This window comes from Solanum lycopersicum, chromosome 9 (assembly GCF_036512215.1).
Source record: "Solanum lycopersicum chromosome 9, SLM_r2.1".
NCBI classification, from domain to species: Eukaryota; Viridiplantae; Streptophyta; class Magnoliopsida; order Solanales; family Solanaceae; genus Solanum; species Solanum lycopersicum.
The window spans coordinates 19015973-19088061 of record NC_090808.1 but is presented as its reverse complement, the minus strand read 5'-3'; the positions used below and the strand labels follow the sequence as shown (position 1 = coordinate 19088061).

Genomic DNA, 72089 nt, shown 5'->3' with positions numbered 1-72089 from the left:
TTCACCTCTGCTATTGAAGTTATGATTACAAAATTTAAAAAATATTTTTTTCCTATTCCTCAAATTTATTTAACTGCACTTCTTTTCAACCCCGAATATAATAAATATGGTGCAAAAGCTTTAGTTGAATGCATTTATCAGAATTTAGATATTCAACCTGAAGAAGAACCTGATTTGGTAACATGTCAAAATAGTATAAAATACTTTGCAAAAGAAATGTATGATAAATATTCATTCTTAGATAATGTTGAAAATCCTCAAACGTCTACGAATCAAGTAGGTTCTCATGGACGAGTGAAACATAAACTTGGTCTTGACTCTTCTAATAAATGTGAATTTGTTAAATATCTTGAACAGGGTACAGATGATATTACAAACAATAATGGTATACTGGAACTATTGAACTGGTGGAGGAATCGTGGAGCTCAATATCCAAAACTTAGTAGGATGGTGAAGGATGTGCTTGCAATTCAAGGATCATTAGTAGCTTCGGAGGCAGCTTTCAGTGCGGCAAGATTTCAAATTGGAGACCACAAATATTCGTTAGCAGAAGACAGCCTGGAGATATCAGTGTTATTTAGAGACTGGATAAATGCTGAGCGTAGAAATCAAGGACTTCCAAAGTTAGATAGTCAATTTGAACTTTTCATAGATTCAGCTATTGGATGTGGTAGTGATGATGGCATCGAAATTCAAGATCGTCAACGAGCTTTACCAAGACCAGAAGTTGATCACAATCAGTCCATAGCTGAGTTAGAAAGAGGATTTACGGGACTATACAACTATTAGTATTACATTCGAGACATAGTTGAAACAGAACCCTTCCTAGAAGGTGGCTGCGTAAGCTATGTACTCTATTAATAGTTGTAAATTGAAATTGTAATTTGTTACAAATTTAAATAAATTAAATTGATATTTTTTAATTTTTGTAATTGTTTTATCCTTATTTTGATTTACTTTTTTAAAATTACAAATTTTATTTATTTAATATTTACAAGATACAAGTTATAAATATAACTTATAAAATAAATATTAATGAATATAAGTAATAACTTATAAAGTATAAACTTCAAAAGATTTAAATTTTGAAAACTTTATTAGATTACTTGCAAACTTAACAATAACAAAAAAATTAATAAAATATCTTTAAAATAAACTTAAGTTAAAAATTATAGTATAAATTTAAAAACTATTAATTTATACTTAAAAATAAAAAAAATAATTATATTTTCGTAATTTCAAAAAATATCATCCCGTTAATCCCGTCCCGTTCCATCCCGGTCCTTTCTGGTTCATTCCAGTTCCGTCCCGATATGTAGTGGAACGGGACGGAACCGATGAACCATCCCGGTAATTCCGGTCCGGTTCATCCCGGTACCGGTCAAAATTCTGGTCAACGGATTCCGGTCCGATCCGGTACCAGTTCATTCCGGTCCGGTGACCCGATTCCGGTCCGTTGACCAGTCTTAGTGTTAGTTGCGAGTGATAATTATAACAAACTATAACTATAATGAGTAATTAAATAGTATAAGTTTGCTTATCCGAGTATTTTTCACTATAAAAATTCCAGCATAGCTTCAAGTTTAAAAAGATAAATATGGAAATTAGGCAGTAGCTAATCTAGTAGCTAACCTATTTATTAATTAATAATCGAAAAAGGGCCTAAAATACCCTTGAAGTATTGAAAATGATACAAAATTAACAAGCATCCACCTATTGGCTCCAAAATGCCATTTTCAACCACCTATTGGCTCCAAAATACCCTTGTCATCCACTTTTGAGTTCAAAATTGACCACTTTTTAATTGTTTTAAAATTAATCTCTTTAAATATTTTTTAAAATACTTGGCATTCAACTATTGGTTATAATTTATAAACCAACTCACTACCCAGTACCCAATTAATAATCCAATTATAATATCAAAATCATCATGAACACTTCTAAAACACGATGAAACTATAGATACCTGAGAATGACATCCAAATAATTCGATCCGAATCGAAGCCCCAATTAAATTTAGGTTGAGCCGCTTATTTAGGAGGACACTTTCTTTCAAAATTGAATTAGAAATTTATGATTAAAGGTACATAAGTAATACATCCCAAATTAATTCATGCACTTTTTTTAAATATAATTTTATAAATATTTATGATTTGTTTTAAAACTTTAATATATTATTTTGAAAAAAAATTACCTATTCAGTAACATCACATAATTGAGACATAAGAATAATTAAGATGAACATAGTCAAACTATTAAGTTTATGGGTGATTTTTATTTAGCCACTTGAATGTATGATAATTTACCTCTATAGCTTGCATTAATAATATGATGAGTTTATTAATTTAGAGACATTTAATTAGTAATAGGTGGGTAGTAGATTGATTTATAAATTATACTAATTAGTTAAATTATAACAAATATTTGAGCGCCACGTATTTTAAAAAATATTTAAATAGTTTAAATATAAAACCGTTAAATAAGTGGTCAATTTTGAACCAAAATGTGGATGACAAGGGTATTTTGGACCCAATAGATGGGTGGGAAGGGTATTTTGGAACCAATAGGTGGATTGAGGACAATTTTGTATCATTTCCAAATAACATGTAGCTGTAAATTGTAATTATCAAATTATAGCTATAGATAGTAATTAATTCTTTTTAAGTGTTATATGTGAAAGTTTCCTTTTCTATATGGTATGGATTATGATTGGAAAACTTTCACATATAACACTTAAAAATAATTAATTACTCCCTATAGTTATAGTTTGATAATTATAATTTATAGCCATATGTTATTTGGAGGAGAGAGGCGAGCGAGACAGAGAGAGAGAGAGGAGAGGGGGAAAAAGTGGGAGAAACGTGAATTGTATATGTATATTGGTTAGATAATTGTATAGAATACATGCGTAATTGTATATATGGCAAGAGAGATTGGGAGAGGGAGGAGAGAGGGGAGCGAGACTGGGAGAGAGAGGAGAGAGGCGAGCTAGATCGATAGAGGCGAGCGAGAGAGGGCAGAGAGTGATAGAGAGGTGAATTTTATATGTATATAATTGTATATTATACATGAATGGCAAGTGAGATTGGGAGAAGGAGGAGAGATACAAGCGGATTGAGAGAATGAGGATAGAGGCGAGCGAGAGAGGACAGAGAGTGGGAGAGAGGTGAATTGTATATGTATATAGGCTAAAAATTGTATATTATACATATTTATTTGTATATCCTGGCGAATTATACAGATACAAACATGACTAATTATACAAAGTTGAAGTTAACACACGTAATTAATGTATAATGTTAGTTGCGAATGATAATTATAACAAACTATAACTATAATGAGTAATTAAATAGTATAAATTTGCTTATCCGCGTACTTTTCACTATAAAAAATTCCAGTATAACTTCAAGTTTAAAAAGATAAATATGGAAATTAGGCAGTAGCTAATCTAGTAGCTAACTTATTTATTAATTAATAATTCATAAACATATAGCTAAAACACATTACATGTAGCAATTTCCGTCGGAATTTTGCACCTCGCCATTTTATGCTTAAATTAATAATTGAATCATCATCATGGTCATAAATGATCTATCATATATTGTGCTCTAACCTTACATAACCAAACACTTACAACATTACAATATTTTATACCGAGGATATGCCTCATATTTGAGCTTTCGCTAAGTTCTTACCTGAAGCATTGATGCTAATTCTCTTGACGCCGCCGCACGAAGTAATATTGATATTTTATAGTGTTGTTATGATCTGAAAGAGTCGACACTCAACTCTATCAATTTTTTCCATTTTGAACAGGTCCACAAGACATGGGGTATATAATGGAAAATTATATTTAATAGCAAACTAATAAATCAAAATTAATTGCAATAATTATTCTTTTGATTTAATTGTGTCCTGTACTAAACTGTTTGTCAATCTCCTCAAACTTTTGCTCGCCACTCTCCTCTTTCGCTCCATCTCTTGCTCGCTTCCTCTCACTTTTATACAAACACAAGTGTATAAAATATGTTTCTATTTGTATAAAGCGGAGGAATTTGTATAAATACATATGTTTTGTTCCTCTCTCTCCCCTCTTTCAGATCTCGCTCGCCACTCTCCCTAGTCTTGCTCGCCACCATCACCTCTCTGGCTTATACAAACAGAAGCGAAATGTATAAATTGTGTTTCTGTTTGTATAAAGCGAGAGAAAAATTGTATATACACGTGCAAATACATATATTTTCGTCCTATACACTTATAATTATACGATAAAAATACTCCTTTGCCCAGTTTCTTTTGTCTTTCTTTCTTTCTCGTTTTATACAAATTCAAATTGTATATAATTTCTCTATATCTCGCTTTATACAATTCGATTCAATTGTATATTCCCCGCCCAAGTCTCTTTTGTCTTTCTCTCTTTCTCATTTTATACAAATTCAAACTGTATCTAATCGTTCTATACACTTACAATTATCCAATTCATTTTATACACTTTGTTTTTATACAATTCTCTGTCCAAGTCTCTTTCTCTTTTTCTACAATTCGCTTCAATTGTATATGTATAGCGAATTATACATTTATATGTTTGCTATGTAGTCAATTTATGCAAACTTTGATATAGCATACACATATAAATTTTATGTTTGCTATATATGAAAGTTGTCCTATTTAATATATATTAAATTTGGCCCATTAACTAACAGTTAAACTAATTATTTGAAATTTATTCGTCAACTAATATTGTTTATCTTTTCTTATGCTAAAACTTTGGAGTGTGCATATTGACAATATATTTTATAAGCTTTTTCCTCGTCCTTAACAATCTGAGTTTTCATTTTCTCTTCAAATTCGATTATGAAGCTATTAGTACTTTTCTCCTCTTCATCAATTTTAGTATCTCCTACTAAATCTTCATGATTTTCAACATTATGCGACTTCTCAAAAGTTGACTTCCGTTTTATTACAAAAGAAGAAGAAATCAAGTATTTGTAACATGTTTAACCACACACAAAAAAACAAAAATATATAAATCTATAATCAAATTCACCCGGGTTCATGTAAATAGATACTAAAAGGCCAAACTAATAATTAAAAGAATTTAGAGAGTATAGACTCTATATAACTAAATACTACACGTTTAATTCAATATGCACAAGCAAAAAGATGAGTGTTTTGTTTTCAACATGACAAGCATTGTTCTCAATTATTCTTCCAATATACATATGTTCTTAGATAGATAGAAAATTGACTAACCTAATATGTGTAGGCTCCTCTTTAATCTGGAGAATCAATGATACTAAAGGGTAAGAACAAGGGTGAGTCGCAACCATACAAACGTTAAGATGTGGAGGGAAAAAAGAATAATAATTTGATAGTAACCCTAATTACAATACTCAAGAAAAATAAAGAAGAAGTTGTCAATAACCCCAACTCTTTCAATAGTAGTTATTTTCAAGAAATATTTAATGAATATTAACTTGTCTTCTTTGTTTAGTTTAACTACAGTGGGTGTATATACCCAGTGCAGGTAAGTTTTCCCATATCACTAACACAACTAAGAGGAATGCACTAGTTTAAAATAACAAAAATGTATGTGCCTTTTCTTTTATATTAGGCTGAATGGTTTGATAAGCCATTATACTTGTGTGCGTCTGTATTATGGACTCTTTTGTTGTGACGAAAAGATGAAACCAAAAATCTAACAATAAAGAACACCAAGTTAAACGTGGAAAAACCCTTCAAATCGAAGGTAACCACCACGGGATCGAAAAGATCCGAATTGCTTAACTATACCAATAAAGGGGTTACAAAGATTCTTCTAATGACTACACAACGAGTGCCAAAAGAGAACAAACAATAGCTACACCAACAAAAGATAAATTGAAAGAAACACCACTCAAACTCAGCTTCTGTTTGGACCTAAAATAGGATATTTCTGACCTCCAAATCCGATCTCCACCGTTCAAATAATCCACCAAGATGTCAGGAACACTCAGTACAAATTTCAGACCGATCCATCGGTTAGTAATTGGTAAACACGATCTGAACGTTGCTGGTCGGAGAAAAAGACTGCAGCAAAAGAACCCTGTTCTTTCTCTCTTTTCTCTTGTTGAAAGCTCTCTCAAAAACCTCTCTTATGTTCTAATGTCTTTCAAAGACAATACCAATGATCAATTAATTATTCTCTCAAGACCATCCTCTATTTATAGAGTTGTGCTTTTCCTTACAAAGCCAAAACCAACTACAAATAGGATTACAATTCCAATCTTTTTCCTAATAGAATTGGAAACCAAATAAAGGGAATAATTCCAATCCTTTTTCAAGTAGGATTAGGCCATGGGCCTTTGGATGGAACATGGGCAATAGCCCAACAAACTCCCCCTCCAGCCAAGGGCCAAATGGACTTCAAGTGGAGGATCTCTTGGCAGGCTTCATGCCTGCCGCACTTCTACAAAACTCATGCTTATCTATGATCACCACTTTCGTAAGCATATTTGAAGGATTATCATCAGTGTGTATCTTCTCAACCTCAAATAATTTCTCTTTTAGGGACTTTCTAATCCAATGATATTTTCTACTAATATGCTTGGACTTAGAATGAGAGGTAGAGTGCTTGGTGAGACAAATAGCACTTTGATTATCACAAAATAAGACAAATCTTGATTGTTCAAAATCAAGATCTTTGATAAACTCCTTCATCCAAAGCAATTCCATGGCACATTCAGTAATGGCAGTATATTCGGCTTCTGTGGTAGATAGAGCTATGCACTTCTGAAGTCTTGATTGCCAAGAAATAGCTCCCCCTCCAAAAGTGATCAAATAGCCAGAATTGGATTTTGAATTGTCAAGATTTCCTCCTAAATCAGAGTCTGTGTAGCATACTAGTTCAGACTTGCCACTACCAAAGCACAACTCCATATCTGACGTACCCTTAAAATATCGTAGTATCCATTTCACTGCACCCCAATGTTCTTTTCCAGGATCAGAAAGAAATATGCTAACGGTACCAACAGCATGTGCAATATCTGGTCTAATGCAAATCATAGCATACATCAAACTACCAACCACAGAAGAATATGGAATACTCAACATCTCATTCTTCTCTTCATTAGTCGATGGACTTCGAGTCGGACTCAACTTAAAGTGTTTAGCAAGAGGTGTACTAACCACTTTTGTCTTTGTCATGTTGAACCTCTTGAAGTAGTTTCTCAATATACTCCTTTTGGGATAGAGATAACTTCTTCTTGTGTCTATCTCGATAGATTTGTATGCCTAAGATCTTCTTTGTTGTCCCCAAGTCCTTCATTGCAAATGAATTTCTTAACTCTTTCTTCAGGACTGCAATTCTAGATTTATTTTTGTCAACAATCAGCATATCATCCACATAAAGTAGTAAGATAATAAAATCAGCATCACGGTACTTCTAAAAGAATACACAATGATCTGAAGAAGTTTTCTTGTATCCCTGATTTTCAATGACAGATTCAAACTTTAAGTACCACTGCCTTAGATCTTGTTTCAAGCCATACAAACTCTTTCTCAATTTGCAAACATGGTTTTCTTTCCCATTAACTACAAAACCTTCAAGTTCCTCCATGTAGATATCCTCGTCTAAATCACCATGAACAAAGACAGTCTTGACATCCATCTGCTCAACCTCTAAATCTAGACTTGCGGCTAAGGCTAAAACCATACGAATGGAGGACATTTTCACAACAAGAGAGAAAATTTCATCAAAGTCAATCCCCTTTCTTTGACCAAAATCTTTGACGACTAACCTAGACTTGTATTTAGGTGCAAATGTATGTTGATCTTGCTTTAATCTAAATATCCATTTATTTGTTAAAGCTTTCTTACCTTTCGATAACTCCACTAGCTCATATGTGCCATTCTCGTGAAATGACTATCTCGTCTTCCATGGGTTCTACCCACCTATCTATATGAGTATCTAGAATGACTTCATTATAACCTTCAGGTTCTCCCATGTTAGTCAAGAGGATATACTCATTAGGAGAATAATGTGTTGAGCTTCTCTTTTCTCTAGTAGATCTTTTACAAGAGGTTTCTGGAGCATCTGAAGCAGTCATCCCAACATGAGCTGGTTGATTATCAACCACAACATCATCAGTAGGAACAATTATATGTTCTACACTCTCATTATTATCTTGATCATTACCTTGGGTTCCCTCATGTGCATAAGATGTATCAATAATAGGAATTGGATCAACATCAACTAAGCTCTCATCAGTATAAGAATCTAGTTTCTCAGTCTTGTCAATATCTTCAATAGTTTGATCTTCAAAGAACACAACATCACAACTTCTAATGAGTTTCTTATCAATTGGATCATAAAAGCAATATCCAAACTCATCTTTACCATAACCAATGAAGATACATTGCTTAGTTTTAACATCCAATTTTGGCCTCTCATCTTTTGGAACATGCACACAAGCTTTACACCCAAACACTTTCAAGTGATCATAAGAAACATCCTTATCAAACCAAACTCTGTTTGGAACATCACCATCCAAAGCAACAATAGGATACAAATTGATAACATAAGCAACAGTGTTTAGTGCTTCAGCCCAAAAAGAATTTGAAAGTTTAGCCTCTGAAAGCACACATCTACTCTCTCAACTAATGTTTTGTTCATCCTCTCTGCCAAACCATTTAATTGAGGAGTCTTTGGAGGAGTCTTCTGATGACGTATTCCTTGCGATTTGCAATAGTTATAAAAAGGACCAATATACTCACCACCATTATCAGTGCGAATACATTTCAATTTCTTTCCCGTTTGTCTCTCAGATAAGGCTTGAAACTGTTTAAACACATCAAGCACTTGATCTTTGGATTTTAAAGGATATACCCAAATCTTGAGAGAATGATCATTAATGAAAGTAGCAAAGTAAAGTGCACCACCTTTTGACTTCACTTTGAAAGGACCACACAAATTTGAGTGTACTAGCTCCAATAGCTCAGACTTTCTTGAAGGAGGATGACTGTGAAAAGAAACTCTTTTTTGTTTACCTACTAAGCAATGAACACATCTTTTCACCTTTGTTTGTTTCATACCAGCAAGCGAATTCTTCTTAGCCAAACAGGTGATTCCCCTCTCGCTCATATTACTAAGCCTCTTGTGCCACAATTCTGATAAAGTCTCGCTCTCCACCAAATTTATAGAGTCACCAAGAATTGATCCTTGTGTCACCTATGAATTTGAATGTTTTCTTCCTCGAGCTAAAATCAGTGAGTCTTTGGTGAGCTTCCATTGGCTATTGCACAAGTCATTATGATAGCCATCATCATCTAGTTATCCTACAGAGATCAAATTTAAGGAAATGTATGGAGCAAGCTTGACATTCTGAAGGACCAACGTTGAATCGGTATTGGTTTTCAAACAAACAGTGCCAACACCAAACATATTAACCTCACCAGCATTAATCATCTTTAACACCTCAGAGTTAATAGAAGTATAAGATGAAAAGAAGTCTTTTCTTGGTGTGACATGTGATGTAGCTCAAGAATCTACTATCCAACTTGTATCTTGAGATACAAAATTTATGACGTCTTTATTACAAGCGCAGATAAGGTCATCTTGGACAACAACAATAACATTATTTTCATTGTTTTCTTCCTTCTTCCCTTCTTTAAGATCTTGCTTCAATTGTTTACAAAATCTTTTAATATGTCATTTCTTTCCACAATGATAACATACAATATTTGGATTCTTGAATTTTGACTTGCTTCCACTTTTACCTCTACTCCTCGGATCTCTTGTCTTATGTCTCCCTCGATCTTCTGTATATAGAACATCTGAATGTGAAGATGTGTCTTGAGATTTTCTTCTAACATCTTCATTCAACACACCACTCTTTGCATATTCCATAGTCACCTTTCCACCAGTGGCAGAATTTGTTAAAGAACCGAAGAGTTTCCCAAGAATTTGGTAGAGGATTAAGAAGCCAAAGTCCTTGTATTTCATCTTCAAAATTAACACCCATTCCTAATAGCTGATCAAGAATACCATTAAAATCATTTATATGATCAAGAATAGGACTTCCCTCCTTGTATTTAAAGGTCATCAATTGCTTTGACAAGAACAACTTGTTATTGCCAGATTTTGAAGCGTAAAGTGTCTCCAACTTTTCCTACAATGTTCTAGCATGTGTCTCATTCACAATATGGTTGCGAACATTATCTTCAACCCATTGTCTTATATATCCACATACTTGTTGGTGCTCAAATTCTCAATTTTCATCGGTCACATTCTCGGGTTTATGAGCAGAAAAAACCAAAAGATGCATATTCTTCACGAACAATAGATCTTTCATCTTGATTTTCCATATGTTGTAGTTTCTTCCATTTAGACATACCATCTTGCTCATATTCTCCTCCATATAGATAACCTTAGCTCTGATACCAGTTGTTCTGATGAAAACATGAAACCGCAAAACTAACAATAAAGAACACCAAGTTAAACGTGGAAAAACCCTTCAAACCGAAGGTAACCACCACGGGATTGACAAGATCCGAATTGCTTTACTATACCAATAAGAGGATCAAAAATATTCTTCTAATAACTACACAACAAGTGCCAAAAGAGAACAAACAATAGCTACACCAACAAAAGATAAATAGAAAGAAACACCACCCAAACCCAGCTTCTGTTCGGTACCTAAAATAGTATCTTGCTGACCTCCAAATCCGGTCTCCACTGTTCAAATAAACCACCAAGATGTCAGGAACACTCAGTCCAAATTTCATCCCGATCCAATGGTTAGTTAATCGAAAAACACGATCTGAACGTTGCTGGTCGAAGAAAAAGACTGCAGCAAAAGAACTCTTCTCTTTCTCTCTTTTCTCTTGTCTAAAGCTCTCTCAAAAACCTCTCTTATGTTCTAATGTCTTTCAAAGACAATACCAATGAGCAATTAATTATTCTCTCAAGACCATCCTCTATTTATAGAGTTGTGATTTTCCTTACAAAGCCAAAACCAACTACAAATAGGATTACAATTCCAATCCTTTTCCTAATAGAATTGGAAACCAAATAAAGAAAATAATTCCAATGCTTTTTCAAGTAGGATTAGGTCATGGTCATTTGGAAGGAACATGGGCAATAGCCCAACACCTTTTACTTAATCATTTACCAACTGAATCCTTGAGCTCATTGAAATTTAGTATTTTAAATCCTTTTCTTTCATGGTGGATAGTGCGTGCAATACACTTCCTACATGTCAAATTCCACTTCATTTTTAACTGCCATGTGGAAAATAAAATGGTAAAATTAAGTTAAAGCCCAAAATTTTATTTGAAAAAACTTTCTCTTTTTCCAATTATCTTCCTAATTTCTCTCCTTCCTCCTTTCTCATTTCAAAGGTTTTCTCAGTAAAACACAGTAATAATAAAATTGTTCATACACTGCAATGTGGTGTTGGATCTACCACTCGAAGATAGAGAGGGCGACTTCATCACATTCGATTTTGAAAAAGTAGTGATGGCGCCAAACGGCTACGATACTCACTCCAAAACCCTAGATCTTACTACTCGTTCAAATTACTCAACCCTTAGATTCTCTTTATTCACTCATCCTCCATGTTTCTTTTTTTTTTCTTTCCTTCTTTTTAATTTTAGATCAATTTAACTTTTTAGTGTCTTATGATTTTGTATCCTGACGATTTGTAGAAATTGGTGTTGTTGATAGCTCCGACGATGTTATGTTAGGAGGAAGCCAAATATTTGTTGAAGAATAGAATCGATAAGTCTATTTATTTTTTTGGACCAAGGAAAGAAATTTGTTATTTCTAGAAATTCTTTGTAGATTAATAAAGATTGAATTTATTCAAGAAATAACGAGTCCTTTGTAGAAGATGAAAGACAACTTGAAACAGTTGAAAAAATGGAGATAAAGAATTTGGAGATAAGTATAAAAGTCCCTCGTCCCCCCAAAGCTTCTTTTCTTGTCCAATAATGGTAAATGAATAAATGGAGTAGAAGATGCTCTTAATTAGGTCAAAACTTGACATTTTCGACTTTTTTGAAGGTCTCATGCTCTTGAAATATGTGTATCACACACACTTTGAAAAAAAAGTCACATAGGATCACATGTCAAAAAAAGGGTTTAAAATATCAAATTTCAATAGGTTTGGGGGTTTAGCTGATAAACGATTAAGTATAAGAGTCAATAATACAAACTTATACAAGTACAAGGTGTTAGGTCGTGTAGCCTGATTAATTTTAGGCTTTCCTATTTATTCTCTATTTTAGGATTTCCTATTTATTCTCTATTTATTCTCTGTAACAAAAAATACTCTGATTTATTAATATAAATATACCTCACCGCCGTGGAAGTTTACTCACGGGGTGTTACCACGAAATATTGGGTTTTCTCTTTCTCTCTCTAGATTTCTCATCTCTTTCTCTTGAAAGTTCTTGTGTTCTTCATTCATCTATTGTGTGTGCGTGAATTCGATCCTAACACAAGGGTCTATCAGACCATTTCGCCTTTATATTATGCAACGAAATTAGTCTCTTTATCATTGTGAAATAGTCTTAAAATTTGTATACTTTTCATCCTTTAAAACTTTCACTTATAGAATTTTACTGATTATATTATTGTAATTGAAAGAGGAAAAAAAGGATAAAATGGGATCGGATTCCCACTAATAAATAAGGTGTTAGATATCTTAACAATTAAATTTTTTTATTGAAATGAATTGATGTTCAAATTCTTGAAATACAATCTAGGAGGGTTCATTTTTATTGAAGTGTGCTTCATAATCACTATCGCCCTAAACAAATAGTAGAATCTATCTACAACAGTTATTTTATGTAGTGTAAAATTATATGAAGTTTTATACTATGATAGTGTTTGCTTATACCAGTAATGCAGTAACCAAATAAGTGAATTTCGATAACGTATCAAATGAAATTCTATATGTGAGGTTTGAGAAGAATAGATTGCACACAAATTTTATCACTATCTCATGAATGTAGAGATAGTGTTTCGGTAAGATAATTGACTCAAGTACAACAGATTCAATTACAAAGAAGAAGGAGACTGTGAAAACAATATAGCAAGTAACAAGGAAAAAGTCCAAAGTCTACCGGAAAGGAGACAAAACCATTAATAAAATAACATGACAATCAAAACATAATAAATAATATACTAGGATAGATTATCAAAAACAATAATAAACAATGATTAAAAATAAAAAATAAGAACTACAACAATCCAACTATGCAAATACTAACAACCCCAAGTAAGACAACATTACACTACCTAGTAATCTTCTATCATAATATGTCTCTTTTGCACCCTCTTACCTAAGGTCATGCCCTCAATAATCTGAAGTTGTGTCATATCTTATTTTATAACCTCTGCTCAATACTTCTTTGATCTATCTTTGTCTCTCCTCATACCCTCTATAACCAATTCGTTGCACCTCTTCATTGGTGCGTGTACGTATCTCCTCTTCATATATCCAAATTATCTCAGTCTCGCTTCGCTTGTTTTCCACCACATAGGTCACGCCCACCTTATCACGAATATCCTCATTTCTAATCTTATCACTCCTAATATGACCACACATCCACCTAACCATCATCATCTCTACAACATGCATCTTTTGGGCACGAGAGCTTTGACCAACACTTCGCCCCATACAAGAATGTCGGTAGACCACTCTATAGAACTTATTATCTTTGAGTTTTGGCGGTACCTTTTTATTGAGGCAAGTCTCCACGTCATCCGCGCCGCACCAAATGTAATGCAGTAACCAAATGTGGAAGTGTAATACAACTTTTTACAAACAACCTAACTGTTGAGATGGTGTCGAGGAGAAACAACTAACGTAACTAGGAGACAGAACATCAAACATGGAGTCCTACCAATGATTAGGAGTGTCAATTATGTACTTGACAAAATCAAGGTTGAGAGCGTCTGAATAAAGCTTATAAGTTGGTCAAGCAAGCTTATCGATCACATAAAGCAAGCACAGATACAGATGGATGTCTTTTTGAAATGTTTCATTTAGGGATTGCATCCTCTATTTCATTTACTTTGAATTGGGACATTTCCTCCAGCCCGCCCCAATACATGTTTGGGCAGTGAGCAAATATTGATAATTTGATATGAAATGACCATAGCTTCAAGGTTCTCTAAACACCCCTTAACTCACTATTCTAGAAGGGAACCCTTGGAATAACACTTAACAGGGTTTCATAGTACTGAAATTAGCAATAAAAGAAACCCAACAGTTCTTTATATTCATGCACCGGTACGTACAAACCATGTCGAAAATTTACTTTGATAAACTGGAATAGCAGAAAAGGGAACATTATTAATCTGGTTACGGTTGCATTGATAATAGACCTAGAAAGTATAGAGGAAACATCATTTATCCACCTGTAGATTTGCACGTGAGAAAGGATTAACCAATCCGAAGCTGAAACTTGTATTATGACAGGCTTCACTGTAAAGCAATAAAGCCAAGGTCATTCGGCAACTTTGTCAAATTATCTGATGAAACCAGAGACCATTCTGCAAACTAAGAAGCTGCTGTTGTATTGCTTCTAAACCCTGTAAACCAAAAGTCAAAACAAAAAATTATCACACTGAGAACATCAATATGTACCTGTTCTAGCTACTTTTACCTAGCAAATGAAACAAAAGGAACAAAGAAAATGAGTGAGATGCCCTATGACATGGATAGTGGATCTATAAAGACCATTGGAAAAAACAGTGTTACATATTAAAACAGGAGTGGTACACTACTTTCCACACACCTTGTTGGTCACGGTAATTCAGTCTCATGGTGGAAACAGTTAGAACTACACTTCTGCTAATTCGACCAACATGAAATATTTTTTAGCTGAAAGCAAGCTTGCAAGTTCAGCCGCTCTTGTGGAGAAAATAGAGACAAAAATCACTAGCAAGAAACCAAAGCTTTAAGCTGATTCAGGCAAAACACTATTATGTCCCTAAGATGCAGGAGAAAATAATTTCTTAAAGAACCCCAAATTCACATGAAACTGAACTATGCCATCAAGAGCCAAAGGGGACAAAGGAGATGGAACCAAGAAAAATAATGTGTTATATTCATTTACTCTTTAATGAGAGTGTCTCCCACTCACCAAATTCATATATCATGCGCACCTTTTAGCTTTGTGGTGAGCCAATCTTCAAAAGGCAAGGCAGAGGCGAGAATGGCATCGCCTTTAGTATTTTCTTAAAAAAGGCTATCAATTTAGGATATTAGAAGTTGAAAGATAATTTGAGGTTTTCTTTTCAAATCCCCACAGTTGCACTCTTAGACAGAGACTGCAATTCAAACCAATCGACTCGACTAGACTTCACTGGTGATTAGCCAGACTTTTCCGACAACTCCAAAGTCCAATCAATAAGTATTTCTTTTCTTCAAATTTTCTCTTCCTCTGTTATTTTTCCCTTCTTCTCAGAGTTACTTCTACATCCATTTTTTTCTCACTATTCTGATTTTTGTTCTCATTTGAGTTCTAGACTTTTAGTATGTATTATTTATTTTCAGTTTTTGAATTGAAAGATTTTTTAATATGTTGTTGCTATTCAAATTTTGATTATTTAGATATGCAATTAAATATTTTCATTTTTTGGTATTAATGGCGCCACACTTCAAAAAGGCGAGCGGCCAAGCAGACCCTTGTCGCCTTTCACCGTTCAAAAGACCAATCACGTGTAAGGAGACAAAAATTTTCTAAATTTGACCAGATTTCTAGGTACACTAAGGGGTCAACTTTCACAATTTTCTTTTCCTTTGTTTAATACACTATCATTATAGGCATGGCTAATAAGTAACTCATATGGATTGTGGAATATGATTGAGGCATTTCTCTGAATAGTCAATTTTAACTTCCTTAAGTGCTTCCAAATGAATTATCCTTAGTAAAGCCCCGTTGAGCCTTTTAGCCTTTAATTTTGGATTAACCACATTGGGTCGAATCCTTTTTATTGATACCATGACTTTGTTTGATCCAAAAATTGATCCTTAATGCACTATGTTAAGAGGCAAAATGAAAACAGTGGTAGAAGTGAAGTAGGTGGAAATGCTTGTTTTGTGGTGAAATTAAAGAAAGAAGGTGAAAAACATGGCCCATGATTATAAATTGCAAAAGAACTTGTATTGAAAAAAATTATAAAAGAAAAATATTCCTTGAATAGGAAACAAGTGCTTAAATATACCAAAGGTTAAAGCTTGAAACATGAATCGAAGGATATTTGTGAGGTTTGTACCAAAGAAAAGAGAAGTTGTTGAAGAAGTATGTCTGAAAAATAAAACAATTGCATTAGGGAGGAATAGTCACAAAGGCTGTATTTGGTATGAAGATAAACATTTTTCAAAAAATGTTTTTCAATTTTCTCATGTTTTATTGGGTTAAATTTTTTGGAAAATACTTCCCAAATCAATTCATTTTCCTCAAATTTAAGAAAATGAATTTCCTTCAAAACTCAAGAAAAATATTTTCCAAAATTCTCTTCTACATTTTCTACTCACCAACAAAACATGAGAATATAAGTCAAAATGTACTTATTTCCAGGAAAACATTTTCCTTCATACCAAACACACTCTAAATATATCCTAAGAGATCATTCGGTAGAGTGTATAAGAATAATGTTAAATAGAGTGTATTAGTAATTGTTGCATTAGCTATGCATGTGCTTGTATTGTGATTATTTCATTGCATAGTTTGGTTTGGTGCATTAAAAATAGTATGTATTTCATTAAAAAAAATTCTTTACAAAGATACCCTTCACGGTGGAAAAGATGTTTAAAAAGCTTAGAGGGACAATTGGGTCTTTTATCATGTTAATTTGTGCTTTAAAACCATTGCATTGCTAATACATAGAAATCCATGATATTATCAATGCACACTTTAATACACAATAGAGTGTATAACTAGTGCAAGCATTAGTTATACATAGGTTGAAAAAGAGTACCAAGGCTAATACATGCATTATTTTTTCTAATACACTCTACCAAACGACCCCTAAATATACCCTCCTTTGCCTTAAGCCAACATTACAACCAAACTTAAGTCCTCTTGATTCCATGATTAGTGCTTTGTGAAAATTAAAGTACACTAAGGGCAAGCTTATGGTATATTAGAATATGTAAGAACATTTGTTGAGGATGAGTACTAAACCTTGAAAAATAGGCCATGGTTTGAAATATGATGAGTGTAAGGCTATACTAAAAATGGTGAGGGCATTCATGACGCAAGTTTGGGTGAATTATATTTTGGTGTGTTCTTATATGATTACGTTGGCCCGAAATATTCGTGAAGAGTCAATCATTGAGGTTATGTGGTGTTGATTGGGAAACTAACAAAATGAACTAAATTGTTGATTGTTACATAAAGTGCGGATTACAAAAGCATGATTGACTATGTTTGGTTGATTTTACTGTGCGTGGATAAGTCCAAAGTTGATAAATGATGAGGTAGTGATCTTGAGCGTATTTATATGCCCAATTACTATGTATTGCTCGTGTTTACCTTACGTTTTGAGAGCATTCTTAATTCTAATTGGTATATTTAGATAATTCCTACGATGATTGCACAATAACCTATATGATTAGTTGAATGTAGGGATTCCTAAGGAAGTATGTACATAACGGAAGCAGAGAATGACATTGACGAAAATGAACCAAAGGAGAAGCCGGACGCACTGCCCCAGCACATTAGATGCAATGGTGTGGCAGGGCGTGAGCATCAAAATTTTAGAGAACACTTCCAGGCGTAACTGGCGTAAGGCGCCAGGCCTGGACATGCACAAACCTCTCTTGGCGCGATTCTGGTGCATTGTCCCCGACTTTTCCAGCGAATTTTAGTTGTTTTAGGATTCCAAAGTTAAATAAAAGTGGGAATTAATTTCCTAAACTCTATAAATATGACCCTAGGGTTATTTGGTGAAGTACTTCTTTTTCGTGCGCGAGAGCAATGGATTAACAATTTGTGTTAGGTTTCAATCCTCTACTCTTCCTTTAAATTCGATTTGTATGAAATTAATAGTCTTTGTGTCTTTGAATATTATGATTGGCTAAAAAAATTTGTTTTGGGGCTGTAGCTATAAGTAATTGTTAAACATCACTTGTATTGAATTAACGTTGGTAATCGCTTAAATTACTTTTGTTTTCTTTGTTTTAGTATTTTATGTTAGATCATCATAGAGAAAATCTATTGTCTATTCTTGAACTCAAGAGATAGAGAGGTAGATAGACCAAAGAATACAAAGAGCTCAATCTCTCTTACATATCTTTGAATATTATGATTGGCTACAAACTCTTGTCCTGGGGTTGTGGCTACGTGTAATTGTTGAACATCAATTGTTTTAAATTATGTTGGTTATCGCGTAAATTACTTTTGTATTCTTGTTTTAGTATTTTATGTTTGATCACCATAGAGATAATCTATTGTCTATTGTTGAACTCAAGAGATAGAGAGATAGATAGACCAAAGAATACAAAGAGCTCAATCTCTCTTTCATATCACTTGTTCAGATTCGTGTTCAGGATTGATACCGAACGAACACTGAGCTTGGTTAAGAAACAAGATAAAATTACAAATGCTCGCCAATTGAGTTTTGTCTATCTCCATTCGACGATATGGTTAGATAGTAAATTAGAGTAGGCGATTAGAAGTCGAGAGATCATGATCATAAAATCAACCTTGTAAATCAGTCATTTGATAACCATAGTTGATTCATCGTGTGAGATATGATACATGAAACCCTATGCATGTTGCAGCCTTGGATTGTCCCATAATTATTTCAATCACCGAAATTGAAGTTGTCGTTATTAGTTACTTTTATAATTGAATAATTCGCAATAACAGTATTGAACAAAAACAGAAGTTCTTGAAAACGCTTTCTTTAAATTGTTAAATTAATATAAATTGATCGTAAGTCCTTTGGGTTCGACAACTCGATTCTAAAAGAGGCATTTATTACTTATGCGACTACGTACATTTGCTTATGCATTTGGGAGCAACAAGTTTTAATAATAGTTATTTATAGTTGTTATTAGCAATATCTCATTCCAGTAACATTAGGAAACCATGTCACACAGTTTCTAGGGGGGAGTTTATCTCATCAATATTTAACCAATGAAATCTAAGCAGAAAATTATTCCAATATTTGAGTACTTCAACTTAAGAGATTGCAGGTTCTCTCTTGATGAACCGAAAACATAGTCCTAGGAAGAAAACATCTAATTTCATCATGCAACTTCTCATAACTAGATTGATTCATTTAAGGACTGTAACAACTTATTATCAGAGCAGGCATTATGGGAGACCAAATCCAACAATGGGGACAATTGGTGAACTTGTTCCAAAAAGAATGTGCAGCCAATTTAGCCAAGACATTACGCCATAAATGGTCATTTGGATGCGCACAAAGTATTTAGCAAATTCAAAGGCCAATTATGAATCAAGTGAAAATGTCGGTCGCAATTGAGGTTGGAAGGGTAAAGCTACAGTGGTAAGAGGGTCAAAATCATAATAGGAGGAAGTTCCATCATTCCTAGGTATACAATGTTGGATTTTCCACAATTTAATGGCAAATAGGACCCTTTGGGATGGCTGAACAAGTGCAAGCATTTCTTTCAACACCAGCAAACACACACCAGTAGAAGAAAAAATAAGACTTGCTTCTTTCATTTGGAAGGAACTACACAACTCTGGTTTCTTCAACTAGAGAAAGATATGCCTCAATGCTCTTGGGATGAGTTCAACAGTCAATGCAACCTTTGTTTTGGACCAACAATTAGAAGTAAAAATTCGGGAGAATTCGCTAACTTAAGACAAATTGGGACGGTGTCAGATACCAAGAAAAGTTTGAGCAACTGGTTTGGCGGGTTGGTTACCTTACACAGGGGTAAAAAGTTGAATTTATATGTAGTGGTCTTGCTGATTAAATAGCAATTGTGTACAATTGCATAACCTTCAATTGAGGTAGAGTTGCATAATCCTCCCGATTTGGCTATGACAAGTATTTCCCAGCTTTATGAAAGCAAGGAACAACCTCTTTATTTGCAATTGTTAGATGTATGTATATCAAAGACAACATACAACACGCCAAATTTGTGAAGAAATGACCAGATTTTGAATTGCAAAAAAGACGACTTAACAGGACTTTTTGTTTCAAAAGTGGAGAACTGTTCACCCGAGATTATCATTGTAAGATATTTTTCTAGGTCGACTCAATAAAAGATGAGGAACAATTTGTTGAAAAAGAGGGAAATACTAGTAGTTTCAACCCTGAGCGCTTGAGAGATGAGCAAGATTTAAATGAGGGAGGAAACCATGTCCTAGTTTCTAGGAGTAGTTAGCTTATTAATACTGTATTTAAACTCAATGGTTATCCCATGAAATCTAAGTAAAAAATTATTCCATTTTTTGTGTATTTAAGCTCAAGAGATTGCAAGTTATCTCTTAACGAACCCGCACCATCGGTCATAGGAAGAAAACATGTGATTACATCTTGCAGCGTGTCCAATAACTAGATCCATATTAGGGACCATATTAAAGTAGTTACGACAATGACGCAGCCTAAACTATTATGCATGCTCTTATATCAAAAGAAAATGAGGTCCACTATTTCAGATGAAAAATAGGTTACTGAAGACAACATCCATTATGGAAACACTCTCTCTACCCCACAAAGGTAGGGTTAAGGTCTAAATACATCCTACCCTTCCCAGAGACGCTTGTGAGATTGCACTGTGTTTGTTGTTGTTGTTTTTTGATGATGGAATCCATCACATCAATACCTAGGAGTACTCTCTTTTTAAGAAAGGCATGTAGAACATCAATGCGTAGGTGTGCTCATTTACTCCATTCTTTGTTGCAATTTACTTAGTATGTAAGAAAATCGGAGAGGAGGGAGCTAGTCCCTTCTCTGCTGCACTTTACTCGGTACGTACATCATCTACCATGCCATAGTCATATTTATCTTACGCACGGTACTCGGAACAATCATAAGAATGGCTCCCAAAACTTGAAGTTTGTTGTGAAAGAGAATACTTTTATTACATGCAGATCAATTAAGCTAAACAAATGAAGTAGGCAGCCAAAGGAAGAAAAACAAAGAGAACTTACCCCATGATCCATGGGCTGGCAAGCTGACGTACTGAGGACATGACCCTCTTGAGCTTGTATCATGTGCACAGTCACGAGGCTGTAAAAAAGACGGTATTGAAGCACATGCTTATTATTCACTTCTAATTGTAATGGGGAAGATTAGGGGAATGACAGTACGCAAATAATAGAGATTCAAGATAAACATGAAATTAACTTTTCCCAGTAACTTGTATGATGAATAAAATCAGAAGACCAAAACAAAGCCCATATTCTTCCTAATCCCCCTGCTTCTAACATCTAGGATATTTATCAATGGGATGACCCAGGGGGTAATGGATGATCAAAAAGAAGGAAGGTCATTGTTTTGTTCATTTGTCTAATCAGTTGGCCTTTCGGCAATCACAAAACCTTAGTAACTAGACATATAAACAAGATATACATCCTAAACTATCAAATCATGAACTTCTCTGCATTATGGTCATGTATTATCTACTGCTGAGGCTGTCCGGGATAGAAAAGAATGGAAGGTACTTCCTTGATGCTTACAAAGATTTCTGTTTTAGATCAGGCACCGACAGATGTGTCTGATATTTTTTATTTGATGCTATAAGAATCATGGTCACATAACAATAAATGTGAGATCACAAAGCATCTATTGCAGTATTTCTGTCAGAGCATCAGAGAGACGACCAACCTCAAAATTCTTATAGAAACATATACGAAGTTCTTCCAGGGCATCGCCTGAGCATACCAACTCTGGGGTTGTATGAAAAGCATTTTGAATGGATGAAATGATGCCTCCTAATGGATACTTTTCAGAATCTGATGGTACATATCCAGCTTCAAATAGAACTTCCTGGCATTGTGTTTGAGTGTGTAATTTTAGTCAAGTACCACACATAACCACTATTTGGTTAGTTGACTAACAGGGGAAAAAAACTTACAAGTGTTCAACAGATTTTAAAAGGAAACAGTAGAGACTAATCAATGAGCAACAGCATATTCATATGCAACTATCAGGCATAAAATCGTGAGGTGATTAGTTTATTGACATTGAAGAGGTCTTATTAATATTCATCTGATAACAAAATGGAACTGTATCAACAATAATACCATTATAAAGAGTTTTAGTGCATAAACAATGATATCAAGAATATTTTGATACAGTTGATTAATCCACAAGTTACAGCATGTACGTTACACAATGCATGTCCAGGTTACGTCCCCTCCTCTCCCCTTAATTCTTCTGTTAATTACCAAGTCACAAAGATTTCTCTCTTGATAAATTTTGTATGGACAAGAATAATAAACATCCATAAGTAAGTTTTAACATATAACTAAATGACTGAAAACAAAATGAAACTGTATCAACAATAATACCATTATAAACCATTTTTAATGCATAAGCAATGATATCAAGAATGTTCTGGTACAGTTGATTAATTGACAAGTTACAGCATGTATGTTACACAATGCATGTCCAGGTTAGGTTCCCCACCCCCCACCCCCCACACCTTGATTTTGCTGTTAATTACCGAGTCACAAATATTTCCTTCTTGATATATTTTGTATCGGCAAGAACTAGGTACTAATAAACATCCATAAGTAAGTTTTAGCATATAATTATTCAAGATGCAACTTCTTCTGTGTTTGATATCATCATCAACTTCATAGAACGAAAATATCCCAACAACATTAGAAAAAATTAGAATGTATAACCAAAAAGAAGGAAAAGGACATGAAATTGCTACAATAAAAAAATATATTGGCCTTCCAAGGATATTATATCAAAACTAAAATACATAGCATGAAAAATCACTTACTGTGACGTTATATTTGAAGTAAACATTCAACGTTGTCAAAAAGAATTCATATTCGTCAAGGACAACTGGATAAGCACATGTCCCGTGTTTTTCTGCAATCAATAAGCATGAAAATATAGTCACAAAGGATAAATTAAAGAGGCTCCAATCTTACTTATGTCCGTGTGATATATTTAAAGCGCATATAACTGTACCAGACCTTCTGTACTATAATCAGATTGGATTTAGTAGAGAGATAAGGCCATGTGTTAAACTCCATATACCTCCCTATTGAAACCAGGCGTTTCGTTGGTAACCACAATATATTATACCACAGCATAATACATACTATGAAGTGTTGGTTGAGGAAAGAACATGATTTCTTTTACATATTGCATTGCAAAAAAATATGATAACCACTTTTTGTAGGTGGATCCTCAGTGTAATGTAGAGGGATTAATGCTCCTGATAACCCCACACTCCCCTCGATACTCCTTAACCGCTACCAAATGCAGAATATGAGTTATTCAAGCCCATCCACAATCTTTTTTTGGTTGGTTAAAAAGTAGGCAAAAGTAAAGCCCATCCCTAATCTAGTTCTGTGAATCTCTCTAGATCTGGTTGCATTAGGGTCCGTCACAATCCACCACTGATGTGAACTCTCATTAAAATGCATTGGCAATTGAATTTGAGAAACATCCAAGGGACGGAATAGCATAACCTTGTATAGTGTCCTCTTCATACTTCCTCGAGTTGTCTCATTACAAATATCTCAATTGAAATTATATATAAATATTTTGATAACCAAAATTATATGTAAACCTTGCTAGCTAAGAAACACAATGTTTTGTCAGTATGTCCTATGTTGGCACATTATTGTCATACCAAAGGAGATTACGGTATCCTCTTTGTATGCACATTAAGTGCACACCCAAAGACATCTCATTGATGAAATGACAAAAGCAGAAGGAAAAAACTACCTCATACCTCAGTTTTAGAAGGAGAAGAAAGAAATAGATTAATAGTAGTAATAACAATAATACTAAATAATAATAATAATAATAATAATAATATACCAGGAATTAAATGTCTTATCACTTATCAGTATCCAAGGTGAAGAAAGGAGCTACTCTCAATTTTTTAAGAGATGTAAAGAATCAAGTAATTTCTAGGTTTTTACATCCTTGGCTCCTTGCTGCAGAAATCTAGAACCCTGCTTCTCAATTAGATTCTAGAAAATAGCAAGCTCTTAACCTTCTTTCATCTTGTACAATTAATTTTATTTTTTGGTAAATGACAATATTATTACAGAAGCCAACATTACAATCCAGAAAAACAAAAACAGAAAAACAGAGAGGCCCAGCTGGACATGAAGACCCAAGCCAGCTACAACTAACAGCAAAGTACTCATAGCCCCCAAGTCCTCAAGTATCAGCTAGTAAACTATAGCATTAAAGGTAGTAGTTAAGTTCATCCATTCTCCTAGTCAATCTCTTGTATGATTAATTTAATATAAATAAGGAATAAGGCAAGGTAATTACCCCACTGTAATTATCTCCAGAGTCAGCATAGAGGAGTGCAAGAAGAATGTGTCAGTTCCTTAATGGTATCCAATTCAAATAATCAATGAGTAAGATAACAGTGAAACCACCTCATGACCCCAGAATGGTCCTTTTTTGTGATGGCAAGATCTGGGGGAACTACAACTTAAGGAAGGCCAATACTTCCTCATTGGCTCAAGCAATGTTGAAATCTGACAAAAAAAACTTGGCTCATAAACAAAAAAAAGTGATCTCAGTGATGAGGAGTAAGCATGAAATAGATTAAAGAGAAACACCACTATGATTAAGGAAATCTAAGCTTCTCAATGACCTCGGAATTTGCAAATATCCTAGCTAACCAATAAAGTTCCGGAATTTGCAAATATCCTAGCTAACCAATATAGTTCACAGACGCTTGCCGCTGCTAAATAGGATAAATCATTTCAAGCCAGTACACACCAAAAGATTACTGATGGCTTAACGCTCTAATTGTTTTGCAAAAATTCTTTGGTGCACATCACATAATCTCACATCCTAGTCTATGTTGCCAATAAATATGTGAATCATATCACAGAATTAAGATCTGAAAACTTAAATCATACATAGACAGAAGGTCATATATTCACATACTTCATGATTAATAGTTAAAATAATAGCATGTAGAACAAAGCATAAGTGTTCACACAAGAAGAAATGCTCAATGTAAAATTTGGGAAATCCTAAGTTGTTGAATGCCTAAACTTTATCAGAGCTGTGCAGCCAAAGGTGTTGCCAGTGATATAGCTGGAATGAGGACAACGGGAGACAAATGTTTGAACCCCAACAGAAGCGAAAGATGTAGGTGATTTTTAACTGACGGCTGACGCCACTACTATCCCAACAAAAAGGAAAAGAAAAAAGAACTTTGTGAGCTCCTGTGACTTAGTCGTGGCATCAGAAGACACTGTTGTTCCAGTTACAAACTGTTGAGTAGCAATGCAGATAGTTCTCACATTGAAATCTTCTCGGGCGAAAAGCAGAATAAGCAAACTTACCTCCTTCTGATCAAAAGGGCGACCAGAACAACAGGAAGGCCAAGTTCCATCGTTATATTCAGTCCAAAGTCCATCTAGAAGACAAGAAACCTTATTCAGTTGTATGTTTCACTTGTGACCACATGAAACTGAACTACTACAGAGCTCTGGCAGAAGGGAGTGGGACTTACGAATTGTGAATACAGATGGCGAGTTTGAGCTGGAAAAATACAAAAAAAAAAATCACAAAGGTAAGCTCCTATTTGAAATTGTAGGAAAACAAAGAGTCGTGTCGGTGGCCCGAGTAGATTTAGTTATGAAAGACCCAATATTCCAAGAAGAAATGAATGGATTTGCCCAAATTTGAACGTAATAGTATAAATTAAAATAGATACCGGCTGCAACAAGCGTTGGAAGAGCAGCAATGGCGAGTTTTTCGGCAATAGGTGCCGGGCCATTGAAGAGCTAGCTTGAAGTAATCGAACTGTCTCTGTTTTCCTCCTCTTCTAAGTAATCCAACTTCCTCATCCCATCCACCCTTCACTGCAATGAGAATACAACATACTAATAACATCCACAGATTCACAATTGCAGGAGAAGACATGGTGGCTTTTCTCTTCAAATTTTCACTCTTTTTTTTTTGGATTTCTTTCTATGGATGCAATCCAATGAATTGTCAAACTGTATTAAATACTAATAATGAAAGAAGACGAAGACTGGTAGGACACGGCAGTTTTGGATTATTTTTGAAAAAAATAAATGAAAATGAGTAGAGGCATAAAATGCAACTTGAGAAAATTAAGCAAAGGTGTCAAATAAATCTCGTTTTTATTTTTGACGATGGATTAATTAAGAGCTGGTTAAATTTTTTTAAAAAATATAATTAATTAATTATGGACTAAATTAACATTTTAAAAATTTTCTAATTTTTAATAAAATACAAAAAAGCACACTTTTATAATTCGAACCAAATCATTTAAAAAGAAAAATATTTCATCTTCCCTCCTCTCTTCTCTCTCTTCTTTTCTTCATCTTTTTCCTTAGAAATTCGGGAATTTGTCGTTACTCTTCATCTGCCATCGTTACTCTTCCTCTCCAGTCCTCTATTACTCTCTCATCTTTCTATTCTGTAATTGTGTTAGACTAGAAATGAATAAGTATTTTTTTGAAATACTTTACAATTTTCGAAGTTCTTTTCTTAGATTAATGAACAATAAAATGTTCTTTAGGTGTAAAAACTGAACAATCGACTTAATGGTGTGTATTATTTATCATTTTTGAAAGAAAATCAGCCAACTCAAAAAATCCTTATTTTGAGGAAATGTATCTGTAATGTTATCATTCAGTGAAAAGTTATTTTTTGTTGCTGTTGTAGTTCTTTTTTTTGGCCATTTTGTTGATATGATTTTAACGTGTGTTGCCACATTTTAGTGATATATTGGTCATCTGTTGCCACATATGATTCAAATGTTGCAATAATCAGTACAGATTTGTCAACATATGATGCATATGTCGCTACATAAGATGTATATGTTGCGCAACAACAGGTACATATGTGGCAACATAATGTTAATTTATTGCAACAGACTATTCATCGCTTGCAACATACTGCTAATATTATTTTATAATGAATTGTAAATTGATATGTTGGTCATCTACTGCCACATAAGATTCAAATGTTGCAATAATCTGTATAGATGTATTAACATATGATGCATTAGTTGCTACATAAGATGGATATGTTGTGCAACAACAGGTACATATGTGGCAACATAATATTAATTTATCGCAACAGAATATCCATCGGTTGCAACATACTGCTATTATTATTTTATAATGAATTGTAAAATATCAATATTTTTTATTTACCTTGTAGATGAAATGATACAAGAAGCTTCTTCCATGTCAACAACTTAATATTCTAACATGAAGTGCTTTTTTTGTCTATGCGAAAAATGTGAGCAGCAACATGATTATTTTATTAGTCGTGTTAAAAAACTCACTGATATTTTTAAGGAAATGTCTCATAATATTGATGTGCAAAGATCCAAGAAGACTTCACAGCCTTTGAAATGTAGGAGGTTGAAAAAATCTATTTCTCAAACACTTTCTATGATTATTGAGAAGAAAGAAAAGGAGAAGAAGGCAAAGGAGGAGAAGGAGAAGAATGCAAAGGAGGAGGAGGAGGAGAAGAAGGCAAATGAAGAGAAGGGGAAGGGGAAGAAGGCAAAACAGGAGAAGGAGAAGAAGAAGAAGAAGGCAAAGGAGATGGAGATGGAGAAGGAGAAGGAGAAGGAGAAGGAGAAGGAGAAGGAGAAGGAGAAGCAGAAAGAAAAAGCGAAAGCGGAAAAGAAAGGAAGAAAGTCGAAGTTGTCAGTTGTGATGTGAAGCGACAATATTCATTTGAAGGTTTTAACATTGACGGTGAGGGTCCAACTGAACTAATGTCATCCTTCTCACAATGGATAAAAGAGAGTCTTTACAAGCATCATGCAAAAAAGTAAGTAAAGTAAAGCAAGTAAAGTCGTTCAACTATTATTAGAATTTCTTCTTGTTGTCTAATATATAATGATTTATAATGGTTACACAATTGCATAGGAAACAAGGAGGATCACTACTTAGCCAATTGCTCAAAACATGAATTTGACGAACTTGATTTAGTAGTTTCATTTCTAACGAATAAGGATTGGTTTGACGTAATGTCTCAACCCAATAGGTGCTGGAATGATGAGGTAAATCCATACTCACTTTTATATGTATTGTTTTGTACATGAATATGTACAATTAAATTGATACACTTGTTTGATTGCATGTGTGCAGTATGTGGATGTCATATTTTATTATTTGCGTAAGAAGTCGAAACAAAAGATTCAGTCTGAATATCAATATACCATCACTAGTTGTTTTTTCAAAACATACATTGACAATTCTAGTGAATATGAGGATAAAATCATTGACATAATGAAAGGGTATGCTATACCTTCTGGAATGCCTTGCACTTGATGGATGATGTTTATGTCCCTGTAACTGGTAATGGGGGATTCAATTTGGTCTTGGCAGTCGTTGCATTGAAGGAGCGGTGCATAAAAGTGTATGATTCCATGTCCACAAAAAATATACTTTTGATAGTAATAAACACGATAAATTTATATATGTAGCAACACATAGTATATATGTAGCAACAGATATTATATATGTTGCGACATATAGTATATCTGTAGCAACAGAGAGTATATATGTAGCAAAAGTTCGTATATATGTAGCAAGAGATAGTATATATGTAGCAACATATGTCCACAGTTTGAATTGTCAAAATTAAAAAAAAAAGGTTTTATTTTCATTTTCTCTCTCTCCTCTCTTCTATAAATGTCGTTTTGTATTCCACAAGATTTATTTAGTTATACTAATTTCTCTTCTATATATAAATTTCTGTAGTAATATATATGGAAAATTTATATGTTGCAACAGTTAGTATATATGTAGCAACATATATTATATATATAGCAACATATTTCACAGCTTGAATTGTCAAAATTAAAACAAAATTGAGCGGTTTTAATTTTTATTTTTCCTCTCTCCTCTCTCCTCTCTCCTCTCTCCTCTCTCCTCTCTCCTCTCTATTCTATAAATGTCGTTTCGTATTCCACAAGATTTATTTATTTATATTAATTTCTCTTCTATATATGTAATTTTTGTAGTAATAAATACAAAAAAATTATTGCAACAGTTAGTATATATGTAGCAACAGATATTATATATGTAGCAACATATGTCACAGTTTGAATTGTCAAAATTTTTAAAAAAAATTGAACGATTTTAATTTTCATTTTCCCTCTCTCCTCTCTCCTCTGTCTTCTATAAATGTCGTTTCGTAGTCCACAAAATTTATTTATTTCTTCTCTACTGTCAACTTCTCCTTCTTCTCTTCGATTCTCTTAGTCCTTCCTTCACATATCATCTTCTACAGCAAGGCGGTGTTGTCCTCATAATTTCCACTTTATCGTTGATATATATCTTCTTAGGTAAGGTAACAATTAATTAGGGTTTGAAATGCATGTGCTTATCTGCTTATTGCCCTGTTTTGACTTGTGGTTGTAGCTCATGTGTGTGTGGCTTTCAAATATTTTATTTTTGTGGTTGCAGATACAAATATAATGGCTCTTGTCAAAAGAAAACTTGAGATTGATACATCTGACCAAACAAAGATCCAGAAGAAGCCTAGGTCTAAAATTCATAGGAAAAGGAACGGAAATACTACATTTTAAGAAAAACTTGCACCTGAAGCGATTTCTACTTCTCAAGCAGAAGTAGAATTTTGTCAAAAAGAATATAAACAAAGACAAGTAATTGAGGAAGAAGATGGAAAAAAAAGTTGAGGTACAAGGGAAAATAAATAAAGTTCAGGAAGAAGAACGGGAAAATACAGAAGTAGTAGTTGTGACACAACAAGAAAAAATAAATGAAGTTCATGAAGAAGAATAAGAACTTCATGAAGAGTTCAATGCTAGTGGCGATGATGAGATAAAAATCATCAATGCAGACACTTTTTCTGTGCATCTGCGGCCTGATGCTAATGGTGACAACATCATTAGGTCAGTCCTGGGAAGACCACTCATCAAATTCAGGAATATCTTCAAGAGAAACCAATTGGAAGATTTTTTCAGAAATAGTTGTCTTGGTCATTTTCTTGATTTACCCATTGATCCACTTCCACATTTTCAAATGACCATCGTGTATGAACTTTTGAAAAGAAGGTTCATTTTTGAAAATTCCAATAAAAAGGATGGGATTCTAATTAATTATTATGGCATGCCAATTTTGTTTGGCATAATAGAGTTTGCCATAGTTACAGGGCTAAAATGTCATCAACCTGTTGAGACCATTCCTGAATACATTGTTAAAACAGAACCACAACGAAAGAAAATAGTTAAAGAAGTAGCAGAAATAGGACAACGGTCACTGCCAACTGAGGAGCAGGATTTGATGTCCCTTGTTGGCAAAAGTTTTAAAAATTCTGACTTATTAAGTTTGTTGGAACGGTAGGATAGATCAAGGAAGCACAAGGAGTCATTGTTCTTACTTTGGTTTACACATAATATTCTTTTGCCGAAGGATCTGGGCAACAACATACTTTTAAAGTATGTCAATTTCTGTCAGGATATTGAAGTTTTCAAGAACTACCAGCGGGGTCATGAGAGCTTTCATCTAACTGTCGACTACATATTGAGGCCTTTAGGAGAAAAGACCAGCAACTTGTTTGCTTTCATGGTAAAGCTAAATGTTTTTAATATTCTTATATTATATTAAGTAATAATTCAACATTTGATTATTGACAGGTTTTCCTTTTTATCAGGCTTGGGCATTTGAAGTCATTCCTAATTTGACCCACTAAGTAATTGCAGCAGAAGAGAGATCATCCCCAAGGATGATGAGATGGTGGATGGAAAGAACAAAAACTACCAAAGAAGGGCATATTCCAGATCTTTTTAACCCTCCTTTTGATGCAATAAGTTATTATTAATATATTACAGACATATGTTGCTACATTTGTGCCACATGTTGCTATAGATAATTCATTTGTTGCTACAGATGAATTGTTTGTCGCAACATGTGTCACAAATATTGCTACAGATGAATCATCTGTAGCAATTTGTGTCACATGTTGCAACACATGACTCGTCTGTAGCAACATGTGACACAAATGTTTCTACAGACGAATCATGTGTTGCGACATGTGTCACAAATGTTGCTACAAATGATTCATCTGTAGCAACATTTGTGACACATGTTGCAACAGACAATTCATCTGTGGCAACATTTGTGACACATGTTGCGACGGAAAATTCATCTGTAGCAACAGAAAATTCTTACTAATGACTCATTTTTACTATTTTAGGTTGTCCATCCATGGATTACCCCAACAAAAGAGGAATTGAAAATGTCATATCTAATAACTCTAGAGTTGGTTGAAACCATTTATGATCCTGTTGCGGATAGAGTTAAAATGGTGTTGGCTGGAGCAATAACCATCAAAAGAAAGAGAGTTTTTAATGAAGTCAGTAATGAATTAGTTGTTTTTTATGCTGATGATGGTGTTGATGTTGATTATGGTACTGGTGTTGGTGCTGCTGCTGCTGGTGCTGGTGCAGGACAACACAAAGGGGCTACCTCTTGTAGACGATGATGTGGCTTTCTCTATGAGAAGTGTAAGAAACATGATGAATATTCTATCATGTATCTACAAAAAATGAGTGAAGCTGTCAATGAATTTAAAAACAAGAGGGGTGTGAAGGTCATTATATCAAAGAATGTGCGGCATGCATGTACTCCAAAGGTCAAGCAGAGAAAAGAATTATTTGACAAGGCAATGCAAAATTTGAAGAGAAAGATGTTTGGAGAAATTCCAAGGGTCGTAATGGAGGAAGAGGTGAAGGAGTATAAAAGGTTGAATATTTATAGGCGTCCCTCTGTAGCTGAAAAAGAAGCAGTAATTAAGGTGACCGGTGAAAAGGATATTTGAATGGAGTACGACATACATGTTTTTACTGGTCAAGATTTCAGAAATATGACAAGCCTAACAGTTTGGTGGGAAGACTGCTAATCCTATTTTTTATATTATTAACTATTTCTTATGTCTTTTCAGTTAATACTCTTCCTAACTATTTAATATTATTTTTTATCTCAGTATATTGACGAAATCCTTAACCTCATGCGTCCGAGGCATTGGAAATACCCAGACTACTATGATCCAAGAGATAGAATCCTGGATCTCAACTTCTGTATGAACTTCCTACATAGATATAATCAAATGAGCGATGAGACAACACTGTCAGGTAATAAAAGCATGAGTCAGTTACTAGATGACTTTTTATGGGATGATGATATGATTGACTATGTCAGGGGTATTTGGCCAACTTCTAGAGGCATGGATTGGATTGATGCAAAAAGGATTTTGACAGTCATGAATATTCTGGGTAATCATTTCGTGACTGTTGAGATTTTCTTGCACGAGGGATTGATCAATGTTTATGACTGCAACCTGGTGGTTACAGAAAATGATAAGTTTTTCACACTCATACAACCTGTATTCGAGTTGCTGCCTAAATTGCTGAAACAGAGTGGAATAATGAATCATTTTCTAGAGAAGTTGCTCACTCAACCATGGGAATTAAACGGTCGAATAGAACCTATGGTACAAAATGCAAGTGGAGCGGCGTGCGGGTCATATTCCATTGCATTCGTTGAGCACTTGATTAGTCTAACAGAATTGCATCCACCCAGTTCACTGTTATGTGACAATCTAATTGAACAGATGCAATATATTTGGGCTAATGGGATAATATATCTCAGTGCTTAAAGCCTTGACATTATGCTTGTAATTAAAGACAATGTTTAATTTATCAAATATGTTATTTTATTTTATCTTAAAGACAATGTAATTAAAGACAATGATTATTTTATCAATTTGTCTATCACAACATTTGGCATATGTCGCTACAGATGATTCGTATATCGCAACATTTGAGTCAAATGTTGCTACAAATGATTATATGTAGCAATATTTGTTGCATATGTTGCTATAGATGATTTTATGTAGCAACATTTGAGACAAATGTTGCTACAACTGATGCGTATATCGCAACATTCGTCCATCACGACATGTGGCATATGTTGCTACAGACGAATCAGCTGTAGCAACATTTGAGTCATATGTTGGTATAGGTGATTATATGTAGCAACATTTGAGTCAGATGTTGCTACAAATGATTATGTGTAGCAACATCTGAGTCATATTTTGCTACAGCTGATGCGTATATCGCAACATTCGTCCATCACGACATGTGGCATATATTGCTACAAACGAATCAGTTGTAGCAATATTTGAGTCATATGTTGGTATAGGTGATTATATGTAGCAATATTTGAGTCAGATGTTTCTACAGATGATTATATGTGGCAACATCTGAGTCATATGTTGCTACAGCTGAAGCGTATGTCGCAACATTCGTCCGTCACGACTACATAATAATTTGTTGTTTCATCAGGAGTGCAAAACTACGTCTATTTAATTCCACAACTATGATAATTGTATTGGTTGTACACAACTACATAATAATTTTGTATCCTTTATAAAAATTTTCTTGTTAATGCTTAAAAATACAAGACAAAAAACAAAGAACACCAACATTAGCTTCCAGATGCTACAACATTTGGTCTTTTTCTTCTCCTTCATCCCCCATTTGGTACTTCCTTTGATATGACTTTCATCAACAGTGTTCAACTCAATTTTGTTCGCCAATCAGAGAATAACGAACTTGAATCGTATATCTCTTCACGATCCCTCCATCTAAAGAAGTTGCATGAATTCTTCTAAAATAACACAAAGAAATAAATTTTAATTAAAAAAATAAAGAGATCTCAAATCTCCAAAATATTTTAGAAATAGACACACATACACGATATCGTGGACAAGATCAAAATCTGCGACCTGGATTGACTTTTGACCATGAAGTTTGCATTGAAAGTAGATCTCCATGTTTGCAATACATTTTAACATTCAACATAGTATCATTTTCATCATCACAAATTCGACTTAGTATAGCATTTGACATCATACCATTGGAGTACCGAAATTTGGTTTAACCAAAGACGAATCAAATATAGAACAGAGTGACTGATAAAAAATCAAATTATATTTAAAAAAAAGGCACAAAAAATGAAGCGGCAAAGATGAAAATTTTGAATACCCTATTCTTGAAATGAAAATAAAAACGTATTCTAGAATGGGTTGGGCCTATTTTACTTTTTTTTTTAAAAAAACAGAATGGGCTTTGCCTATCCATTGGGCCACTTTTAAAAAAGAGTCATTTGTTATAATTATATGTTGCAACAGTTTCATTATATGTTGCGAATTTAACAACAGAAACAGCATATGTTGCTACAGATGAAAAACTAAGGAGATACTAATAGATGATTCGATCGATTTAGGAAAGGAAAAATGAAAATTTGAACCAAATTTTAGTGATAGAACATAAATGATCAATAATAATAAGGTATAACATTTGGACAACGATTTAGAAGGGTGTTATATAACTATCATATGGATTTACTAGGACAATGTATGATGAACTAGTGAGATAATTGTCTTTATTTATAATTGCTATAATCCAATGGAGAGTGTTGTTAACGACCATAATTTCTTACTTAGACATGTTGGTACTATATTGGTGTTACATATCGAATTATGTGGCAATTTAATTGAATTAAGCCCCAAAAAAGTCATTTGTTATAATTATATGTTGCAACAGGTTCGTTATATGTTGCGAATTTAACAATAGAAACTGCATATGTTGCTACAGATGAAAAATCAAACAGACACTAATAGACGATTCGATCAATTTAGAACATAAATAATCAATAATAATAAAGTACAACAATGAAGAGTGTTGTGTAAGACCATAGTTTGTTATATCATAATTCGAAAATAAGTATGAAATAAGTGAACCCAACATTTTCACCATATGCAATATAATATGTTGCCACATATATTATTTTAAAATAAATACAAAAAACAATAAAATCAACATCGTCTTCAACAAAGATTAAATTAAATTATTCCCACACAGTAGTATGCGGATGAAATTTAACTAGATAATCTAGTTCTAAATCACAAAGACACAATTCGCAACGAATATCGTCTTCATTGTCACTTCCTGTGGGCCAACCAATCCTGCGGACATTTTGTTGGGGTTGATGCACATTGCAACAAATGGGTCTTACACCCCAAATATTAGGTTTTTGCACCCACATTCGATTTAAAATGCACTGCAAATGATGTCGACATCTTCTCACTATTACTGGCATGTTTTTTTTTTCATGTTGTCAATGTACATCAAGCCTTCTCTCATGGAAATACCACCTTCAAATATTGAAATTACGACAAGCACATACTCTGCACCTCCGTGACCACCTTCTGCTGCTTTTTCACCATTCTCAATGTAGTTGGATCATTACGATTACAAAAATCAAACTATAAAATAAACAACACATTAAGATTACAAAATAAATTGATGAAAGGTGAAAAAGAACTAAAAATACTAAAATTACCACGCCTTTTCTGTATAAGGCTTCTAAGTTCTCCGATGCTATGCAAATATTCTTGAAAGACACGACATGTTGATTTGTCATCCATGTAGGTTCAGTGGGAAAGCTGGCCAATGTAACCTTCTAATATACAGAACGTTTATTACAAACTTCATTGAGGAACCTAGAACATAATTTAACATTAAATAAATCTTCTAGAGAGTAGGAAGCAACCCTTTCAACGATAAGAATTACTAGTTCAGTCGGGAGGGATTCGAAGAGGTTTAAACTAGTTGAAGCCATTTTTTAGAATGAAGAAGAAGAGAAGACAACTTTTGACTTATCAATCCCTTCTTGTGTTCTTATAAAGGCCAACAATTTCAAAATGTTCCAAGACATGACGTTTCAACAGAGTGAATTGAAGAGTCGTAATTATTAATTGTATATGTTGATTCGTCTGTAGCAACATTTATTGCATATGTTTCCACATCTAATATATCTAAAAGCACAATCTCACGTAATCATTATTTAAAAGTATATGTTGCTACAAATGATTATATGTAGCAACATTTGAGTCATATGTTGCTACAGATGATTATATACATTCGTCCGTCACAACATGTGGCATATGTTGCTTCAACTGATTCGTCTATAGCAACATTTATTGCATATGTTTCCACATCTAATATAACTAAAAGTACAGTCGTAATCATTATTTAAAAGTATATGTTGCTGCAGATGATTATATATAGCAACATTTGAGTCATATGTAGCTACAGATGATTATATGTAGCAACATTCGTTCGTCACAACATGTGGTATATGTTGCTACAGCTGATATATTTGTAGCAACATTTATTGCATATGTTGTCACATCTAATATATCTAAAAGCACAGTCGTAATCATTATATTGAAGTATATGTTGCTCAGATGATTATATGTAGCAACATTTGAATCATATGTTGCTACAGATGATTATATGTAGCAACATTCGTCCGTTACAACATGTGGCATATGTTGCTACAGCTGATTCGTCGATAGCAACATTTATTGCATATGTTTCCACATTTAATATATCTAAAAGCACAGTAAAAGTAGATGTTGCTACAGATGATTATATGTAGCAACATTTGAATCAAATATTTCTACAGCTGATGCGTATATCGCAACATTCATCTGTCACAATATTTGAGTCATATGTTGCTACAGATGATTATATGTAGCAATATTTGAGTCATATGTTGCTACATATAATCATTTATGGCAACATATACTTTTAAATAATGATTACGTTGGAGTGTGCTTTTAGATATATTATATGTGACAACATATGCAACAAATGTTGCTATAGGCTAATCACAACATGTGACATATGTTGCTATAGATGATTCGCCTGTAGCAATATTTGTTACATATGTTGCCACATCTAGTATATCCTGTAGCAACATTTGACACGTGTTGACACAGAAACGAAGAAGAGCAACAAATCACGCATTGGGGCATTTCTAAATAAGATTATATAATAGAGATCATCCTCAAATAACAAAGAACATTCATTAAAATTCAACAACACAATGCTTAACACTTCTTATGAGGCATTTCAATTTGGGCATGTAGTTTTTTTGTGGCCAAAGTCCCTACATATTGAACACTTATTTTTTCTTGTTGAAAATGATTCACCAACTCCACGTTGTCTCTTATATGTCATTTTTCTGGGTTTACTTGGATCAACATATGGAGGAGGTATTTCTCTCAGTGTGATATCCAAAGGACAATCTAAGAATCTTCAGTTGGCACCGGGTGAATTTCCTGATAATATGCCATTAGGTATTTTTTCACTGAATAATATGGAGAGGAGTACAAGTAAATCTGATTTCCAAAATCATCACCATGTTGGGATTGAATCGCTGCCATGGCATGTGGACAAGGTATTTTGTCCAAATCAAAAATTCTACAAGTACAAATTCTTCTTTGTAGATCCACAGTAGCAACATATCCATGACCAGTGACACTGCACTTGTAGTTAGCGATTTTATGGGCCAACAACTTGTTGCCCGCGTTGACATACTCTGATATATCTTTTTCAATTGAAGGAACAAATCTATTTGCGGAGTGCACCAGTTTCATACGCTTCTGGTGAAATAACAATGCAAATCTCCTATTTATTTCATCAAATAGAGCGACAATGGGAAATTCTCTTTCAACATCAAATATAACATTCACCGATTTCGCGATGTTTGACGTCATAATGTTATATCTACAGAACAATAAATAAAAATCAAACAAAACACATAAAGTAAAAATAAACTCAATTGAGATGGTACCTATTTCCAGAGCAAAATGCCCTGCTCCATGTGTAAAATCCAATACGTTCAAGAGCTTTAGTGGCCTTTGGTACCAAATCTCTTAGTTGATTGAAATGGTCATTGAACTCACATATATCGTACGCCTTTAGTGCTTTATAAAAATGGGACACTACCTTTGAATTGTGAAAGTTATTTCGAATATTTTTCCCAAAGTGTCTCATGCAACAACCATAATGAGATGGAGGGTATATTCTCGAAACCATCTTTCGATACTTGGATGCCTATCAGAGATAATGCACAACTCATCAGTATCATCTACAAAACTTCTCATATTTTGAAAAAAAATATTCATATGAGGCATCACATTCCTTGTCCACGACATAGAAACTCACTGAAAATATATGATTCTCGGCATCTTGTGCCACCGCCGATATCAGAACTCCTCCATACTTGCTCCTTAGAAATTTACCATCAACGGCTATTACTTTTCTCATTTCTTGAAAACCAATTATCCAAGCAACATATGATACAAAGAAGTACTGGAACCTCCCATTTTCATCGAGCGACAATGCCATCTTGCTTCCTGGATTCGTAACTTCAAGCATATACCGGTACACATTAAGCACTACGTACCTGCGCTCATGTGTTCCCTTAACATTAGACTTAGCATGCTCCATGCCCTTATAAATCTTCCAATAGCTTACCTTACAACCCAATTCTATGCGGAGTTGATTTGACATGTCTCTTGTGGATGGGTCTTTACCATTGGGAAACCTATTTTCAAAGTACTTACCTATGACTTTTGCCGGCGTGGGGATTATGGCTTGTAAGATTCTCTGAACCACACGTATGGTGCTTTTTATATATTTTAATGGCAATCTTGTCACTACTTGTAAATTTAACAGCCCTCAGCCACCAATTGCAATCCGGATATGAACATTCAAAGGAAAACACATTACGAGAATAGATCATCTTTTTCAGTCTAAAATCTTTTTTCAAGCAAGCAACTTCCAATGAATTTGCCAGTTTTTGCTTGTTCTTGAATGCCATTCCCTTATAACGTTCTGTTTCATAATCTCTAACATTATTCACACGTGAAGTTTGAGAAGCACATGGATTGTTGCTGCTAACTATAGGTGTGGGAGGAAACTTGCTCTCAAGGTCCAACCCTTCAGCTTGAGCTTGACCTTCACCTTCACCTATTCCAATTTCATCATCAGGATTATTGATGTCCGCAAGATGAAATTCATCATTAAACATAACTTGTTGGCCTTGGTCTACATTATGATCCTCCTCGATAGGAGTTTCTTCCACGTAGACTCTTAATATTGGTGGTTTCTCTGTTCCTCCCAAATAAACATTCAAACTAGATTGATAAGTTATTCTAAAAGGTAAAACCTTCTCATTATGAAAAAATTGGGGAATGTAACTCATGACAAAAACTTGCGGTTTACAATTTTATCCAGACTTTTACACAACTAAATTAAAGAACTCATCATACAAAATGTTTCTTTCGACATACATCCCTACTGAACCGGCTCCTCGTTTTTTACTATCCTCCCAACACCATATGAATCGATTTTTATTCTCGATCCATTCACCACGACAATCAATCCCTACAAATAATAACATTGTACCTGAAGAAAATAATTAAAAAAATAATTACTAATTATGAAGAATAAGTATATGTAGCAACATATGACTATTCTGTGGCGATATTTGAGTCATATGTTGCTACATATGACTGTTCTTTTGTGAAAAATAAAGCACATGTTGCTACATTTTTTAGTTATATCATATGGAGCAACATATGACTATTCTGTTGCGAGATGTAAGTCATATGTTGCTACATATGACTGTTCTGTTGTGAAAAATAAATCAAAATATTGATACATTTTTTAGTTATATCATATGTAACAACATATGACTATTCTGTTGCGAGATGTAAGTCCTATGTTGCTACTTATGACTGTTTTGTTGTGAAAAATAAATCACATGCTGATACATTTTTTAGTTATACCGTATGTGGCAACTTATGACTATTCTGTTGCGAGATGCAAGTCATATGTTGCTACATATGACTGTTTTGTTGTGAAAAATAAATTACATGCTGGTACATTTTTCCGTTATATCATATATATGTAGCAACATATGACTATTCTGTTGCGAGATGTAAGTCGTATGTTGCTACATATGACTGTTCTGTTGTGAAAAATAAATCACATGTTGCTACATTTTTTAGTTATATCATATGTAGCAACATATGACTATTCTGTTGCGAGATGTAAGCCATATGTTTTTACATATGATTGTTCTGTTGTGAAAAATAAATCAACATGTTGATACATTTTTAGTTATATCATATGTAGCAACATATGACTATTATGTTGCGAGATTAAGTCATATGTTGCTACATATGACTATTCTGTTGTGAAAATAAATCATATGTTGCTAGATATGACTATTTTATTGGGAGATGTAAGTCATATGTTGCTACATATGACTGTTCTATTATATAAATAAATCACATGTTGCTACATATGACTATAATATGTTATAATAGTCAACTGTTGCAACATATATAACAATATGTTGATAACGCGAATGGAGATTATTGAAGAAAATTCAGGTACCCAGATCAGATGATAATAATTGATTTTAAATAAATATTAATTGTACTTACCAGGAACACGGTGTATAACGCTTATGTAGTAATTTCAATTGAACAAAATGAAATTCGGTCCACCAGTTACAGATTAGGTAAAAAACTGATTCAAGAAGAAGAAAACACAAGCACTGCCAGCGAAGACCCTCAATATACGAAAATAAGAAGAAGAAGAAGAAGAGGAAGATGAAGAGAGCAGGAAGAAAGGAAAGCAAGCAAGCAAAGACGAGAGCAGAAGAAGAAAGGAGGACAAATACGACGGCTGGAGGCGGGGGGAAAAAGCTTTTATTTCCTCTTTTGGCTCGATATTTTCCCACCAAATTAGGTTTGGTGTAATCAATTTACTATTTTACCCCTCATTTAATCCCACCAAAAGTTGGTTAAATTAGGTATTGTGAAATAACCCTTTTACCCTTCATTTAATTAAGTGGACCAAACTGTCAACTTATAAATTTGAAGGCAACTCTACAATCCTTAATCATTAATCACATAATTGTCATACACCCAATACTTAAGACTTATGTCACCACCCTTTTTTTTTGAAACCTTAATATCACTTTTTTTTAAAAATCTCATGCAACTTGCCTTGCTGATAAGTTCATCTTCGTTACCAATTTAAGCGCTTTTTCTCTTTCATTCATGTTTTTTTTCCCGAAAATTAACACAATATTATTTTTATAGATATAAAGTCTAATCAATTTATTATTTAAAAGACTAATTTTATTTTTAGTATGGCAAAGTAGCCAGCATATTAAAGCACGTTACCCCATGTGCAAGCAATAATTAATACTTTAAAATAGGAACAGTCTTATTAAAAAATTATCATCGTTTACTACTTAATTAACTAAAATAATATAACAGCAAAAATTTCATCCAATGTCAATTGGGGGTATAGCAATCTTCATCTAATAAATTTTTTATCCATCTACTTCGTCATTTTTAGTTCTCTCTGTCTTTGTTTTGTTTGATCCTCTCCATCCTAATTTTTTAATGTTTTCTATTTTCTTTTAGTTATTTTTTCCTTAATCAATCTTAACATATTACTATATCCGTCTCCTTCTAATTTTCATAGTTTTTTTAGAGTCAAATTATAAAAAATTTGACTAACATTTTACCATTTATTTTTATTATATTGATATAGAAAAAATTATAGTATAGTTTTTAAATATTCAAAAAATTTTGTTTAAAATATCGAATTAATGTGATCTAATTTAACTTTAAAACTAATCAAATTGATTTCAAAAAACATAATATGACAAATAAAGTGGACGGGAAGTATTACTTACTACCCCCTCCGTTTCAAAAAGAATGACCTCCGTTCCTTTTTAGTATGTTCTAAAAAGAATGACCTCTTTATTTTTTTGGTAACAATTTTTTATGTGGCGTGTTTAAGGCTACAAGATTAAAGGGCAATTTTGAACATTTGACATAACTTAATTTAGGGTCACATGATCAAAAGTCTTCTTTATTTTCTTAAACTCTGTGTCAAGTCAAACTAGATCATTCTTTGAAACGGGAAGAGTATTAAATAGATCAACGTTCACATATAACAAACATAAATATCATATTTGTATGTTATAGTTATAGTTTACATAATTGTGTTTCATAGCAAAGCTATGCAACTTTTGACTTGTATAATTCGCTACAAACATACAATTTTACACAAATTGTTCAATTTTGTATAAATTCATTTATGCATTGTAATTTGAATAATAAGATATTTATATAATTATTAGTGTATAGGACGAAAATATATATATTTGTATTTGTATATACACTTTGCTCTCATTTTATACAAACACAAACTTATTTTATACATTTATATAGAAATATATAAAATGGCTAATTGAATACCAAATCAGATGGCAAAAAAGGGGATGTTTTGTAACATCTCGCAATTTGAAATAACTAGGAAGAAGCTTATAATTGGAAATAGTCCTTTTTGGAAAGACTTAAAATCTAAAAATTTACTTAAGTTAGGAAAAAATGTGTTTTTGGTCAACTTCAAATGGTCATAACACATAGATCAGGATGAGTTAGGTGTAGTTCCAGATATGGTTGGAATGATCTTTCCAACCCCACCGAGTTTGTGTGATTCCGAGTTCGTATGAATGAGTTTGCCCTTTGGAAATTGGGTTGTTGGAATAAGGAAAGTCCTATACGGATTTTTAAAGGGTGTTCTGGTCTTTTCCTTATCCTTTTATTTCAATTCATTTGGTAATATTATTAAGGGTCTAAACTGAAATTGGTCGTTTTACACTTTTGGAGAAAGGTTAGGGTTTTGGAGAAGAAGCAAGAGAAGAAGAAAGGAAAAAGGAGCCAAGATCGTTGAGTTCGTCAAGAATGACTTGTGGATTTTGTAGGGGGGTGATTCTACAAGGTATGTGAGTCTCTCATTGCGTTGGCTTCATTCACCCATGCGTCAAACATGTTTAGTTCAGCGCAATTCATCCTAAAAGAGTTTTGAAAGTTGATGTTCTTGAGACGAATTCTTGAATTAGAATGTTGTTCTTAATTGGATTGAATTGTGGAGCTTTTGAGATATTTATATTGTGTTCTAGATTTATCTTGAGTTAGGTTCTTGAGTACATATGTTGGGCATCAGAATCTAAAATAAAGTTGCTCCGTGTCACGGCATGACGCGGACTCCACTGTCTCAAAATTTATCTCGTAAATAATTATCTAGGAGTCTCTCCGCGTTGTGGACTTGTTCCAAGATAGTGATTTCACAAATTTTCTCAAGTTTAGCTATTCGGAATCATTCCTAAACATTATGAGGTATTTTCAAACATAAATCAAAATCCTTGAATCCATAATTCAATTCAAGGATCAATTAAGAGTCAAATTAAAGTAAAAGTTAAGCTCAAAATTGAGAGCCAAGTCAAGTGAAGTTGATCAAAGTTTTCAAGAGTCTTTTACAAATGTTTTAGCTTTGTTTAAGGCTAAAAGTTCAAGTTAAGCTAAGAATAAAAGAGATGAGTTCATTTATCAAAAGCTATACGGGACTAAGTATTTCTAAAGATTTATAAATGTTTTCACATTTAAGATAAGAGGAAACTCAAATTTTCAAAAGAGTTTAGAGCAAGAAACAAATACATCGATTTCAAGTGAGCTTTTAATCTAAGCTTGAGTAATTATCTCAAATCAAAGAAAGAAATTTGTTTTTAAAAACATATGATCTCATTATATCTTTGCAGTAGTATTCAGCACCGATGTGGGGATGCGAGTTCATATTAACTAAAGTCTCCATAAATCATGTAGCCATCATGGGTATTAATGGGTCATACTTTTTAGATGATCACATAAGTTAAGCTAGTCGATCCACTAAGTTAAGAAGTTTTATCTGACGGCAAAGTATAGGACATCCTGACAGCGTGATGGTAAAAATGTTATATCATCACTTAGGCTCATAGTGGTGGTTGTCGGTTAAAGAAACTCCCACAATAGCAATTGCATGGTTCCTCAAGGGGTTCTGTTAGTATGAATGGGGTATGGGGCTTCATTCATGCATTGCATAAGTAGACTTTGAGAAGAAACATGATATGTCTTTGTGATATTATGATTATGAGTTGACATAATGTTTTAGACAGTTTTCTTTTTCTTTATATTGCACTTGTTTTAACCTGTTTTATAACGAAATGAGTTTAGTTAAGTATTCGTGAGTTGAGAAGGTTCAAGGTAAGTATTTCTTTCATAACCTCTTTCAAGCCTATGCTATTTTAGAATTCCAACTTGAATACTCGTACATTCAATGTACTGATGCTAGTTAGCCTGCATCGTATTATGATGCAGACGCAGGTAACTAGGATTGGCACCCAGTGCACCGTTAATCTAGTGAGCATTTCAAAGTCAGGTGGTGAGCCTCATTGCGTTCCAAAGGGCTTTTTCATTATTTTCAGTTTTATTTTTAGTTATTAGGATGATCGGAGGTCTTGTCCTGACATCCATCTCAGTTATTAGAGGCTTCATAAATAAACATTTAGGATTCTGTTGTCTTTACATTGTCTTATATCATATACTAAGACTTGAGTTTCCATTTGGCTAAGTTGAATGTTTTATTTTTAAATCCGTTCTAAGTTATCCTTAACAGTCGAGTAAGCGAACTTTAATCGTTGTATTAATACTTTGAGTCTTCCGTTGAGTTAAGAAAGTCTGGCCAAGGGTTCGCATGGGGCCAGCAATAGTTTTCGTGTGCCTACCACATCTTGTGTGTAGGCTCGGGATGTGACAAACTTGGTATAAGAGCACAGAGTTTAAGAGTCCTTGGGAGTATATGAAATTGTGGCAGTAGAGTCCTAGTAATCGGTGTGAAGCGAGCCACATCTAAAATTAAAAGGCTGGAACATTTAGGAAATCATCTCACTTCTTTCACACTCTTTTTGTGCGTTAGAGTTTGATCTCTATAAAGTTTTTCTCTAATTCGTGATTGTGCATGTTTTTGGACAATCATGCCTCCACGAAGGGAAGTCAAAGGTTGTCTTGCTAAGAGAAATGTCGAGGAAAAAAAGGTACCTAATGCACCAGAAGTGCAACCCCAAGGTTACCCATATTGAATTCTGTGAATTTATTCGTAGGTTAAGTCAAATTGCGACCTATCATGTTGGGCAAAGAGATAATCGACACAAAGTGGATAATACTTCAAGGATCCGTGAGCTTTTAAGGATGAACCCCCCAAATTTCACAGGTTCAAGTGTGACTGAGGATTCGGAGAAATTCATTGAGGAGATGAAAAATATATTCGACGTGATGTATGTTGCTGAGGCGGAGAGGGTAGAACTAGTTGCATACCAAATGAAAGGTGTCGCTAGAATCTGGTTCGACCAATAGAAAGAGAATAAGACTGAGGATGCACCAGTAGTGAGTTGGGTTGTGTTTAAGAGTTCTCCCATGAGATGTTTCATTCCCCGTGAATTGCAAGAGGCAAAAATAAGAGAGTCTTTAACCCTTGATTCGGAGTCTATGAGTGTTAATGAGTACAGTCTGAAGTTCGCACAACTTTCTCGCTATGCTCCAGAGATAGTTGCTGACATGAGGAGCATGATGATTTTATTTGTTTCCTTGTTGTCTCGTCAATCAATCAAGGAAGACAAGGAACCTATGCTGATAGGGGTATATGGACCTACCAAGGCTTATGATCTATGTACAATAAATTAAGGAGGATAAGTTGAAGGACAAAGAAGAGTTTAAGAATAAGAGGGCTAAGACGTCAAGAAACAAGTTCAGGCAGCAAAAGAGTAATGTCGACCAATCATCCCTCCTACACAAACAGAAAAAACAGAAGGAATTTACTCCACCATCCGCTAGTGCACCTGCACGTAAGAACAAAGGTGAGTACAATAGTTAGAATTCTCAAGGTCTCAGAGCTAAACCTGCATATTCTCAAGGCATTATGGCACAAAGGAGTAGTAAGGCTCTTGCATGTGCTAGTTGTTGTGGAAAACACCAAGGTAAGTGTTGTGACAGACATATGGGTTGCTTCAAGTGCAAACAAGAGGGTTGCTTTTTGAAAGAGTGTCCAAAGAACATGCAAGGAAATGGTACTGGGAGAGGAATAAACCGCTTACCTGTTGTTGCTAGTCACCAAGAGAAAGACAACTCCTCAAATGTTGTCACTCATATGATCAAAGTCTTTACTTTTGATGTTTATGTTTTGTTAGACCCAAGGGAAAATTTATCTTTTGTAATTTCTTATGTTGCTTTGAATATTAATGTTCCTGAGCAACTTAGTGAATCATTCACTGTTTCTAGACCTGTTGGTGATTCTATTCTAGCAGAGAGAGCCTATCATGAGTGTACCATTTCCATCAATCACAAGAATACCATGACTTATTTAATTGAGTTAGACATGATAGATTTAGATTGTCATTCTTGGTATGGACTGCTTCATGCCTGTTTTGCCTCAGTTGATTGTAGCACTTCTGAAGTTTCAGTTTCCAAATGAGTCAGCCTTAGAGTGGAGTAGCAGTTCAGCAGTGCCTAAGAGTCATTTTATTTTGTACCTTAAGGCAAGAAAGTTAGTTTCGAATGGTTGAATTTATCACTTAGTACGATTTAGTGACTCTAATGTTAAGATACCTCCTATTCAATCAATTTCAGTTTCAGTAGTAAAAAAGTTTCCAGAAGTCTTCCCAAATGATCTACCCAGAGTCCCTCCTAAGAGAGAAATAGACATCGGCATAGACATCATTCCAGATACTCGTTCTATCTCTATTCCACCATTCAAAATGGCACCAGCAGAGTTGAAAGTGTTGAAATAACAGTTGAAGGATCTTCTAGATAAGGCTTTTATTAGACCAAATTGTCTTAGAAGAAAGTTATGTCACACCCTTATGTCACACCTATTTTGCGCGCGGCGGTAGAGTTTTTCAATTTGAAGTGACGGTATTGATTGAGTCACCACTTGGAATTGAGTTATGGTGTTTCAAGTCACCTTTTTTAAACCCTAACCAAAAGGATTGACTCTTTATTTTGGTCTGTGAACCAGAAATTCAGGTAAGAAATTCTATTGACCGAGGGGAAGGTATTAGGCATCCCTCAAATTCTGTGGTTATAGCACGGTCGCTTTATTGACTTTTGTATGACTTGACTTAATCTTGAATATATATGTTTATTGGCCTAACAATTTATTTATGTCCCGCTTCTTTGATTTATTTTAACTGTCTTGTGTAGATTTTTAGAGTTCATAGAATTTTAATATTGTCTTTTTAGTGGATTTTTTTTTAAAAAAAATAGATAGTTGTATTATAATATGAGGTAAAATTTTATAGAATTTATGCATAGTTTCAGAAAAAAATGTTAAGAAAGTTAAGACCAATATTTTGAAAATATTATTTTTTCCTTTTTTTTGGTTTTATTTTATGTGCACGTTATTTTGTAGTTTTTTAGACTACGTTTTTCTTTCTCATTATCTTTTCCTTTTATATTTTTTTAAAAATTGATTTTCACTTTTTTTTGTTTTAACTTTACTTTGTTGATTATTATTACGTTTTCCTTCTTCTTCTTCTTCTTCTTCTTCTTCTTCTTCTTCTTCTTCTTCTTCTTCTTCTTCTTCTTCTTCTTCTTCTTCTTCTTTCTTTTCAACTTCTATCTTTTATTTTATTATTGTTATTTGAGAATATGCACAAGTACACCGTCAACCTATGCTCGAAATTCTAGAGACACACTTATACTATACTAAGGTCCTATTACCTCCTTAACTTATTCTATAAGTAATTTTCTACCCCTTTTAGGCCTACGTGGCACTAACTTGAAAAAAAAAGCCAACCAGCATTGGGCCCACAAGATAGTGCCACGTAGGCCGAAAGGGGTAGAAAATTATTAATAAAATAAGTTCAGGTGGTAATAGGACCTTATTCTAGTATAAGTGTGTCTTTGAGATTTCGGGCATAGGTTGAGGGGGTACTTGTGCATTATCCCTTGTTATTTTCATATATATATATATATATATATATATATATATATATATATATATATTTCCTTTTTTTAACCTTTTAATCTTTTTTTTACGTCATTAACATAAATAGAAAAGTACTAACTAAAATTAACATCTTTGCGTAATAAATCTTTGTCATTAATTATTTTCATCATTTTAATTTATTGAGCCATAACTACACATATCATTAAAAAATGAAAATAAGAATAGACTTGACAATAGTGTTACTTAAATGTATAATAAACTATAGGTTGTTTAAACATGAAATAAACTACGTGCTATTAAAACAAAATTACACTAAATCTAACAATATAAAAGATATGACATGAAGTGGATATGAAAATTTTGAACATATTTCATATTAAAACATGTGAAATTTGACGACCTTAATATACTGCAACCAATGCTTGTATAACCATGAAATTAAATTACACAATAAAATTACATGGTACCTTTTGCGAAAATTCCACGAAAAGAAAACAATCTAAATAAGAAACCACGAATTCAGAACCTCGAACTCAAAACCTCTAAATGTGGGTTGGAAGAAATTGAAATGATGTTTTGATTTTTTTAATTATTTTTTTTCTAATTGCTCGTCTTCTTTTTATGTTGTGTGTTTTTTTACAGCTTTGTTTTCCTTTTCTTTTGGTATTTCTCTTTGGTTTCTCGTGTATATTTTTTTTCTTTCTTGTAGATTGTTGTTTTTGATTTTTTTCTTTTTCTTCTGTTTTTTCTGTGCAGATTGTGTGTCCTCCTTTTGTTGTTTTACTTTGAAAGTGTATAAATGTGTATTGTATAGTAGTGTATGTAGTGGACTCGTGCGTTAGTGGGTAGATGTGGTGTGTAATACCTTGAAAATGACTTAGGTGAAGCTAGAGCCTAACATGGTTGTCATGATGGTCTAAGTTTCTAAAGTGGTCTATAATGTGGTATTGAGGCAGTTTCTAGAGTTTAAGTGATTTGGAAGTGAAATGTCAAGGGACGACCAAGATGTTCGACGACTAAGTCACCTATGTGCCTCATATGTGTTTATATGCTTATATGTGTGTTTTATGAGTTAATGAGGTCCTTATATGAGATATTATAGTGTTTATATGTAGTGTGTCATGTTTTGTGAATTTTGGAGCTCAAACGTCCAAGAACGTCCATGATGTTTGAAAGGTTTCCCTTGAAATGACCTTGTGTGTCTTGGCATGTTTCATCGAGTTTTACATGTTCATTTTGGATGAAATTGATGTGGTAGGTCTTAAACTTGTATACAAACATATTTGGTTTGAAACGTCCGAATGAAAGTCCACAAGGATCAACCAAGGGTCCTTGAGGAAGGACCCTTTTCCTTGAGCCAAGACAGCCCCAAACGGCGGAGGCAGTAGACGGTTCGTAGGACAGTCGACGCTCCGTCGATGGGTGTCGTGGGTGGACACTTAGGCGTGGGAGGAGAAAATCCAAAGACCAGCCTCAGTCCCAAACCATGGACCAACAAGACAGTCCATTGGATGGGAAACGGGTCGTCGATGGCCACTCGTTGGTTGAGGTTGTTTCCGCGCAACTTACTGTAATGTTTAGGGGTGAAGTTGTAAATTCACCACACGTCCATATAAGACAAAAAAAGGTTACTTGGGGGTCTTTTGGGTATTTTAAACATGCTTATAAGCCTTTAACACTTAGAAGACTTCATTCTTCAAAATCAAAACCCAAATTCCCTTAGAAATTCTCTAGAACTCCATTGGAGTCAAAACTCAAGGAAGGAATTGGACTGGAGATTTGAGAGGTGATTCTTCATCAAATTGGAGGATTAGATTTATTGAGGTATGGTTTTTTATTCTTGAAACTGTATTCATCAAGGAGCCTAACATTCAAAGAGTTTTCTAAAGTTTTCAAAGATGAATTGTCCAATTTTATGATTTATCTATGGTTTCTTGCATTAAAAGTTTTAAAGCATTGTATATTGATTGAATTGTTATTAATTAGATGATTTTAACTCAATTAACATATGAACCCATGTAATTGATGAACCCTAATTTTTGACTACTTTATGGGTTAAGCGATATTGTGTCAACGCTTATGAGTTATAATGTTGTTTTCGGTGGGCTATTGAATAATATAAGAAATGTATTCAATTGATGTATAAGTTTTCTTAGATTTATCAATCTATATTGAATTGACCTAGATTCATTGAGTATCATAGTTTTTATATTAAACCGATGTTCATGGCCATAGGTAAGGGCCTTATGGTATTGATGGTATGCTGCTCTAAATTATCTTTAATTTATCTTAATTATACTTCAATAATGTTGTGCTATGTGCTTTAATTGCAATTAATGTGTCCTTGTTGGTGTTACTTTATGTATTATGATGATCATGGCCTTGTCGACACTACTTGAAGTACTATAATGATTTGTGAAGTTGATTTATGTGAAGTATGATCATATATATCTACATGTGAAGTAATGTGAGAGTATGTGTTCTTTTATTGATATCAGATAATCATGTTAGGTATGACTATAGCTTTATGTATGTAGTCTTAGGGTTGATGTTGATTCGTCCTAATTGGTTATTGAGTCTTACTATGGCTATATTGATTATGTTATAGTAGTGTATAGGGTGATATAAAGGTGATGAAGGTTGTGCCTCTGTGTTTCTTGAATATGATATGCGATATGTGATAAAGTGAAGTTCTAGTGTGTCTTATGTGGTAGACTTGTCTTGTGTGGTAGACTTGTGTCCCTTACTTGATGCATGTGTGAATTTTAATATGAGATGTCTTGACTTAGGATGCTAAAGCCTCTTAGTCTTTTATATATGAATGACATGAGACCTTGAATGATGTTAAGAGGGTCCTTTATGTGAAACGTTAAACCTAGTGGTAAGGTTATGAACCTTGAAGTCGAAAGTCGTAATGGTATCCTTCTTGCAATGAATGACGGACTTAAGGTTGGTTGGATGGAATGACATCATATCAATCCTTAGGAAAGTCATTATGAGCTTCTTTTCGCCATTGTAAGGTAGCCCTAGAGGACCTCTTTGGTAGGGTAAATGTGATTGAGTTATGAACTTGATATGGAACCCCTTTATATGAACCTTTAACGTAAATTACTCTATGAGAACAAAGGATAGCACCGAGTGAGTATGGTAATGGAAGTAGCTATAGTTAACAAATGAGACTAGAGTATAAAGAACGCCCTTCATATACCTTAACCATGTGCCTACATGGGATGTGTCCAAGTTCTACCATTGACAAGTAGAACACCCTCTACCGGTGTAGGTTATCACTCCAGATTCCATACTTTGCTACCATGGTCTGTGTCGGCTATTGTCTATTCTCATCATATGGGATACCTACTAGTATTTGAGAAGTTTAGGTGGTGGTATGGGACGCTATCTAGACATTGTACCATAGGATTTGAAGATGTTAGTTAGTGAGTCCTTAGGTTTTGTCCAAGACCGTTACTTGAATGTCCTTATGTGATGAATGAGTCTTAAATGAACTGATGAATGTAATGGCTTAAGTTAAGAAAGTATGTTAAATTAATAAGTACTTATCTAAAGTAGTTAAGGTGTGAAGGGGGCATAGGAATGGTCACTCCGTATCTTACCTAGATAAGTCTTAAGAATAACTCTAGTTAGGGAAGTTGGTTGATTGTGTAGACATGATCTAAGCCTTAAGTAGTCTTAAGGATTACTTAGGTAATCTTGAAGAGGTCAATCATAGACGTTATCTTCTTCATTTACTTAAGTAAGTCTTTTGATAGCTTTTAGAAGGAGAATGTCATATCATCTATACGTTGTTGTATTAAGGGAGAATGACTCTATCTTAGGTAGTCTATGGGATCTCTTTAGTGTGTGTGCGTAAGGGATTTTATGGGCGGTCGCTTCACAACTCACTCAAGTGAGACTTAAAATCACCTTTGGTAAGAGAAATCTCATGTTCTTGTGTTGGTGTATTATGAGTGTGTATAATTCATTATAGGCTATCTTAAGGATCATTTAGGTGTGCCTAGAGAGGTTGTATGAGCGGTCTCTCTTTGTCTTACTTAAGTGAGCCTTAGGATAGCTTCTAATGGGAGGTTTGCATGCTAGGAAGAGTTCGCTGTGATGTTGTGAAAACTTCACCGTAATAGTGAAGAAGTTCACTGTATAGTGAAGTAATTTACTGTAATGTTGCTCCTAAAAATGTGATGAATGGTCCAAGTGATTTCTTATGTGTTTCTAAGTTGTTAATGTTATTCTTATGATTATGATATGATGTTTTAATGAAAAAGAGCATGTTTTCAATAAATGTCCGTTTTCATGATTTTTATGCATTATGACATACTTAGTACATGTGGTTGTACTAATTCCATGTTTTTATATATCTCAACAGTGGTTGGTAGGTAATGAGCATTTGGGAAGAAGACTTGGATCGTAGTATCATTCAAGTGAAGTGAAGTATGTCCTCATTTGACTAGAGGGCATAAATGTCTTTTATTTATCTTATTGAAGTATTGTAATAGACTAAGTATTTCTATATTCGTATTGTATGAGCCGTGTCCCAAAGTATTCTTGTGTCTAAGATTTGATAAAATGAGACTTCGTATTTCCTATGAGTTTTATATAAAAGATATTTTAAGGACTTATAGAATGTTCATGAAAAGTTTTAATTCCGCACTACTTTTCAGATGTTTATATCCGATGAACGATAGGAAAGGGTTTGTACAAGACCTCCGAGAGGTCGAGTACGCCGGTTGCTCTACGATAGTGTCATATCTTCTAGGGTGTGGTCTCGGACGTGACATGGTGTGAGGAAGTGGGTTAGTGGGGTAGTGTGTAGGTATATATAAATATAAATTATAATAATTAAAATTATTACTTAATTATTTTAAATTAATATAAATTTAAGAATAAATAAAAATAACTAGTTTATTTGTTAACTCTTAATTAAAAGAAATATGTACATTTTTGTAACTTTTCATTTCTTTTTTAAACAAATAAAAAGAATAATAATACTAAAACTTACACAAATTATGATTATGTTTTTGTTGTTTTCTAATTCTTTAAAATAAAATCAAAAATAATTAATTCAGATTTTTATAAAATATTTAAGTTTTAAAAATGGTGTAAAATTTAAGTTCGCTGAAAAATTATGTGTCTACAGTTAAGTTTCAATGGTCTGAAGCTTGTGGGAAAAACTTTTAAGAAATTAAAAAAAATTGACTACTGCCTAATTTTGACTATATCGGAAGGTATTCAAGCTTTTTTGGTGTATTGTGATACATCTAAAGATGGTTGGGTTGTGTGTTAATATAGAATGACAAAATTATAGTTTATGCCTTAATGAAGAATTCCCAACCTATACCTTAGAGTTGGCTGTTGTAGTATTCACCTTTTAAGATATGGTGTCATTAGCTTTATGGTACTCATAAGGATGTGTTCACCGATCACCAGAGTCTTCAGTTTGTGTTTAGTTAGAAAGAGTTTAATCCTATACAAAGAGTATGGTTAGAGTTACTCAAAAATTATTACATGAGTATTCTTTATCATTCATATAAGACTAATGTTGTTGTTGATGCCTTGAACAGTTGTCTATGGGTAGTACCACCTATTTTGAGGAAGGTAAGAAAGAGTTAGCAAAAGGATGTGCATAGACTTGCACGATTAGGAGATTTATTAATGAATTCCATAGAAAGAGGAATCGTGGTGACAAATGGGATTGAGTCATCATAAGTGAAAGAGGATAAAGGCGAGCAAGACCAAGACCCTATCTTGTTTGAATTAAAGGCAAATGTTCATAAGCAAAGAAAAAAAACTGATGGCTTCTAAACAAGGGGGAGATAGTGTTTTGAGGTATCGAGGTAGATTGTGTGATTGATTTCAAGGGTAATTCGGATGATAACCTATCTCACATTGAGTTGCTTACAAGAATAACTACCATTACAATACAAATGGATCCTTATGAAGCTCATGGGAGAAGATGCAGACCTCTTTTTGGATGGTTTGAAGTTGGTGAAGCAGGGTTCATAGGTCCAAAGTTAGTTGATCAAGCTATGGATTAAATTAAAGGCATTCAAGAGAGACTGGAAACAACGCGGAGTCATCAAAAATCCTATATTGATTTAGGAGAGTGGAATTAGAGTTTGACGTAGATGACTGAGTCACTTGAAAAGTTTTGCCCATGAAAGATATTACGAGATTTGATGAGATGGGGAAGCTCAATCCCCAGCATGTTGGTCCTTACATAATATCCAAGAGGATTGGCAAGGTAGCTTATGAATTGGAATACCATAAGAGTTAGAATTCATCCATCCCGTGTTTCACATCTCCATGTTAAAGGAGTGCATGAGAGATACTTAACTTATCATACCAACTGCGAACATCAATATCCAGGATAGTTTATCTTATGAGGAGGTTCCGATTCAGAATCTAGATCGCCAAGTTCACAAATTGTGAACAAATGAAGTAGCATCAAGTCAAAGTTATGTGGAGAAGTCAGTTGATAGAGGAGCTACTTGAGAAGTTAAAGAGGATAGGAAGAAACGATATCTACATCTCTTTGAATCCGGTAAAAATTTCATACCAATGTACTAATTTTTTTCTTAGTATCCCTTAAATTATGAGTGAGCATGTTGGTTAATTGCATTTGCTTGTTAGGTGTTTGAACTAGATGTTACACCCTTAGCCTAGTAAGAGAAATCTCATTCGAGGACGAATGTTTTCAAGAGAGAGATATTGTAACATCTCGCAATTTGAAATAACTAGGAAGAAACTTATAATTGGATAGTTATTTTGGAAAGAATTAAAATCTGGAAATAATTACTTTTGGAAAGTATAAGGAAATCTTGAAAATTTTAAGTAAGTTAAAGTCAGTTTTTACTCAACTCCAAATGATCATATCGCCTACTCAAGATGAGTTTGGTGTAGTTCCATATATGATTGGAAAGCTCCTGTAACGATCTTTCCAATGCCGCCAAGTTTACGCGATTCTGAGTTTGTATGAGTGCGTTATGCCCTTTAAAAGTTGGGTTGTTGGATTAAGGAAATGTCCAAATCCGAATTTTCAAAGGGTAGTTTGCTCTTTTACTTATCCAATTAATTTATTTCATTTTTGGATAATCTTAGTGAGTTTACATTTTTACCAAAAAAAGGTTAGGGTTTTGAGAGAAGAGAAAATAAGAGGAGGAAAGAGGAGAAGAAACAAGATTCGGATCATTCTAGTTTGATTGTGAATTTCGTCGGGGTAATCCCTACCAGGTATGTGAGTTTGTCATAACATTGTGATCTTTCTCCCACGTGTCAAGCATATTACTTCAGTTTGGATTCATTCTAAAAGTGTTTGAATATTGATGATTTTGAAGTCTATTTTCTTGAATTCATATATTATTCTTAAATTGCTTGAGTTGGGAAGTTTCTGAGTTTATTACGTTGTGTTTTAGAGCCGTTTCAAGTTAGGTTCTTAGGTAAATTTGTTGGGTACCTGTATCTAAAAGTGATTTTAGAAAAAGAATCGAGATTGGGTAATTAAATTGGAGGTGGAAAACAAAGAAGAAAATTCATTGAACGATATCTGAGCATGGTGGTGTGTCGCGCGCCTGATCCCCAAAATTAAAATTTTCAGCTTTGCGTCGCGGAGCTGACACGAGGTGTCTGCCTTAAAGACATTTTCAAAATCAAAATTTAATTATGTCTCCGCGTTGCAGACCCACCTCCAAATCTGTATTTCAGTATTTTCTCATGTTTAGCTATCTAAAATCATTCCTAAACAACAAGAGATCCTTCCAAACACAAATCATAATCTTTGAATTCATAATTCAATTGAAGGATTAGTTAAGAGTTAAGTCAAGATCAGTTAAGTTCAAGTTAAGATTAGTTAAGAGTCAAGTCAAGAGCAGTTAAGATCAAAGTCAAGAGTTAAGTCAAGACAAGTTCTTAAAGTTCTTCAAAAGTCTTTTACAAATGTTTTAACCTTATTTTAAGACTTAAATTTTGAGTTCAGTAAAAAGTAAAGTTGAAGTTCTTTTCTACAAAGTAGTATATAGGGAATATGTATTTCCAAACAGATTCAAAATGTTTTCACATTTAAATAAGGACGAAAACTGAGATTTTCAAATAGCTTTTGGGCTAGTTTTTATAAAAGAGTAATCACTTTCTAAATAAAGTAAGAGGGGAAACTTTGATTTTCAAGATAGCCTCTGAGCTAAGTTTTTCAGCACTAAACTCAAATAACAAAAGAAGTTGATTTTAAAACATATGAGCTACGTATATTTTTGGGAGTAGAATTGAGCACCAATATGGGGATGTGAGTTCATATTAACTCAAGTCTCCATAAATAACGTAGCCATCAAGGATAGAAAAGGGACGTAATTTTTAGATGAAGCCTTTTCACAATAGACTAGCGGATCCACTTAATAGTTTAGGTCCTATTCTCCGGAAAGGTTTAGGTGATCCCAACAGGGTGGGGCTGATAACGATGTATCATACATTAAGTGATGGTTGTCGGTTAGATAAACTCCAACACCATAAATTGCATGGTTCTTCAAGAGATTCTGCATAATATGAATTAGGGTATGAGATTTCATTCATGCATTGCACAAGTAGACTTTGAGAGGAAGCATGGTATGTCTTTATAATATTATGATTATGAGTTGACATCATGTTTTAAACAATTTTTCTTTTTCTTTATATTGCACTTGTTTTAAACTACTTTGTAATGAAATAAGTTCAGTTAAGGATTCATGAGTTGAGAAGATCTAAGGTAAATGTTTCTTTCATAATCTATTTCAAGCCTATGTTGTTTCCGCATTCCAACTCGCATACTCATACATTCAATGTACTGATGCCAGTTGACCTGCATCGTATCATGATGCAGACATAGAGGTAACTAGAATCGACGTCCAGTGAGCAGTTTAGAGTCTATTGGTGAGCCTTCTTGCTTTCTGAAGGATCCATTATTTTCTTACAGCATGAGTTGTAGTTCATTAGGATGTTATGGATTTTGTCCCAACATCTATCTTAGTTTTAGAGGCTTCATAGATAGTCAGTCAGATGTTAGTTCATTCGTCGTTGTTTTGTTATTGGCTTATGTTATATTTGAATTTTTCCACTTTGACTAAGTTAAAATGTTTGTTTACAAAACATTATGAGTTCAATTTGACGCAGTTAAGTTGTTAGCATTTGAAATCTTTTCTTAATGCTTAAGTCTTCCGTTGAGTAAGTAAGTCAGATCAAGAGTTCACTCGAGGCCAGCAATGGTCTTCGAGTGCTAATCCCGCTCAGGGTGTAGGTTCGGCGCATGATAATTTTTGTTTTATTTCAAAACATTTGATTTTAGTAGCAGACGTCTCGAATAATGTACTAAGAATAATTTATTTTCTATTGTTAAAACAAAAACGATGTATATTTGAAAAGATAGGATTTCAATATCATATTATTCAGTGCAATTAAAAAGTAAAAAGTTATTCAGTACATCTATAAATTTATATAAAATTAAAATTTTGATTTTTACTATAAGAAGTCTAATACTTGGTCGATTCACCGAGTTAATCAATTTTTTTTAGAAAAACAATGACACTCGCAACTATAGTACTTTATCATAATATATTCAAAATCTTAGTTGGTTAATTTCTTTCATTTGTGCTTTCATTTTTTTTAGGTTATTTCAATTTTTACATGGATAAAATCCATTAAATAGTTCACATCTTTGGAAAGTCTAAATTTGTAAGTCAATATTATCTCTATATAGTTGCTCTACGTACATGGAATCACTGCTAATTATGTATGTATCTTTAGACAGAAGCAAATCAATCGACTTAGTCTGTACTGTTTACCCACCACAAAATCGATAGGCACACACAAAATAAGCATCAAGATTTCAGAAATTATTTTTCTATACTCTTTATCGATGAAATTTATAAAATAAAAAATGAAATGTCTTAAGCCAATAAATATCTGTGATTGTATTTTTCAAATGATGCATTTTATAATTGAGTAATTAAAGAAAATTGAAGAATTGAATTTTTTTATGTTTACAAAATTGACCGACAAATGTATTATCAAGGAACTATTTTAGACCTACTTCAATAGTTCAGGGACCATTTATGTAATTCTCTAATTATGAACAATCGTAGCTAGAGAAAATTTTGTATATAGCTATGAGTTTTTTTCTTAGCAAATAGTTGAATTATTCAACCACAAATTTTAAGTCGACGCTATTTAACACATTACATATTTTGTGACTTTTTTTGTTGTCACTAAATCATAGGTTGATTAGACACTATAAAATTATTGTCACCAATTGTTTAAATTATTAGTGACGAATATAAATGTCACAATTAAATCTAATCTTTTTACATCTAAAACTTCTAATACTTAACTACAAAGTCTTATTTGTAAAAATATATTTTTTTGAGATGAAATTATTTTGTGTCAAAAAATAATTTAATTTTAAGACAAAAATAATTTGTTACGAATTAGATACATCATTTGTGACGAAATAATATGTCACTGATAAATTTAAATTTGTGACTGAAAATATTCAATAAAGGCGTCAATTCATTTTTTTGTGGGAAAATTAGTGGACAAATTTTCACCACAAACTTTTGTGTTTCGTCACTAAAAGTATATGTCTCATATATTTAAGCATGAAAAGCAATTTTTGTCACTAAAAGTAAATAATTAGTGACGAATTTTATGTCGTACCTAATAATTTCATAACTATATATCATATTTGTTATAGTGAATTGAAGAGATTTTGATCAAAGGTCCAATTTATTTATTCTCTTTTCATGTTGTTTTTAGTTTTATATTTGATTACATATATACATAAGTTCTTATTGATATTACCTTGCTGTTAAACTTTTTTATTTATATTGACTGGATATTGATATTTTCTTATTGGATTGATATTATCATTCTTCCTTTATTCTAATTGAAGTGAAGTAGGCACAATTTTAAGTTATAAATTATAAGTGATTTGTTCATGGGTTTTACATAGATGCATGATTTGAAGAACAAACTTATGATAGTATGGGTTAAGTTAATGTAACAAATTTATTTTAAAAATATATTGTAGAATTCTTGTCATCATAGGATAAGACATTAGCTAACATTTGCATATTCGATAAATTAATAAATTTAACTCAATTTAGTTAGTGTTTTATGTCGATCTTCATGGGTCCATTTAATTATGATCAATTGATGTTATTCTATATTATTTTACATGATTTAACCTAATTATATGATTTATAATTTATCTCATGTGAATCATTTTTTTATGCTTTGATTTTCACCTATGAACTATGATCATGAATTGATAAATGCCCGTACAAGAAAGTACGAATTCAACAACACTTTTTAGCAATAATATATTCTTGTTGTCTTATATCAATAAATTGCAACAACATGATTTAATTGTTGATATTTCTTTTAAGTTTTAACCACAATATATTTTTTATTGCCATATATTTTGATATTGTTGTTATGCTCTATTTTTTATATAATAAGTCTCAAATATATTTAAATTACAATAACATTTTTGCAACAACCACAATATTGTTACCTTATTTTAATAAATTGCAACAATTTAATTAATTAATTGCTATATTGTAAAATACTTTGGCAACTTATATTGGTTGTGCCCTAAATTTTAATTTTCTTTTTCAATTTTCCGCCAAAAAGAAGTAGTCTTTTAGTTTTCACCAACATTACTTGACGAAGTTTTCCCAACTTTTAACGGCTAGTTAAATTTTTTCTAAAATGAAAGCTAGGTTCTGCATAGAAAGCTAGGGTCTGGAAGTCTCTGGTATGTTTTCTATTTACTGATTTAGTCACTTTTCACAAAGTTGGTGAATTTTTTCCTATGATTTTAGTCCCTTTGATTATCGTCTTCTTGCGTATGAATCATTACATTCTATCTTTACACAATGAAATCAATATACGATTGTTTTGAATATCTTCTCTACACTTATGATAACTTTCCTTCTCAATAAATTATGACTATGTTAAATTTTGGTTAATTTTGATTGTTTTTTGTTTATCTGAGCATTTTTGATTAAGCCTTTGTTGGGTGTTTGTCAAATTTTCATCTTATTATCTTGACTTAAAGTGTTACTTGGATTAATAGTGTAAAGTTATTTTGTGTTTTCTTGAATATTTCTAATTGAGATTATGAATTTACCGATTAAAAAATCTTTTATTAATGTGTATATATGTTGTTTGTGTTTGTTTCAAGTCTTTTTTTTTCTTTCAGATATTTGTAAATTCTATCAGTGATAAATGGATCAGTATTATAAAATATTTTTATGGTTACTGAATGCATTGAGTTTTTTTTCTAATTTTAAAATTGACGCCTAGATGATAATGACTTGAAAATTGGGGTTTATTTTGAGGAAGAGTTGAAGTCGTATTTAGTTTGAGAGCTAGATATATTAGATTTATGATTGTATTTGGTGAAGTCAATCATATCCATTTCAACTTTTTCATCAAACATCGATCGGAAATGTTAATTTTCGGTGACAAGTTAAATTGTCTTATAAGATTTACCACAATTATCTGGCAATCTGAAAATTCATACTTATTTAGGGGTAAACTAGTTTTGTTCTATTAGTATCTTTTATTCCTTGAGTCGTGGATCTACCGGAAACAATTTCTATACTTCTAAAGTAGAGGTTGTTAGGTTGTGGAGCCTGATTAATATTTGATGCACTGTCATTTATCCTCCATTTATTCTCTGTAACCTAAAATTATCTGAATTATTAATATATATACCCACCGTCGTGGAATTTACTCACGGGATGTTACCACGAAATATTAGTTTCTCTCTTTCTCTCTCTAGATCTCTCATCTCTGTCTCTTGAAAGTTTTTGTGTTTTTAATTCATCAAGTGTGTGTGGATTCGATCCTAACAAAGGTAAGGTATGTTTACATTCTATCATCTACAAACACCACTTTGTGAGCTTATATTGAGTATGTTGTTGTTGTAGGCAATTACGATTATATTTTATTCTCAAAAAATCACTACAAAAGGAATCTCAATTACCAATTAAAAAATCTGTTGGTAAATTGATCAAATCGGTTGGCAAATTGAGTTACCAACTAAATATCAACTTATATTAGTTCGTTGCTAAAAAAGTTTGTCACTAAATATTATCAACCGATTTTAATTTGTTAGTAAATTTACCAACTAAAAATCAGTTGGTAAACACCCAAAATGTTGTCACAAAATTTTGAAACCTAGAAAAAAAAATCTTCATTGTTTGATTCCATTGCTTGGCAATTTTAGTAACAGATAATTTATATTGGTAATTCACCAGTAAATTTTAATTACTTTTGCTTAGTTGCCCATTTGGTGTCCAACACCCACATTGGAGCCCGGTTATATCCTGATTCACGCCGGGCTCTGTACCTAGAGAGAATCGAACCCGAGACCTCTTGGTTAAGAATGAAGAGTACTTATCACTCTACCCCAACTCTAGTTGATAATAAATTTTAAATACGTGAGTATGATTATTTGTTTTTCTAATTGATTATTAGTTTATCGGTAATATATCATTCAAGTTTAATATTAGGTTAGTGATTGATTGATAATATGTTCAAAATATTATTAACTAAATGATTATTCAATAGTAAAATATTTATTAATTTATTGCTTTTAAAAATCTAAGAGCACAAATATAAATTCAAAAATATTAATATCAATTTTAGAAATCATATATGAATGACATAATGCAAAATCTATGATAACAAGTTAAGTTAATATCAATATGACACATATCATTATATCATAAATTTAATTTGAGTACGTTTATCAAAAATATTAACCAAATCTAATTATTGCTCAAATATTAAAAGTTAAAACGCCTAACAACACAAACTGAAAAAGGAAGCCTCAAAACCTGAACAAACCATCCTATTAGATATAAAAATGATCTTCCGAAATATTATCCCACTGACAAAATTCTCATCAGAGCATTTTCATACAAAATGTTGAGCAAAGTTAAAAGTTAAAACGCCTAAGGTATTAACTGAGTATGAAAACCTCAAAATTCAAATCAACCTTCCTATAAGATGAAAAATGACCTTCCAGAGCTAACTGTGCTGAAGAAATTCAAATTTAAGCATGTTTCTAAAAAAAACTGACCAAATTCAAATTTTAGCCAAAGTTAAAACGCTTAACTATACAAACTAAAAAAATAAAAGTCTCAAAACCCGAACCAATCATCCTATGAGATCAAAACTGAACTTGTATGGCTAAATGAAGTGACAAAATTTTAATTCGAGCACGATTACAAAATATTGACGAAAGTGAAATTTTGATCAAAACTAAAAAGTTAAAATGTCTAACGACAAAAACTAAAAACAGAAGCCTCAAAACTCAAACCACATGTCTTAGTACATCAAATATGACCTTTCGAATCTAACCGCACCTGACAAAATTTTAATTTGAACGCGTTTATCAAATATATTGACGAAATTAAATTTTGGCAAAAATTTTAAGTTAAAACATCTAATGACACACACTAAAAATGAAAGCCTCAATATCTGAACCAACCATCCTACTAGATAAAAAATAACTTTTGGAGTCAATTACGATGACGAAATTCTCATCTGAGCACGTTCACAAAAATATTGGCCAAAGTCAGATTTTGACCAAAATATAAGATTTAAAACATCTAACGGCACAAACAAGAAACGAAAGCTTCAAAACTTGAACTAACCTTCCTATTAGATAAAAAATGATGTTTCAAAATTAATGACACTGACATAGTTTTAATCTGAGCACGTTTACAAAAAAAATTGACCAAAGACAAATTTTGACTAAAATTTAAAAGTTAAAACGTCTAATGACACAAACTGAATATGAAAGTTTCAACACTAGACGATGATTTACCAAAAAATTTAACTTCAATTCATAAATTTAACTATTCAAATATAAGTTAGTAATTAATAATTTATCAATAAATTTTACCACATTTGATAATAGTTACTATTCAATTAAACATTTATATGTAATATTACCAACGAATAATTAATATGTTTGTAAATTTTACCAATGAATTAATGATCAGTTGGCATAGTACTAACTATTTAATTGATGTTAGTAATTTACTAACTACAATTTTTATTCTTCGGCAAAATTTCCAACTAATTAGATATTGGTTGACAAGTTTACGAACAAATTACGTTTTGTTACTAATTTACCAACATATTAATACATGGTTGATAAATTTAGCAACACAATCCAGTAGTTGGTAAATGTTTGGTTAGTAATTCATTGGTAATATGTTATTAAATTATATAAACATTTTTTTGGTCATATTTCACCAACCGATATATTCTTCGTTAGTAATAATTCAGTTGGTAATTCATTGATAGAATGTTGCTAAATTTTACGTCATTTTTTTCCTTCGTATTTAGCAACTAAAATACTTAATTAGTAAGATTTTGGTTGGTAATTTGTTATAAATTTGTTGTTAAGTTTTAAACTATAAGTCAGTTAGAAATATGTTGATAATTTGTTAGTAAAATACTAACCAACTTAAGTTATAAGTAGAATGTGTTGGCCTTTTGGAATTTTGTTGTAGTGATTAATATTAATTTGTGAATCTTTCAAGGTAAACAACATGACTTAAAATAAAAATGGGCATTCTAAACGCATAGCATAGAGGGTTATAGAGAAACTAGTGCTTGGTGACTCAAGAAAGTTGGGGAAGTTGCATATTAATTTTTGAATCTTTCAAGGTAAACAACATTACTTAAAATAAAAATGGGCATTCTAATCGCATAGCATAGAGGGTTATAGAGAAACTAGTGCTTGGTGACTCAAGAAAGTTGGGGAAGTTGCAGGTCATCTTTAATGGAGGATGAAAAGATGGAAATGTTATGAGAGAGTCAGGTCGGCCAATTGATTTCAAAGGTACATTAACTATTTGTTAAAATTACCAAAAGAAGAAAAAATGGCTAGCTAGCTTTCATGAGACACCCATTCAACCTAGTTACTCTGTTGAAAAAAGAGCAGTAAAATTATAATTTATGATGTGCTTGAAGGAGTTGACATTAGCAAAATATATGACCTAACCAAGATTTGAACTAGGAATGCTTTGCAATCGTAGCTAATTTGTTGAGTGAATTTAAGAACTATATTAAGTATTTCATGGAGTGCCAGAAAAAAGGCCGAAATAGATTGTCTTCAGGAACTATATTAAGTATGTCATGGTGTGGCCAAAAAAGGTCGAAATAAGGTACGATAATGAAGGATTGTCAGGTTCATATCCGACAATCAAATATATTAAGGAAGGAGAGCGGGCGTAAGCTCATGTTTCATAGACTGTTTGTAGAGGATAATTTGGCTAGGAAATATGGACAAAACCCGCTTAGTGTTTCTCTCTCGGTTGGTATTTAAACTTAAGTCGACCACATAATGCTTAACCAATTTCATTGACCACTAAGCTATACCCTTAAATGCTTTTGTTTAGGCTTCGTAAGTAGTGAGACTGAGGATATGAGATACTGCTCGGTTCTATTATGTTCAGGTTTTCTAGTTCTTATTAGAATGTTGAACAAAAACAGTAAGCTTCCAAGCCTTTACTCCATTGAAGAGGCTTGAAGCTTTAGGAATAAGAAGAAGAAGAATAGAAAGTGTGACTGTTGTATTGAATTCATTCTTTACACGTGAGGATCTGCATTGCTTATATAGCAATCAGATGCTGAAAACAGAATACAAACTAACTAACTAATTCTACACACTAATCGATGTAACAAACTACTAATTCAAAATTACAATAATAGGCCTAACTAACTACTAACTAACTTCTACTTCTAACTAACTTTTGAATAGTTAGTTGTTGCCACTAACTAACTCATCTTCCACTTCTTCTAACTAACTCATCTTCCACTTCTTCTAACACACCCCCTCAAGCTGATGAGTGCATAACATTGATCACTCCAAGCTTGCCTAGAAGATGCACATGTTAAACTTGACTGAGCCCTTTTATTAATATGTCTGCGAGTTGTTACTGTGTGTGAACATAAGCAGTGTCAACTTCTCCTGCTTTGATCTTATCCCGGATAAAATGACAATCTATCTCAATGTGTTTTGTCCTTTCATGTAGCACTGGATTAGCTGCTAGTTGTATAGCTGATTTGCTGTCACTAAAGATTGTAATAGGCAGTTGAACATTCACTCCTAACTCATTGAACAATCCTAGAAGCCAGGTGATTTCTGAGACTGCTGATGCCATACTTCTGTACTCAGCTTCAGCTGAGCTTTTTGAAACAGTTTGCTGTTTCTTTGATTTCCAAGAAACTAAGGACTCTCCAAACTTAATGACATATCCTGTGATGGATCTTCTTTTGATAGGACAGGCTGCCCAATCAGAATCACACCAACAAGTAATTGTGTTAGTAGGTTCAGAGTGTAACCAAACTCCTTGACCAACTAAACCTTTCAAATATCTAATCACTCTAGTGGCTGCTTCCATATGTGATTTCTTGGGAGATTGCATGAATTGACTTAAGGTTTGCACTGCATAGCTTATGTCTGGCCTGGTGATAGTAACATATAGCAGTTTACCAATCAATATTTGATATGAAGTAATGTCATGCAACACATCATCTTTATTATAGCCATTTGCTTTATCATGTTCCACAGAAGTTAATCTCAAATTGGACTCCATTGGTGTGGTTGCAAGTTTAGCACCTTTTAATCCAGCCTCAGCAATAAGTTCCAATATATACTTCCTTTGATTCAAAATAATTCCTCCAGAGGATCTTAACACTTCAATGCCTAAGAAAAATTTAAGTTCACCTAGATCCTTCAGTTTGAACTGTTTGTGTAGACATGCCTTAACTTCAGCATCAGTTGTGTGTTACTTCCTGTGATCAATAGATCATCTACATAAACTAGGACAATGACAATATCTTCCCTTCTTTTTAATGTGAACAGTGAGTAGTCATGGGCACTTTGACTAAAACCTGTGGATTGTAATACCTTTGTAAGCTTCAGGTTCCACTGTCTTGAGGCTTGTTTAAGTCCATACAAAGACTTCAACAACTTGCAGACTTTGTTTTCACCTGGTTTTGCAAAACCTTCAGGCATTTTCATGTAGACTTCTTCATCTAAATCACCCTGTAAGAAAGCATTATAGACATACATCTGGTACAAAGTCCAGCCTTTTGATACTGCCAATGCAATAACACATCTAACTGTTACCATCTTGGCTACTGGAGAAAAAGTGTCATGGTAATCCAATCCTTCTTGTTGACTGTATCCTTTTGCTACAAGTCTTGCTTTAAACCTTTCTATCTCACCATTTGCCTTATACTTTATCTTATATATGCACTTGGAACCAACTGTATGCATACCTTCTGGTAGTTCAACTATTTGCCAAGTATTATTTTCTCCAAGGGCTTTGATTTCCTGCTTCATAGCTTGTATCCACCTTTCATCTTGTGAAGCTTGATTGAAACTCTTAGGTTCTGTACACTCTGAAAGTTTACTCAGAAAACTTCTATGCTCAGGTTTTAACTTTTCATAATTCAGATAGCTAGCCATAGGATGTTTAGTGCTACTATGGCCTTTAGTAATGGTATAATCTTTCATCCATATTGGCTCCTTGATGCTTCTTGAAGATATTCTAACATAAGAGTCAGTCTGTGATGGTCTAGCATGAGTGTTTTCAGAAGCTTCCTCTGTTGTACTTGGTCCAGACATCTGATCTTCTGAAGGATCCTCAGTCTCATTACTCTGATTGTCTTCATGAACTACATTAGTGTCTGCATGTCCACTACTATCAATCTCAGCTTCAATATTTTGACTCTCCAAAGGTGAACCATGTACATCAACCAATGGATCAAGTTGAGGCCTCACTTTAGCAAAAGGAAATATTTCTTCATGAAATACTACATCTCTGTTCACATGTACCTTAGTAGAGTTAATATCCAACAACACATATCCTTTCTGTAATTCTGAGTACCCCAGGAGAATAGCTGCACTAGCTCTGGTTGAAAACTTATCTCCTTTAGGCACTGTTGTAGCATAGCAAAGAAAACCTATAACCTTTAGATGAGATAGACTAGGTTGTTTACAATAAATTAACTCATATGCACTCTTGTTAGAATTGACTGATGAGGGTAACCTATTCATCAAATACACTGCAGCCTTGATGCAACAACCCCAAAATCTGATAGGTAGATGAGCTTGAAATCTGATTGCTCTTGCAATATTAAGGATGTGTCTGTGCTTTCTTTCAACCACACCATTTTGTTGTGGTGTGTGAGGGCAACTACTCTGATGTAGTATTCCTAGATGATTGAATAAATCTCTACATTGTGAATTAAGGAACTCTGTGCCATTATCTGATCTCACAACCTTGACAGGAGAATTGAACTAAGTTTTGATCATTGAGAAGAAATTTTTGATAGCTACAATGGTTTCTGATTTTAACTGCAACAAATGAACCCATACAAATCTACTATAGTCAAGAAGTAATACTTTCTATCTAGAGTAGGAGTCTTATAAGGTCTCCATACATCCATATGAACAACATCAAACATCATGGATGCTCTAGTAGTACTAATAGGAAAAGCAAGTCTAGTTTGCTTGGCTAAAGGACAAACAGGACAATGATCTGATATTCTATCACCTTTACTGCTTGTATCTATCTTGAGATACCTCAATATCTGTTGAGATAGATGTCCTAACCTTCTGTGCCATATTTCTGTGTCTTGTGTTACAGCTCCTGCAGTTACTATTTCTTGAGCACACTTTATTTCTTCCTTCTGTCTAGATGAAAAGGTAGCCTTAAAACTGTACAATCCTTCTTCTTCTCTACCAATCCCCTTCACCCTGCCACTGCAGAGGTCCTGAAACACACAAAATTCAGGGTAAAAAGATACAAAACAATTTAGTTCTCTTGTAATCTTTGACACTGACAATAGACTAAACTTGAAATCTGGCACATGTAAAACACTTCTGGCCACTTCATTATCAAATATAGGTGTTTCACCAATATGACTGACTGTAACCTTGTCACCTGTTCGAAGATGAACTTGATTCATCTGTGACTTTGTTAATTCATGTCTCCTAGTTAGCAACTGCTTATTTGCAATGATATGATGAGTTGCACCTGAATCAACAATCCAATCCTGACTAGCATTATTTGTCATTAAACAAGTTTCAATACCTGCCATATTGACTTGTTTTGTTTCTTGCACATCTCTGTTCAGCATTTCCATTATTTGTTTATATTCCTTCTCTGTGAATGTTTGTCCCTTTGGCACCTTCTGTATGTTATTATTTTCCACCTGATTACTTGACACAACATTAGGATGATCACAGTGATCATTAGAGATGTTGTTTGCAGCTTGGTATCCTCTCCCATATCCACCATTATTTCCTGAACTTTGTCCTCCATATCCATTGAATTGACTTGTGCCTGTACCATTTCTCATGTTTACATTCCCATTTTCATAACCTGGTTTCTTCCTTTGTTTCCAGTCACTTGGATAACCAATCAACTTGTAGCAATTATCCTTTGTGTGACCAAGGAAATGACAATAATCACATTTCTTTCCTTTGTAATGTTCCTTTCCAGCTCCTTGATTCCTGTTAACACTCATCACCATAGAGCTTGGTTTTTCAACTGCATTGTCCATACAACTTGAGTGCTGAATCTCATCTTCTATAATCATAGCATAAGCTTGATTCATAGATGGTGTAGTTCCTTTAAGCAATATCTGTCTCCTAGCCAGATCATATGATTCATTTAGGCCACTTAGGAATTGAATCAATCTCATCTGCTCCAAATGATCATTATACTCCTTCGATTGAGAACAAGTACTACATGGATTTGGGACTACAGCATCATACTCATTCCATAGTGTTTTCAGCTTTGAGAAGTAATGAGATACAGAATCTGTACCTTGTGAGAGAGTGGTGATATCTCTATGTAATTGATAGATCCTTACTCTATTCACCTTGTCGAATCTTTCCTTTAGATCCTTCCATACTGAGAAAGTGTTTGTGGCATACACAATACCACTAAGCAGTTCTTCACTCACTGTGTTCATCAGCCAAGATAGCACAATTGCATTGCAAGTTTCCTATTGCTCATGCAATTCATCTTTGTACAATGCTCTAGTGCAGGCACCAGTTACGAAACTATACTTCCTTTTCCCTAATAGTGCAATCCTCATTGCTCTACTCCAAACTCCATAATTTTCAGACCCAACCAGCTTGATTGGAATCAACACAGCACTAGAATTATCAGAATTTCCAATGTACAATGGATCATTTTGATCTATCTTCATTCCCACTATATCTGTAGATCTTAAGCTATAGATTATCACCAATTGCTAGAGATTTGAACTCCACTAAATGTACAGATCACACTTCTCTGATACCATGAACAAAAACAGTAAGCTTCCAAGCCTTTACTCCATTGAAGAGGCTTGAAGCTTTAGGAAGAAGAAGAAGAAGAATAGAAAGTGTGACTGTTGTATTGAATTCATTCTTTACACGTGAGGATCTGCATTGCTTATATAGCAATCAGATGCTGAAAACAGAATACAAACTAACTAACTAATTCTACACACTAATCGATGTAACAACCTACTAATTCGAAATTACAATAATAGGCCTAACTAACTACTAACTAACTTCTACTTCTAACTAACTTTTGAATAGTTAGTTGCTGCCACTAACTAACTCATCTTCCACTTCTTCTAACTAACTCATCTTCCACTTCTTCTAACAGAATGTAAATTCTTTAAATAAAGTCAAAGTACGTACGGTTTTGGGTTGAAAAGAAATAATAGTATCTTATTATTAATTCATCTTATGCCACTGAATGGTATAATGTGGTAAATAGAATTTACTAGTTGTGTAAGTTTCGTTCAGAGGTCTTAATTAGAGGTGGAGCTAGAGAAAAAGTTTTGAATTTGACAGAACCCAATAACTTTTATAAAAATTTTATATTTGTGTTACGAAATTCACTATATATGAAATTGATTTATCAAAGGTAGAATTCATAAACTTAAATTTATGACTTCACCTCTGGTCTTATTTATTAAAACGTTCCTTAATGTGTTTGTTCTGCTATGTCTATAAATTCAAATACCAATTTTCTTAACTTCTCCAATTACTTTTATGGACCGTGGATAAGTTATTGATTTGACAAGCAAAGAACAATGCAGGTCAATTTTTGAACCTGTAATACATGCCACTATACCAGGATTTACTTTCCTGGAGTATGAAAATGTTCAAGCAGCAAAATAAGTAATTCAGTGTGGTAATATAGCTACTTTATTTGTCGAACCAATCAAAGCTAAAGTGAAGGTGGCATATGATAGTGCATTTTCTCTTATTGTATTAAGAAAATATATTGAAACTTTTACTTGTATTTTCTTTTATTAGATTCAGTGTAGCCTAGAAAGAAGTGGGTATTTTTTTGACGCACAAGCTTAACAAATACCCAGATATTATTTGATTCTCTCTACTTTTTAATTTTTTAGTTGTATATTTATAATTTTTTTTATCAAAATATAATTATATATATCGTTTATTTGGAAGATGAAAATGTTTAATTTAACAACAGTGTCGTACAAGCTAAGTACTACTAAAAGCAGATTCTTTGAAAATTGTGTGTAGAATTAAAATACAAGACCCCCCCCCCCCCCACACACATTCCCTCTCTCTCTATATATATTACTCCTATATTAGAAATGGCATAATTAACATGCTTGCTTCAAGGGTTATTTTGGTCTATACAATGCTTCAAGGGTTATTTTGGTCTTTACAATGCTTGCTTCAAGGGTTATTTTGGTCTTTACAATTATGTATATGGTTAGGTGTCTTCTCTTTGTGAATCAATTTTGCCTTTTCATTTTCTCAGCTAACGTGTCTTCTTCTGATAAAATGAATATGCATGTCTTCCTTCTAATTCTTCATTTATAATGATTCACTATTTGCACATGGAAGTTCACTCTCTTCAGCCTTCTCCAGGTAACCTTTTACATGTCTCAATTAAGCATTCTTTTTCCTTCATCTTCCTTTCAATCAATGTTCAAGTTCCAAATTTGATCTGGGTGTGTAAAATTTTCACTTATTTTTTCGTTTGGAATTGTTATTGATGTTGGATTATCCTTTTGGTTGGCTCATTGAGATTGATTTAGGTGGGTGAATATACCCAAATTTGATTTGGGTATGTGATTCTTGTTCCATGTTACAAAAATCCCAATAATGTAATCCATTTGGGCGTATTTTGATTTCCTCATTCAAATTTCTGGTTGTCTTCTTTTCTTTGTGTATGAAAAACCTATGTATTTTCACATGCAGTAACTTTTGGTTCTCTTTTATCAGATGTAGTGTTAGTTTGGTCTTCCAATTCAAATTTTTGGTTGTCTTCCTCTGTTCATGTATGAAAAACCCATATATTTTCACATGCAGTAAATTTTGGTTGTCTTTTAATCAGGATGTGTTTGGGCTACAAAACTCTTCCTGATTATCTCCAGTTTGGGTATAGAATTGGTAAATTTTACCAACCAAGGTGTACTTGCATCTGCTGGCCATTTTGACTTTGAAATCTTCTTCCCGAAAGGTTATGGAAGGGTATTCTTGCCGAGTGCTAATAATAGGAGGCGTTATGTCTATGGGTGGGACATATCGATTTTGATTAACTCTGATTTCAATTTTTATTAAATCTGATTCGAGAGGCTAAGTATTTGGTCACAATGGGGGGTGAATGGTCTGGAATTCGAATGGAATTATTTTTGCTGAAGGAACTATTGATAGGAGGTCTGTTTTGAAATTGTTGGGAGTTATGTTGGTTGGTTTTTTGCAGGTTTGATCTCTGAATATTTCCACAGAATCATTCCCTTTGTGATTATTCTTCTCGTTTAGTCCATTTCCTGTAGCCTGCATAAACTGCGTACCCTTCTCATGCTCATTTTGATTAACTAGAACATTACAGGGAACATTACTATGATCATTAGGAGTTATCGTGCTAGGGACTAACTTACTTGTGGTGCTATTGTTGGCCTTTGGTGTATAATCCTTATAATTTATTTTGTGGTTTATGATAGTTTGATTTTCTTCTCCTCGACTATTGTAAGTGTAGCTCTTGAAGATCCTCCGAAAATAAACGGCTTAGATTAAGATTA

General features: G+C 33.4%; 2 protein-coding genes and 1 long non-coding RNA gene across 3 annotated transcripts in view; 1 reads left to right on the top strand and 2 right to left on the bottom strand.

The window, feature by feature from the left end:
• Positions 1-14235: 14235 nt before the first annotated feature.
• RNaseLER (T2-type RNase) lies at positions 14236-26133 on the bottom strand. The gene is made up of 9 exons (NM_001320215.1): positions 25869-26133; positions 25665-25693; positions 25495-25568; positions 24571-24672; positions 24461-24464; positions 22941-23032; positions 21812-21973; positions 21136-21214; positions 14236-14581 (listed from the first exon to the last, which is right to left on the bottom strand). The coding sequence occupies exons 1-9, from the start codon at positions 26075-26077 to the stop codon at positions 14550-14552; spliced, it is 783 nt and encodes a 260-aa protein (NP_001307144.1). The 5' UTR covers positions 26078-26133; the 3' UTR covers positions 14236-14549.
• Positions 26134-37333: 11200 nt separating this feature from the next.
• LOC138338403 (uncharacterized) lies at positions 37334-39297 on the bottom strand. Its single transcript, XM_069289359.1, has 4 exons — positions 38657-39297; positions 38256-38496; positions 37882-38144; positions 37334-37814 (listed from the first exon to the last, which is right to left on the bottom strand). Exons 1-4 carry the CDS (start codon positions 39295-39297, stop codon positions 37334-37336), a joined length of 1626 nt encoding a protein of 541 aa, XP_069145460.1.
• A 24262-nt stretch (positions 39298-63559) lies between these two features.
• Positions 63560-72089, top strand: part of LOC104649009 (uncharacterized) — a 19019-nt gene continuing 10489 nt past the window's right edge. Inside the window, exon 1 of the long non-coding RNA XR_003248252.2 lies at positions 63560-63846. This is a non-coding gene — a long non-coding RNA (uncharacterized lncRNA). The remainder of the gene's footprint in view (positions 63847-72089) is intronic.

What these genes read in the sequence shown, in the direction of transcription:
- RNaseLER (NM_001320215.1), bottom strand. Translation starts at nt 26,077, where the DNA reads ATGTCTTCTCCTGCAATTGTGAATCTGTGGATGTTATTAGTATGTTGT. An exon ending in TCCAACGCTTGTTGCAGCCG is followed by an intron (nt 25,694 to 25,868) that starts GTATCTATTTTA and finishes GTATTTTTCCAG; the next exon opens with CTCAAACTCGCCATCTGTAT. An exon ending in GCCATCTGTATTCACAATTC is followed by an intron (nt 25,569 to 25,664) that starts GTAAGTCCCACT and finishes CTTGTCTTCTAG; the next exon opens with ATGGACTTTGGACTGAATAT.
- LOC138338403 (XM_069289359.1), bottom strand. Translation starts at nt 39,297, where the DNA reads ATGAGTTACATTCCCCAATTTTTTCATAATGAGAAGGTTTTACCTTTT. An exon ending in CCGAGAATCATATATTTTCA is followed by an intron (nt 38,145 to 38,255) that starts GTGAGTTTCTAT and finishes TATCTCTGATAG; the next exon opens with GCATCCAAGTATCGAAAGAT. An exon ending in GCATTTTGCTCTGGAAATAG is followed by an intron (nt 37,815 to 37,881) that starts GTACCATCTCAA and finishes ATTGTTCTGTAG; the next exon opens with ATATAACATTATGACGTCAA.